The 72089-nt window shown below is 39.9% G+C and overlaps 1 long non-coding RNA gene across 1 annotated transcript; it reads right to left on the reverse strand.

Moving 5' to 3' along the window:
- Window positions 1–27271: 27271 nt before the first annotated feature.
- On the reverse strand, window positions 27272–43471 carry LOC309510521. Its single transcript, XR_014210385.1, has 3 exons — window positions 40355–43471; window positions 40037–40082; window positions 27272–27519 (listed from the first exon to the last, which is right to left on the reverse strand). It is a non-coding gene; the product is annotated as an uncharacterized lncRNA (long non-coding RNA).
- Window positions 43472–72089: the final 28618 nt, after the last annotated feature.

The raw sequence follows: 72089 nt of genomic DNA on the forward strand, positions 1-72089 counted from the left end.
AATGGGAGCTCTAGCGCAAGTTTACCAGGAAAGACTCTAATGTCATTCATTAACCACAGATCTAGCCAATCATCACTCGACATATGGAGTATATAAATCTGGTTAACACCCATTACTACGTTAGCAGATACTAATGCCGGCGTTCACCCCTATCCTCCCCACCACCATCATGTCGGTCCCTGTCCATCCATCTGTGCTAGGCTCCGCCCTGCCTTCATATTCAGGCAGGAACTGCAAATATCTGCTACCCTCCGGATTTGGATTACGGACGGGGCCTATGCCAAAGAACTTTATCATTGAATCTATTTGATACTAATTTGCAACGCAACACAACACAATCAGTATACTGCAAGCAAAGAGTCAGGTGGGCAAGTGCCTGCCCTTGGATTGGTGGAAGCCAGCCTTTCTAGTAAAACAACAGAAGTTTACCAGTATGGCTGCACATTCGTTGTGTTTTTGATGCTGGGTACCCATCTGGCATCATAACTAACTTAACCAGCAAGACTATACCAAAGTCCTTTTAGGCAAGTCGTGCCACTCGGCCGCCATCTTGGCAACGCCTCCGGGCAGCTATTTCGGACTAACAAGACCAGGCTCCTATCTAAATGAATGGGCAGAGAGTCAGAACTGCACTTTCACTGGTCACCGGGACATAAAAACTGCATGTAAATATGATAAAAATCGCTGAAAAAGTTTGATGACTTTGCCCCAAAATAAGGTTTAAAACGCCTTTTCCCTCGCAGGTTATACTTTTACTACGCATGCGCAAGGGTTCACGACACCAACTTCATTTACGTCTCTATCCAGAATGCCGGTGTTGTGCAATATTCAATGTCAATATTGTTCTCCATTATTTAAATATAAGCAGGTTTGCACTTTATCAGTAATAATGTATTGTATAGATCAGTTGTTTTAACTATTCATTAAAATGAATCGGTTCAAAGGAGTCATTAGTTCGCGAATTGGACATGTCATACGGTTGTGTGATTATCCCAGCAGTTAGGACATGGACATCCCACAAGGTTAGTGTCAACACAGAAAACATTACATCACTGGATAGGTTTTTTCGTTTATTTAGAGAGTAATTTTATGTCAGCTGAATGTGCGGAACGCATTTCAGAGAAGATAAGGCAACGTATTTTAGCACAATTCACACCCAGCGGTAATTCAGGAAACAAAAATCTCCGAATGCTCCACATGAAACTTTGGTCTTCCGACCTTTTACCACGTCGTTTTATTTTGATTAATATGCGTGCGGGAGAGAGAGCAAGACAGCGCTTAATTTGGAGACGGTGAAGTACTTTCGCCTGGCTCCGGAGAGTGCGCGCGCGCGACCGGAGCTCTCTCTCTCTCTCTCTGCTTGTTCACTTCTTTCAGTTAAATATGCGCCCTGTCAGTGTCACAAGCGCAGCAGGTCAACATTACTCACCAATCAAATAAGACATATTTTGTGTCTTTTATTTAGAATGTAAGGTAACATATTCGTGGTCGATATAAAATACTTTAATAGTCCGGTGCCTTCGCGTTGTTATCACCCTCTTCCATGTGGATTCCATCTGATCTTGCACACGCCACAACTCGCTGTCGTCAAATTGTCTCCGCTGTCGCAAAACCTCAACTGTGCGCATGCGTCAGTGGAACCAGACGACAGGCTTAAATGTTTCCCGGCTTGACTGTTAAAAGCAGATGATTGGCTTTCCAGCGGGAGGGGCGGGACATGTGCATACAACCGCCATCTTTGCCGTTACGGTTTTCCTTATATAGTTGTATTGAGGATTGAGGAAGTGGCATGTCTCTTATATAAACTGTCTCTGACTATACCTTGGCCAAAGTTCTCCATACTTTCATTGTCTGAGCCACTAGTATGTTCCTCATTAGCAGAGTGTAGATTCTCCTTATCTCTCCTTATTTCCTCAAGACCTAAGCACCCTTGACTGGTAATATGGGTTTCTCTTTTTCACGCTTGACCTTTTTCTCTGACCCTGAATATAAGCTGCTAAGCACTAATTTCATTATTGGGTGAAAGGTCATGATACCTGTGCTCTCAGGGCCCTGCTCTAATCAGCCGCTGTGTAATAGTGAGTGTCCAGTTACACCCCCTGTCTCTGATGCTAATGGCTACGTTTGGGGTCACAGGGCAAAGATCAGGGGTCAGGTCAGAGGGCTGGGAACTTGGGGCGATGCAGATCTATGCAGGAAAGAGGGTCATCCCAGATGGTGAGAAGTATACTTTTGGTCCGGCAGCCATCTGATGGTTATGAAAATCGAGCAAAATTAGATTAGCACATGGCGAGAGACCATTCATATGTGGACAGGATCCGTTTTTGGCTTAAATAATGTCTATTAAATTGTCGATTTTTCTAAAGTTTAATTGCAAGGTTAAGAAAATTATAAGAAATGAATATGAATATCATGAAAATGAGCATACACTGTACACTACAGTTCAACGGTTGGTAAGATTTAAAAATATATATACATATTTTTGAAAGAAGTTTCTAATACTCACCAAGGCTGTGATCAAAAATAGAGTAAAAACAGAAATATTGTGAAATATTATATTTATTTATTTAAGGTGTAATCTAGCCCTGTGGTGACAAAGCTAATTATTATTTAACAGCTATTCTCCTTTAGCATCATTTGATCCTTCAGAAATCTTTCTAATATGTTGATTTGGTGCTCAAGAAATATTTCTGATTATTATCAATGTTAAAACAGTTATGCTACTTTATATTTTTGTGGAGACAATGATATATTTTTCTTTCAGGATTGTTTGATGAATATATATATGAAGAGTTCAGATGCAAAAGCCTCTAAGTGCCATCTGAAATTTTCTTCTAGAATGATCATTTTTATCAAGCTTGTATATCTAAGTTCAGTAATTTCACTTAAATGATAATTAATAGGTTATTTTCATTGCCATTTAAGTGAAATTGCTAAACTTAAATATACAAGCTTGATAAAAATTATCATTCTAGAAGAAAATTTCAGATGGCACTTAGAGGCTTTTGCATCTGAACTCTTCATATATATATATATATATATAATACAGACAATGCTGCTGGGTGACTCAAAGTATATTGTAGTTGTAAAATATAAAACACATGGGAAAGATCTAACAGTTTGGTCAAGGATAATAAAAAAAAAACATAGCAGCAACCCTGAATTTCTTTAGTAAAAACTTGCTCAGTCATATTTTTTTTAATGTTTTTTTTTTATATAGTTTTTTTAAACCCAGTCAACTGTTTGAATAACCGTTTGAACGTGCAGCTGCTAGGTTTGGTTGGACACAATTTGAATGCATGACTTTGTGAGAATAAAGCTGGAAAATGACAGGACATGGACCATCGCATCTTCCCAGAAGCATGAGTGCTCTGCACAGCAGGTGTCTAAATATTCTCAGTTTTTCCGCAGGAGAGTCTAGGCCAGTAGCAGAGTTGCAGTCTGGGTTCTAGGGTCTGTGTATCGTGCTCGGTCCTGTTCCCTGCCTGTGTTAATGAAGTGCTGACATTAATGCCCAGACTGGCTCACTGCAGGCCCTGCTCGGGATTGATGACGTGGTCACTGTGGAGAGAGGCTGTGGCTGCTGTTTAGAGTTGTGAGTGATGGATGGGGACCTGCTGTTTTCAGCTCATTGGCCTTAACATACTGTTCCAGAAGATGTTAAACAACATTTAATCAAGCCACGCATAACGCTAGACCAATGCAAAAAGGGAGTTCGTTTTCAGGTGTCCTGAGCCTAAAATGTTCTAGTTACACTTTATTTTAAGGTGTCTTTGTTACAGTGTAATTATGCATTTAAGTACTGAGTAATGTTAATTAACATGTACTTACTATTGATGTTAAGTTTAGGGTTTAGTTTGGTTTAGGGTTAGTTGCATGTAATTATGCATATTTTATAGTTATTACTATAGTAACTAAATGCAACATAACAATGACACTGTAAAATAAAGTGTTACCAATGTTTTTGACTGTTCTTATGGACAAGAGGAATTTCAGAACAAAGTTTTTTTTTTTTTACTTCAAACATTATAATTTTCATTAGTAAGTCCTTCTCAAACATTATATACTGCTTAACACACACACACACACACACACACACACACACACACACACACACACACACACACACACACATATATATATATATATATATATATATATATATATATATACATATATATATATATATATATATATATATATATATATATATACATATATACATATTGTGTTTAGCAATTAATGTTTGATGCTAAAGGCACAAAAAGGAGCACTTTACCTTCAAATTAAAACAAATTCAAAGATCAAATTATATTATAAATATGCAATGCCCATGATCTTGGAGGGGATAGAGCTCTTCACCAACACTCACTGATTCCTGTTTGTCTTAATGAGATCCAGACTCAATAATTATAATGTGGACTTTATTACCTTTCATTTCATCCAGCCACAACTTCATGTCATTTCCACAGCACTGCACTTAAACGATACTAATGAAAACAAGCTCATTAGGATAGAAGGAATGGCTACAAGCCAATTAATTGCTGCTGAAGTTTGCTCAGTTAAAGTTATCCATTGACTTGATGAACTTCCCCTTTTCATGTTGTTTTCAGTTGAGTAAACCAGTCTGGAAACATAGTAAAATATGATCTGCTGATCTTTGAAAAGGTTGATTAATGTTCAATCTAACATGGTGACATACATTGAGTTTAAAACATTGAGTTTATCTTGCTTTCAAGGCCATCTGGGAAGACAGAGGAACATTGTCATTGGTGTATAGTTGTGAAGTGCTTGGGGAGGGATGGAAAGGGAGAGCGCTCTTGTGAGTATGTGTGTGTAATAAGAGAAGACCATGTCACACTGAGAAAAAGAGGAAGAGATGTATGTGAGAGAGAAGACACAAATTGCCACATAGACATAATGGCAACCTTAAACTTCCTCTCAAAAGTGGTCATGTGCTTCTGTGGACCTGTCATTTGCTAATCGGACTGAAAGGATTTTGGACTTACTGTACTAATAACAACAAGACAAACTGTTCTACTTTTGGCAAATGTAAAGGCCCTTTCACACCTAAACTGAAGCGAATAAGCCTTAGGCTGTAGGAAATGGAAATGCAAATTCACACAGTCGAAGGTGCATCTCAAACAAACCTCTTATCTGTATTGCCTGGATTGCAGAAGTAGAAAAAAGTTCAACACTCTTACTTAAGCAATAACAACAAAAAAAGAAATGAAAGACAAATTTGATGTTTTTCATTGTATAAGTCATGTTTGCTTATTCATATGCTTGAACCATTATGCTTGAACCAAGTCAAAGGTCAGCAGAAAAGACATTGGTTAATACAGTGAGATTAAGTATAGTATATTAAGTATAGTAAAGTAGATTTATGTCATTTAATACATTTAACTATTGCAGGGTTGCGTAATATTCTGAGTTTGCATTTCACTGTTGTTATTCATTTTGAGGAATAATGAATCTGTCTTTGTGCAAGTGAGATGAGTAAATACATGCTCACATTTAGTCTAGAACTACAATAACCATGTTTACACATGCAGCACACACAATGCCTCTGCACCTTACTCCTGTTTTCTCTCAACAGACGTGAGAGATGTCAGTCAATAAATGGGAAAAAGTATCATGCGTTATTTTGTTGTAAATTTAAAAGTAATGAGTTACTTTAAAAAAAGTAATCTGATTATGTAACTTGCGTTACTTGTAATGCCCCCAACACTTTTAGTCAGCCAGCAAGATATATATATATATATATATATATATATATATATATATATATATATATATATATATATATATATATATATATATATATATATATAAAAATAAAAATAAAAACCTGCCTAACCAGCCTGAACTGGTCACAGCTGGTTTAAGCTGTCCTGGCCAACGTGGTGTTAAGCTTGTTTATCTGGTTAGTCAGTTGGCTTCTGACAAACCAGGGAGGTATTCCAGAAAGCAGGTTATATGTTCCAGGGTTAGTTTACTTCAGAGGTTTTCAGTGCATACATGCCTTATTGATGAGGCATAATAGTATATAGTCATATTTTTTAGTCAAATCATGTCCCTTTTATTTATATAGCGATTTATACAAAACAGTTTGTTTTTTAAGCAGCTTTACAATGATAACAGGAACATAATACATTTTGGATGTTGTTCAGCTGAAGTCAGTTCAGTTCACATTTAAACTAAATGTGGAAGCAAAATGTCTAAACATAAAAAATGAACTTTTATACAGCCATATTATCTTTGTAAGCAGACTGTTCTTTAATTCAATCATTTTTTTTAATGTTTGTGTATATGTTTATCATCAAACAAACAATATAATTATTGTTTAAAGTAATAAAAACTGATTAACGATTAAAAAAAAATTGCACAGTGGGTGGTGATATGTACTACAAAGAATGTGTAAACAAAAGAAGAAGAAAGAGGTATGGAGCACGTCCGTTTCTATGGTGTCTCTTGGATTCGGCACTCTGTTGAGAATGTGTTCACCGTGAACATACTCTGAGTTGACTAAATTTACTCCCAGTCACGTTTTTCGGAACTGATTACCACAAGGAAAAAAGAAATTAAGCTGGTCTTCCAGTTTGGTCAAGCTGGTTTTAACTGGTCTAAATTGGTCACCCAGTCAGTCTCAGGCAAACCAGACCAGCTGGACCAAACTGTTTCAAACTGTTTAGTTCCAAGCCTGCAAGCCACACATACAGGTTTCAAATAATACGAAAGCACTTAAATAGCTTTATCAGGTTCATTTAATTAGGGTTGAAAACTTGAAGCTAAACTTTTTTGAAGGTTTTTTTTTTTTTTTTTTTTTTTTACAGTAGGAAAGTGGGTCTGTTATAACATCCCTTGCAGCAAAGCTGATAATGCAGCTTGTACTTGCACTGTGTAATGAATTGCGTTCTGGGACATTTCTGAATGTTTGAATGTTTGCGTAGCTTGCGATTGCCTTCATATAACCTTGTAGAGTGTGAAAAGTCCTATATCAGTCTAGGTCTCTCGACAGTCATCACATGTTGTATAGTAAGCACTTTTTGCCTGGTTTAGCTGGATAACTGTTCAATCCAGCAGGAAAACCATGCATCTCTTAAATGTGTTTTTGTTGTGTCTGTGATGCAAAGTAAATGAAAGTCCTTTACGCCGTCAGCAGCTGACGAAATGTAAGGCTCGTTCGTGTGAGCAGGCTGTCTGGGTGTTAAAAAGGCCCTTGAGGACCCTTCTTTTCTCAAACGCCTCTCCCCGTTCCCCCTCCCTCCTTCCACCCTGTTTCTGGCTGAAAGCATCCCACCCAAACTGCATCTGTTACTATGGCAACAGCCCCCCTCTAGGGGGACGGGTACCATCATTAAGAAGCTGCTGCTCCTATCAGTGTGCGGCTGAGACTTCAGCCCAAATCTGGGCGCCCTCCTCCCCGAACACCAGTGCCATCTTGACACAGACTCCGTGACAAACACACCTCCGTTTACACAGATCAACATCTACGTTATTTTGACATATTTCGTATCGCTCAGCTGGGAAGAAATTGTCTCCGCAGTTCTACGTGTAATTTCCAGAGACTCTGAATGACAGTGTTTTGTCACTACGAGGGTGTGCGGGTGGAAAGAGTATTTCAGGAGGTGTTAAAAATACAGTGTTGTTTGCTTTGGGCTCCTTGGGTTAAATGAACACCATCTGTTGACCGGAGAGGCCTATGGTTCTGGAATATGTGAATATCAATTAGTTGCAGTTTTTGTGAATCTCGGCTGTAACAAGATGCTCCGTATTCACACACAGCTTCAGGATGTGGAAGGAGGTGTGTGTGTGTGTGTATGTGTGTGTGCCGACAAGCGGCATTCTTAATTAAACCTAATTGATATGCATGGAAAAGGCCTGATATCTGTTTGCGAATTTGACTGTTATTGTGAGCATATGGTGCCTTAGACAGGGGAGATGGTCCCTTTTTCCCCCCTCTTGATAAGAGGCCCTCTTTGGGGCCGGGCCCCGACTATGAGGCGAGGGTGGGGCCCTGGCAGTGCTTTTGCCATCTTTATTTTATTTTATTAACCCGTCTATTACTTTATAACACTGCTTTTTCTTTCCTTTCCATCTACCCTCAGTTTTCATTCTTTATCCATGTCTTTTTTTCTAAGCCTTCTTTTATCACTGTATCTCTCTCTCTCTCTCTCTCTCTCTCTCTCTCTCTCTCAGTCTCATTAGGACAGATGGAGGAAGAGTGTTTTTTTGTCTGCTGGGTCAATGTGAAGTTATTAACCTGCGCAGATTGCACTCCTTCCCCATGTCTTATTTTTATCTCAATTCTTCGAATGAAGGAGTGCGGGAGAGAAAAGTCAACTGTTTTTCGGTGTTTGCTAAAGGTTTTAAAACTCTGACTCCGAGTATTACACTTCTGTTATTCAGCTATCGATTTTTGGACTTTGCTAACTTTTTACTTCAAGAAATTTATGGGAGAAATGTTTGGAAATCTCCTATTGACTTACACTTTTTTACACAGCATTCAAAAGGAACCAACAGCAATTATGTCATAGTAAAATATATGCAAAAAATACATCACAATTCAAATCTTTTTTTTCCTTTTTTTTTTTTTTTAAAGAAGACACATGGCGGGGGGGGGGGGGGGGGGGGGGGGGTAATTTGTTTAATTAAAGGTATAGCGGAGGATGTTTTACTTCCTGGTGGGTAACCTATACTATTGGTCCTCCTAATTGTCAATCATTCTGGTGAATCAATCAAACTTTTCAAAAAGTGGAAAGGGCGGGTCTTATCTAAAATTTGGAAAGATCCTCCGCTATACCTTTAACAAATAAAATGTTATTTTTAGGGCACAATCCCATTGGTGGCAGATTGTTACATCTTAAAAAATATATATAAAAATGCATTGTACCATATTCTACAAAACAGTCGATTAAGTATATACAGTAATTGTGAATCAGTCCAAAACTTCACATGGGACATGCTGGCAGGGAACCAAGCCAGAAGGTTTGTGGTTTTGAAGATTAAAACCTAAACTTGCCTAAAACTACAACACTATTTTGCCATGAATGCACGTTTTTTTGCTTAAGGAAATTTTAATCAAATTTTTTGCGCTGCATCTGTTGACGGATAATGTTTCCTCCACGTTACCCATTACAGAGAAAATACACTATTCTCTCTTTTCCACAGGTGTCTTCTCAAGTGTTTTTATTTTTATTCTTGACAACATTGCTTCGTTAGTGCTGCTCCTTACCTCTGAGCACTGCTATCTTCTCTATTCTTCATGCTAATGCTCCTCTGTTATTGTGTGTATGTCTGTGCCTCGGGCCTATCACATCTCTGCGTGTGTGTGTGTGTGAAACCTGTGTGCGAAACTGCTGTAGTCAGCATTCTGCGAGATACCGAGTCCCTTGTGGTTAGTAAACAACACACTCCTGCGGGCCGAAACTGTTTGAGAGGGCGATCCAGGAGCAGAGGAGAAACAGACTGAAGAACAGAGAGAATATTAACGGCATCTGGGATGTGCAGTTTGTGTATTCTCAAAGCCATTTGACATAAGTTTTGTATGTGGCATTTGCCTGTTTATGTGCTAACGTTTTCTTCTCACAATGTTTCTCTAACCCGTTTTTCCAGAACAGTGATTCACTGCTTACTTTGGAAAGTAAACACTAAACACAGTTTTAGATTCCTTGTGGGAAGTTTTATTGCCCTGTCACAGCCCATGAGACTATAGTCTCAGTTATGTTTAATTAGAGTACTTTAGGAGAAATACAGTAAATGAGACAATCGTTGGCACAGAATAGGACTATAAAACTATCAAATTATGGTGGTATAGCTCAGATAATTTGGTCTAAGTGCAATTTGATAAGACCCATTGAAAATGTGCCAAGCAGGAAACTTAAATTGTCAATGACATGATGCTCTTTTTTGTCTATTAATTATTCAGGAAACTTTAAAAACACAATTCACACATACAATGACTTGAATACACCTCTTCTGCAATGAGAATGTATTAAATGTATGCATAAAAATAATTAATTTTTTAGGGCATACATTTGAAAAAATGCACTGTGGTGCAGCTGTCCTGATAACATAATGAAGAAAAAAGCTCTTTAAATGATTGAACAGAAAAAAATAGTTTACCAGTATAATATAAATTATATACAGTTAAGTTATATACATTTATTTGATTAAAAATACAACAACAACAACAACAACAAAATTATATAGTGAAATATTATTACAAATTAAAATAACTGTTTTCTGTTTTAATTTATTTTAGAATGTAATTTATTCCTGATGGCAAAGCTGAATTTTCAGCATCATTACTCCAGTCTTCAGTGTCACATGATCCTCCAGAAATCATTCTAATATGCTGATTTGCTGCTCAAGAAACAGCATTATTATTATCAATGTTGAAAACACTTAACAAAGGCAATGGTATCAAGAGATTCTCAAGGTCATCAAGTCTATTCAAATTTCTGATTTGTACAATGCCACATGGTATATGTATCTTTAAGAGAAACAATATCATTTGTAATTTTCTGCCGTTAACTGTCTAGATTTATGAAAACCGGATAGAATTATTTGAAATTTGAGTGTATATTAATTTAACAGTTATAAGCACAGTTCACGTATTATTCTCATATGAAGGGTTTATTTAACCCTTGTGCATTGTTTCAATTTACAACCTTTCGTTATGTTTCGTGGCTGAAAACAGCCACTACTTTAAACTGCTGTAAAAATGTATCAGATGAATATTTTTTTCAATTTTTTTGCATAAATCTATTAATCAACCTCAGTCCTGCTCAAAAATACAAAATGTTTAAAAAAAATTCAGGATTTTAACTCTTTAATTGCCAAATTCGTAAATGATGTCACTGATTTGGAAAAAAAAAAACACAAAATTACTAATTTTCAATATAAAATGTGATTGTGGACTGGATTTTTTTTTACCTTTTATCACAGTCTTGGACATGTCAAAGATTAGAAACAACATTGGTTTTGATGCATTGTTAGTTTTTGTGCAGCATCAGATTTTAACTTTTTCTCCCTCATTTACTGTTCGTGGCTGTTTTTGCCCCATTGACTTCCATTATAACCACATTTTTTGATTGCAAAGCCATGACACCATATAATCATGCATTTTTGATTGTTGGTGGTTTTCCCTGTTGGGAAGAGGTCAAATTTGTAATTTTTACTGTTGATAACCAGGTGGCACCATTAACCCTTTAGATAGGCCTGTGCAAAAAAAAGCTTAGTTTCTGGCTTTTACATGGAGTTATATGGAGTATAATAGCATATTTGTGTGTGTGTGCGTGTGTTTGTGTTTGTGTTTGTGTGTGTGTGTGTGTGTGTGTGTGTGTGTGTGTGTGTGTGTGTGTGTGTGTGTGTGTGTGTGTGTGAGAGTGAGAGAGTATGAGAACTCACCTTGATGCGTCTGAGAAAATCAAAATATGCACCTCAGCTCTCAGAACTACAAAGTAAGTGTATTTATGCATCTGCTGTCTTTTGATGGTGAGAAATGCAGACTAAACAAAGCAAGTGGATTTAAACACTTGCATGCAAGCCTGCTGGTCATTTGATGGTGAGAAGAGCAGCAAGCAACATGAGAAAGGGCTTGACTTGTAGTGAAGTTTTAGAGATGATTATGCAGCCTGACCCCTCCAGCGAGCTGCAGGATGTATCATCTTCTCCCTCTGACACCACAGACTCAGGAGAGTCAGATCCTGATTTGGATGTGGCACCCTCATCATCATCTCTCCTTCAGTGGAAGCTAGAGGAGGATCGGAGAATCCTGGATCTGGGTGGATTGGGAGAAAAGGCGAAGTGTGGTTTTCCACCAACGCGGAGACAACTCCCTTTCTTCAGCCTGCCAACTCCCCTGACTCCAGGGCCGACGCGCTATGCCATCGCAAGGGTCCAGAACATGGATTCTGTGTTCAACGGATTCTGTTTTTTACGGAGCAGATGATTGACCTCATTGTCAGCATGACCAACCTCCATGGGCGCCGCACAATGAGAAACTGGACCGGGGTGGACTCCACAGATCTCCGTGCCTACATGGGGCTACTGATTTTGGCCGGCGTCTACAGGTCCAGAGGGGAGTCCACACGTTGCCTGTGGGATCATCGCCTTCCCCTCCCATTTTTACACCGTAAAAAACAGATTGAACACAGAATCCATGTTCTGGACCCTTGCGATGGCATAGCGCGTCGGCCCTGGAGTCACGGGAGTTGGCAGGCTGAAGAAAGTTGTCTCCGCGTTGGTGGAAAACCACACTTCGCCGTTTCTCCCAATCCACCCAGATCCAGGATTCTCCGATCCTCCTCTAGCTTCCACTGAAGGAGAGATGATGATGATCTGGATGATGAGGGTGCCACATCCAAATCAGGATCTGACTCTCCTGAGTCTGTGGTGTCAGAGGGAGAAGACGATACATCCTGCAGCTCGCTGGAGGGGTCAGGCTGCATAATCATCTCTAAAACTTCACTACAAGTCAAGCCCTTTCTCATGTTGCTTGCTCCTCTTTCCACCATCAAATGACCAGCAGGCTTGCATGCAAGTGTTTAAATCCACTTGCTTTGTTTAGTCTGCATTTCTCACCATCAAAAGGCAGCAGATGCATAAATACACTTACTTTGTTTTTGTTTACTCCATGTAGTTCTGAGAGCTGAGGTGCATATTTTGATTTTCTCAGACGCATCAAGGTGAGTTCTCATACTCTCTCACTCACACACACACACGCACACACACACACGCACACACACACACGCACACACACACACGCACACACACACACACACACAAATATGCTATTATACTCCATATAACTCCATGTAAAAGCCAGAAACTAAGCTTTTTTTTTGCACAGGCCTATCTAAAGGGTTAATGGTGCCACCTGGTTATCAACAGTAAAAATTACAAATTTGACCTCTTCCCAACAGGGAAAACCACCAACAATCAAAAATGCATGATTATATGGTGTCATGGCTTTGCAATCAAAAAAATGTGGTTATAATGGAAGTCAATGGGGCAAAAACAGCCACGAACAGTAAATGAGGGAGAAAAAGTTAAAATCTGATGCTGCACAAAAACTAACAATGCATCAAAACCAATGTTGTTTCTAATCTTTGACATGTCCAAGACTGTGATAAAAGGTAAAAAAAAATCCAGTCCACATTCACATTTTATATTGAAAATTAGTCATTTTGTGTGTTTTTTTCCCCCAAATCAGTGACATCATTTATTAATTTGGCAATTAAAGAGTTAAAATCCAGATTTTTTTTTAAACATTTAGTATTTTTGAGCAGGACTGAGGTTGATTAATAGATTTATGCAAAAAAAATTGAAAAAAATATTTATCTGATACATTTTTACAGCAGTTTAAAGTAGTGGCTGTTTTCAGCCACGAAACATAACGAAAGGGTAGTAAATTTGCCCACAGTGTACTGTTGAGTTTTTGAAAAATTTCAAAGCATTTTCCCAAAATATGTATCAAAATAAGATTAGTCACCAAAAATCATTCCATTTGCTGAAACATGGAGAAAGTTATGGCCAAATTAAGACTCAAAAATACCCCGTAGTGGATGAAAACATCCCCAACAGCACATAAGGGTTAAGCAAAGACTTTATAACGGTGATTAAGTCCTGCAGACAGAATAAGAACTATTCCAGCAGGTCATACAGGAGTACAACTTTACTTTTCTGGCCACATCCTGAACGAATGTAAAATGAGGATGCAATCTTTTAAACCCCTAATTTTTAAACTCCAATTATTTTCCCTTCCTGCCCATTTCTGCTGGGAGCTCTCTTGAGTCTGCCCTGCACTTCCACTCATCTCCCTCAGATTGTCAGTCCATGTCCATTTTTCTCCCAGCGGCCTTCCTGACGTTCTATTGAGGTTGAGTGCACAGAGTTGAGTGGTAGTCGATAATGAGGAACAAAGAGGACAAATCCGATACTGAATATGGCTGATTGTAATTGTGTGATGAGGATGAAGCTCTTCCCCAGGATTGATTGCAGGTGGTAGGTGGAGAGACTTTGATTCCATTTGATTCTCAGCAGAGAGCTCCTTCTCCATATCAACCTAATCTCCACTCTGTAGGACATCTGCCCACTCTCTGCGTGTGTGTACTTGAGTGAGACCACAGACACGAAATAGCTCAGCACATGTACTGATTCCATCCACCATCAAGTCGATGTGTGGCTCACATAGAGTCAATGTGTGAGAGGAACAGACAGAGTCAGACGAAATATTGAAAATCGCAGTGCATCTAGGTACATCTTACAATGAGGAAATAGATAATCATGAATAATTGATATCATGACTTGTGGTTGACCGATTTAAATGGCTGATACCAATATCTAGAGAAGAGAGTCACACTGTGCCACTTTAATGCAAATGATAATAAAAATAGTTGAAATGATATATACAAAAATATTTAATGACAGCAAATAATATTTATACAAAAATTCAGTAACACTTCACAATAAGGATCATTAGTTAAAATTAGTTAATGTTTTAACTAACATGAACTAACAATGAGCAATACGTTACAATATTTCTTAATCTTTGTTAATGTTAGTTAATTAAAATCCAGCTGTTCATTGTTTGTTCATGTTAGTTCACGGTGCATTCACTAATGTTAACAAATACAACCTTTGATTTTGATATTAGTAAATGTTTAAATTAATATTGACTAATTAATTAATGATTAAGATTAATTAATGCTTTAGAAGTATTGTTAATTCTTAGTTCATGTTAACTAGTTAACTAATGTTTACTAATGAACCTTATTATTGTTACGAACTGCTCCGAGACTCGAAGGTGGATCCAATAGCAGCTTTATTTGAGGGCAATCCAGAGGCGTAATCCAATGTACAGGCAAGAGTCATACACAGACAGGCAGTCAAAACAAAGAAACAAACAAACAAACAAACAAAACAGGCAGGGACCAGAGGCAAGAGAGTAATCCAGGGAACAGGGCAATATATCCAAAACCAAGAGACAAGAAAACCAGGAGAATGCTCAGAAATGCAGTGTAACACTTAAACAAGACTTTGCGGTGAGTGAATGAATGAACATGGTATAAATAGACTGAGACTAACAGGATAATGAGGTACAGGTGAGTGTGATCAGTGATGATGAGTCCGGGCAGTGAGTTATGGGAAATGTAGTTTGTGAGTGATAATAGTCGTATGTGGAGTGCCCTCTGGTGGCTCTCAAGGGCACTCCAGCTGGTGACCGTTACATAGCCCCCCCCTTTAAGGAGCGGATTCCAGATGCTCCTAAAACTGTCCAGGAGGGAGGTGGAGCGGAGGCGGACCCGGGGGCGGGATGGAGGGCCAGGCCCGTGTAGCGGAAGAGGACCTGAAGACTCCGGCAGGGCAGAAGGCCAGGGCGGAGCAGGCTGTGCCGGCGACCAGGGCGAATCAGGCTGTGCAGGCGACCAGGGTGGAGCAGGCAGTGCAGGCGACCAGGGAGGAGACGACCCTTCAGGCGGCCAGGGCGGAGACGACCCTTCAGGCGGCCAAGGAGGAGACGACCCTTCAGGCGGCCAAGGAGGAGACGACCCTTCAGGCGGCCAGGGAGGCGACCATGGCACAGGAACAGACACCGGCTCAGGAACAGGAACAGACACCGGCTCAGGGACAGGAACAGACACCGGCTCAGGGACAGACAGCGTGACAGCAGCCATCTCTGTTGAGGGCTCAGGTTCAGGCGTGTCGGCGACTATCTCTGTTGAGGGCTCAGTCGACGTGGCAGCGGCCATTTTGTCCAGAGACACTGGCTCGGTGGCGGCCATCTTGTCTGGAGACACTGGCTTGGCGGCGGCCATCTTGTCCGGAGACACTGGCTCGGCACACGTGACTTGAACAGACTCTGGATCGGCGGCGCCCATCTTGTCCGGAGACACTGGCTCGGCGGCGGTCATCTTGTCCGGAGACTCTAGATCAGCGGTGGCCATCTTGTTCGGAGACACTGGATCGGCGGCAGCCATCTTGTCTGGAGACACAGGCGTGGAGTCGGCCATCTTGTCCGAAGACACAGGCACGGGTAGAGGAAGAGGAACAGATTTAGGCTCAGTATCAGGATCAGATTCAGGCTCAGGACCAGATTCAGTCTCGGCGGGACGAGACTCTTGATGGGCAGACGTGACGTGAAGCTCAGTCTCTGGATCGGCTGACGTGACGTGAAGCTCAGTCTCTGGATCGGCAGAACTGACGTGAAGCTCTGGCTCAGCAGGACTGACGTGAACAGTCTCTGGATCGGCAGGCAGGAAGTGAAGCGTCTCTGAGCTTGACGGGACCAGCGGCGGCGAGGGCTTTGAGCTGGGTAGGACCAGCGGCGAAGAGGGCTCTGAGCTGGTTAGGACCAGCGATGAAGAGGGCTTTGAGCTGGACAGGACCAGCGATGAAGAGGGCTCTGAACTGGACGGAACCAGCGGCGAAGAGGGCTTTGAGCTGGGCAGGACCAGCGGCGAAGAGGGCTCTGAGCTGGACGGAACCAGCGATGAAGAGGGCTCTGTGCTGGACGGGACCAGCAGTGAAGGCTCTGTGCTGGACGGGACCAGCGGTGAAGAAGGCTCTGTGCTGGATGAGACCAGCGGTGAAGAGGGCTCTGTGCTGGACGGGACCAGCGGTGAAGAAGGCTCTGTGCTGGATGAGACCAGCGGTGAAGAGGGCTCTGTGCTGGACGGGACCAGCAGTGAAGAGGGCTCTGTGCTGGACGAGACCAGCGGTGAAGGCTCTAGCTTGGCGGGCATGTCGCTTGCTGTCTCAGGGGCGGCGGCATGACGCATACTGCCTTGGCTTCGGCAGATTTGGCGTGAAGTGCGGGCTCGGCTGGACTGGCGTGAATTGCAGGCTCGGCTGGACTGGCGTGAAGTGCAGGCTCGGCTGGACTGGCGTGAAGTGCAGGCTCGGCTGGACTGGCGTGAAGTGCAGACGGTGACATGGCGTGCCACGGAAGGAAGCTCTCCAGACATCTGGAGAGTGCCTCTCTCCAATCCAGACCGGAGAGATCGGGGAGCTCCCTCGGGTCGACCTCCTTAGCCCCCAGCCGGTAACACAACTTAATTGCCTCGTCACCCAGAGAGCAAGAGGCAGCGATCTGTCCAGCGAACTCCCGGCTCATGCTGGGAAGATCAGGCGAGATCCGTACTGCTGGATTCCTGGAGGTCATAGCTGCTGGATCTGGGTGTGGCGAAGTCTTCTGTTACGAACTGCTCCGAGACTCGAAGGTGGATCCAATAGCAGCTTTATTTGAGGGCAATCCAGAGGCGTAATCCAATGTACAGGCAAGAGTCATACACAGACAGGCAGTCAAAACAAAGAAACAAAGAAACAAACAAAACAGGCTGGGACCAGAGGCAAGAGAGTAATCCAGGGAACAGGGCAATATATCCAAAACCAAGAGACAAGAAAATCAGGAGAATGCTCAGAAATGCAGTGTAACACTTAAACAAGACTTCGCGGTGAGTGAATGAATGAGCATGGTATAAATAGACTGAGACTGACAGGATAATAAGGTACAGGTGAGTGTGATCAGTGATGATGAGTCCGGGCAGTGAGTTATGGGAAATGTAGTTTGTGAGTGATAATAGTCTTATGTGGAGTGCCCTCTGGTGGCTCTCAAGGGCACTCCAGCTGGTGACCGTTACAATTATAAACTGTTACCAAAAATTCTGCATTTTAATGAACACATATTTTTTTAAATATTCTTATACACTCACCTAAAGGATTATTAGGAACACCTGTTCAATTTCTCATTAATGCAATTATCTAATCAACCAATCACATGGCAGTTGATTCAATGCATTTAGGGGTGTGGTCCTGGTCAAGACAATCTCCTGAACTCCAAACTAAATGTCAGAATGGGAAAGAAAGGTGATTTAAGCAATTTTGAGCGTGGCATGGTTGTTGGTGCCAGACGGGCCGGTCTGAGTATTTCACAATCTGCTCAGTTACTGGGATTTTCACACACAACCATTTCTAGGGTTTACAAAGAATGGTGTGAAAAGGGAAAAACATCCAGTATGCGGCAGTCCTGTGGGCGAAAATGCCTTGTTGATGCTAGAGGTCAGAGGAGAATGGGCCGACTGATTCAAGCTGATAGAAGAGCAACTTTGACTGAAATAACCACTCGTTACAACCGAGGTATGCAGCAAAGCATTTGTGAAGCCACAACACGCACAACCTTGAGGCGGATGGGCTACAACAGCAGAAGACCCCACCGGGTACCACTCATCTCCACTACAAATAGGAAAAAGAGGCTACAATTTGCACGAGCTCACCAAAATTGGACAGTTGAAGACTGGAAAAATGTTGCCTGGTCTGATGAGTCTCGATTTCTGTTGAGACATTCAGACGGTAGAGTCAGAATTTGGCGTAAACAGAATGAGAACATGGATCCATCATGCCTTGTTACCACTGTGCAGGCTGGTGGTGGTGGTGTAATGGTGTGGGGGATGTTTTCTTGGCACACTTTAGGCCCCTTAGTGCCAATTGGGCATCGTTTAAATGCCACGGCCTACCTGAGCATTGTTTCTGACCATGTTCATCCCTTTATGACCACCATGTACCCATCCTCTGATGGCTACTTCCAGCAGGATAATGCACCATGTCACAAAGCTTGAATCATTTCAATTTGGTTTCTTGAACATGACAATGAGTTCACTGTACTAAAATGGCCTCCACAGTCACCAGATCTCAACCCAATAGAGAATCTTTGGGATGTGGTGGAACGGGAGCTTCGTGCCCTGGATGTGCATCCCACAAATCTCCATCAACTGCAAGATGCTATCCTATCAATATGGGCCAACATTTCTAAAGAATGCTTTCAGCACCTTGTTGAATCAATGCCACGTAGAATTAAGGCAGTTCTGAAGGCGAAAGGGGGTCAAACACAGTATTAGTATGGTGTTCCTAATAATCCTTTAGGTGAGTGTATTTTTAGCTTGTTTTCCAGTACAAATATCTAAACATTCTTAAAACAAGATACAATTACTTGAAAAGGAAAATGACATGAGTTAATGATTTATTTATTTTTTTTGAAAAAACTTTAGGCTTAAAAAAGAAAAGAAAAATCTGCTAATGGTGTACAGAAAACAATCTTGTGTTCCCTTTAAATTAAGATACATTTTCTTACCCCACTGGCAGATTTTATTTTTATTTTTATTTTTTATTTTTTTGAGCTAAGCATAAAGTCACTTCATTTTGATAAATTTTTCAGAAAACAAGACTTAATATTTTAAGTATTTTTGCTTCTTAAGTACTTGTCTTTTAGGAATGAATTGAGAACGTCTCAGGTTACGACTGTAACCTATGTTCCCTGAGAACAGGGAACGAGACACTGCGTCAAAATGACGCTACACTCTCAGAAAATAAAGTACATAATTGTACCTTTAGGGGCATAATCACCTTATCTGAAGGGACTGTTAGGCAGGCAGGCCCGAGGCATGGCGAAAAGACGCAGTGTCTCGTTCCCTGTTCTCAGGGAACATCGGTTACAGTCGTAACCTGAGACGTTCCCTTTCACTGCGTCGAAATTACACTGTGGGGAAATATATACCCATGCCACCATGCTAAGGGGAGTGCATGTCCATTGGCAGTGACAACTGTCAGAACCAGAAAATTCAAATGAAATGCTAGAACCACTCACCCTCAGGTCACACTGGGCTGTCAGTGACAGCATTCCCTACGGTCATAGCCCAAGCTATAAGCCTCACAGGAAAACCTCCATAAACATTGTTTACAGAAAGGCCTACCTGGACCTGCTCAAGGGCCTGGAACCACAGCTTCAAATTAGGAGGGGTCCCTTCCAGGGAATGTAGATAGGTAACCCGAAGGAGCCCCAGCCAATCACTATTCATAGTAACATACTCACCCGAAATGCCACCAGGAAGGCCTGACCTGGTGTCATTTACATTGGATACATCAGTCTGGCCAAATTCCTGTCTGTCCGAAGACAGAGCCTCTGGACACTTGCCTTTAGATAAGGTATCCATCCTGAGGGACTGCGAAGCTGACAGTGAACCACTCTGCCTGGATCTCAGAGACGAGGTATCCCAGAGAGTATGACTCAGCATAGCACTTACAACCCTTGCCAGCGAGGGGAGTTTCTCTGCTTGATCCACAGATCTACCCAGCGTTTGTGTTTCAAAACACTGATGAGGCCTGAGAAGGCCTAAGGGCAGATCTAACTGGGAGGCCTCACGACAGGGCCTACGGCTGTCTGACCAGACTCAGGAGTCTGCTTACTCATACTGGTACTGGTGAGGCCTACTACCTGATAGCTAGTCAGGCTAGCTGTCCAGTTGCCTTTTCTTGGGACTTAGCCCTCAGAGAGGCCTGGTGAGGCCTACTACCTGATAATCACCATATGTGAGAATTCGCCTTCAAAGAGGCCTAGTGAGGCCTACTACCTGATAACCACCCTATGTGGAAACTCGCCTTCAGGGAGGCCTGAAGAGGCCTACCTGATAGCAAGCTAAACAACTGGTTGCTATGAACCCTGAATCCGGGTGTCAGGCCCAGGGTGGCCTGCTAAGGGCCAGTCCTGGGGCTCAGTCTTGGAGCGGCCTGTTAAAGCCGACCTCCTGAAAGTATTCTTATGTAAGAAACGAACTGCCACGAACCAGAGAGGCTGGGGACTGAGCTACATGGTGGCCTGATAAGGCCAACCGCCTGACAGTGGTCAAACCTATTCGGCTAATCGTAATTGGGGCTCGCCTCCAGAGAGGCCCACTGAATCCAATTGTCTGACTGGCCAGTGAAATAACATTCGAGCACCACTGATGGGGTTCAGGGTCAGGAAGGCCTGCTAAGGTCAGAGCCTGACCATCAACATTGTGCCGGGGAGTCCTTATTGAAGGCCTAACCCTAGGTCTTTACTACTCATGCCTCTGCACCAGCCCTGGTGAGGGCCAGCCTGTAAGCATAGATCTGCCTGAGGGCTCGGAGGAGCCACAGCCTCAAGACAGAGATGTCTCATTTGAGGGCTGCAAAAAATGCTCAGCCTGTATGATAATCCAAACAGAGCTCAGGGGAGTGATGTACTCAGGACCAAACAATGTTGGACAGCCCCGTGGGCTGGACATACGATTTTTTTTTGTCTTTGGGAGGAGACAAACTACTCTACCCTGAGGTGGCTAATAGCCCAAGGGCTAACAGAGATGTGTCTCAGATATAAAACAAGCGGCAGCATAAAGCACTTCCATTCTTTCTAGAATGACGTTCTGCCACTTAACGCTCCGCTAACATTTCATTTATGTGAATGAGCAGCGGCCTAAAAAACTCTCATCATGAGAGGAAGCCTAAGCTATTAACATAGTTCCTTACAACTAGAATGAGTGGTGGCACACCCCGTGAAAACACAACTGGGAAGCCATCACATAATCACAAAAGACGGCCATATAATTGGTGCTTCTTTATATCGTTCTAGACACCTAACAGGGGAACTTCAGGGCCCTAATATCCAAGTTTACCTTACCTTAATGTACAATAACATTACCCCATAACTCTACACAGGGAACAAAAGGTCTGTAAATAAAAACACTTTAGTGTTAGTTGAACACAAAAAAATTTTCTTAGAGAAGACTCACCTGCGGCTTGCGGAGAGAAGACTCACCAGACGGTTCTCTATGAACATACACTCTATGGTCTACACTTTACATGCCTGAAAGAGGCACTCTCACTAACCAAGCCGAGGCGGGCCATCAGAACATCGTTCTCATCATGGGCCCAGCCCCAGGCCTGATGTAAGAAAGGCCTGGGGACTCGGGAAAAGTGAAGAGGGCTAAGATGTAACACACTCTCCGGGAAGATTCCTTAGATTCCTCCACCTTCCTCAGATCCCTCTTCTTTTGGGAGTCACGCCTCTTATGCGACCTGCTCCTCCATGAAGGCGGTGCACGAGAGGTGACACTGGCTCTCTGGCCCTGTCTACGGTCCTCGGACCAATCAGGCCAGGCCCTCCCGCCTGGCTGGGCGTGGATCCGGATCTCAGCAGTATACAAGTCCTGAAAGCAGCTTAGGGCACCTTCGCCTCCCTGAACTTTCCAACCACTGTCTCCACCAAGGTGCCAAAAAGTTCAGAGGGAGAAACCGTCGAGTCGAGGAGAAAGGCCTTCTCTTTCTCCCGATGTCAACCAGGTTTAACCACAGATGCCTCTCCGTGGCCACTATCGCCGCCATCGACCGAAATCCGTGTCGACGTCCGCCTAGACACGAGATAGTTCACAAATGTCTCGTCAATAGGCAGCATCGACACGTACCCATGCTCTCCGATCCCCTCAACATCAGCGAAACTAGCCCACTGATGTCGGTGGATCCGAGCAGAGTATGGGTTCTTCCATGCCCTCTCGATCTCCGTGTGAAGATCAGGAAGAAATTGAAGGCTTGCCTGAGCTGGTGATCTATGGCCGGGGAGAAACCGATCGTCAAGCCTGCCGCAAACGGTCTTTCCCCTAACGTGCCGCCACAGCAGCTGCAACATCAATAACATCCACCAGCTCAGCATACACGGAGCAGAGTGGCTGAGAGGGCTCAGGATCTACCTGATTATCACCCTCATCATCCATCTCCTGCTAGTCCTGAAGAGCACTCGCTGCAGGAACAGTTGGAGAATAGTCTTCATTATCCACCTGCAACTCACCTTTGTCAGCCGCCGAATAGTCTGAGAGGTTTACACTTCTCTCAAGGTGATCGGCGAGATCCTTCTGGGAACCCCATGATGCAAGTCGCCTCTCTGCCTCAGCACGAGCGAGACCTGAACCACGAGGTCCAGATGCTGAGCCCTCCTCACTCGAGAAGAGGGCCAGACGAAAGCGGAGCGTTCTCAAAGAAAAAATGCTCACAGTTTGCACAGACTGCTCCATCAAGAACCGCCTGTGCGAGCTCTTCACCCTGACAGAAAACGCACAGTTCATGTGTGTCACCTGGCTTCAAATATCTTGGGCACGGGTCAGCACACTTCTGAAAACAATCAGATTTTTGTGCGTTTCATTTTTAAATGTATCTTACCGTAATCCTTCAGCGTTTAAAAACAGTTTGCAAGGTGCCCTTTTATACTTCCAGGTAGCATGCTAATGATTCATGGGCTGTCTCTGGTCAATCTGATTGCCGTGATTTGATTATGATTTCAGACACCTGTCACGCCTGAAGCGTTCCCCATAGCGTAATTTCAACGTAGTGCGAGTTCTCTTTCGAAACTTTTTTTGGCCGTTTAAGAATGTTTAGATATTTGTACTGGAAAACAAGACAAAAATACAAAGGAAGAAAAATTTTTTTTGCAGTGTATAATATATATATATATATATATATATATATATATATATATATATATATATATATATATATGCAAACAGCGTGTTTTCTGCCCATTGTCCTTAATATATAAACCAGACATTGCAGATCACTTTTAGCCAGCATAGACAGGCTTAAGAACAACACTAAATTGACTCTCCCGTTTTCATGAAATAAAACACACCGACCGTCATTCCTGTCATTATTTCCCTTTTTGGTGCAGTTTGAGATTGAAACACCATGGTTACCCTATTGTAGAGTGTTCTTTCTTAAACACCCATTTCCACTGAGAGATTGCATTTCAGACTTCAAAATTTCTTCTACATAGATTCCATTTAACTTAGAATTGTTTCTATACATACACTTATTCGTGTGAGGATAGAAACATTATGTGTTGAGTTTTCTCAATGATGGCACTCAGCCTGATGCAAAGGTCTTTATAGGAAGTAGGAATCAAATAATGTTTCTCCTACAAACAAAAAACATCACTTTATTTCCCCTCAAATCAATCGCTGACTCTTTCACAGCTTCCCTTTTCTCTCATCATACTATCCCTCCCCTTTGCCCATTTCCTATTTATTTTCTTGTCATTGAGTGACTAATTTGTTAGCTGCTACATTTGGAAAAGAGTCAGTGGTTTTTAGCAATATTGCTAACTGTGTGAGTTTTGTTTCAGATTGCATCAGTTTTCTTTAAGTATAGCTATAACTAGCGCTAATAAATCCAAAGCTCCAATGTATTCATTTTAGATAGAATCAGTTACTTTTAAACAAGTAAATATTGCTAACAGAGAGTTTAGTGTCTGTTAAATTTGCTAAATATTGCTAGCAGTGTGATTTTGAACTCTACCTCTACCTCTACCTCTACCTCTACCTGAGTTGCTAACCATTTGAGTTTAGTTCTGGATAGCAAACACTTTCTTGCTAGCATTGAGTCCCTTCTGGAGTGCTCTTGGGAACAGTTTAGCCCTGAATAACATTTTCTTTTAAAGTAATGCTAGCATTGTGAGTTCTATTTGGAGGGCTCTTGTGAAACGGGTGAGGGAATCGATAGGTCATAGGTTATCTCTAGGGAACACAAGGCCTAATGGAATTCTAATGACACATCTCAAGCTCATTGGTCAATAGCCACAATGCACACTCAGGCAAACGCAGCTATACGTCAATAGCGCTCCAAAATGTAAAATCCTGGATAAAACCCATAAACACCCTTAAGGTGGACAAAGAGTGAATAAAACTCGTCTGTTTGAGGATGACAGTGTTAAGCTAAGTTTGATTTTTGGCTCTGAGGTCCTTTCATAGATGTTGACGGTGATTGAGCACTGCGAGCACACTGTCTAAGTGACTGCAGGACTATAGAGCCGTATTGATGAGAATTGGAGTGAAAAGAACTTGCTGGAGGTTAGTGTTCACTTTAGTGGCCAGCTGAGCACATCCCTGCTACCGGCATGTTTGAAGGACGCAAATGTGCTTGATAAATCTCTCCTTTTGTGAGAGAGCTGACACAATGTGCCAACACACAGATAATGAAGAGTCGTTTGAGGAGCCAATTAGATTCAGCTCTGCATCACTTGATTATTACTGGAGGAGGTTTCTGTTTATGGATATCCAGACACGGGTTTGATCAACACAAAAGTCATATGGGATAGATTGGAATGGCAGATCTTCATCTTGGGAGATAACTCATTACCCTTCCTTTGAATCGCTGTGGCCTGACACTCTCTTCATCTTTTACATCTCTTGTTTTTTTGTGATATAAATTAAAAACAGGAGGCCACAAGGGCGGAGAGAAATCAGGGAGGAAGTCAATCTGCTGGCCATGAGAACTCAGTTATCCAACACTAACACTGTCATAGACATAACCTCAAAAACAGTTTGGACTCTTAAGTCACTTAAAACTACATTAACTTTTTTCTTGAAAAGTGTGCTTGTGCACACTTGTATCATTATTATTACTACTATTTAAAAAAATTACTTTAAATATACCTTTTTTGCATCACAACTTTAATTCAGCAGACAAAAAGGTTTTGCACTACTTATAGCAGTTTTGTAATGAAAAATATAATTATGCCAAACTACTTAATAAGGTATTCTTTTTTAATCAGTCTTTTTTTCTTTATTTATGCCCCCCATTTCTCCACATTTCTTTAACATAATAAAGTCATACAAGTTTTTTAATTATTTATGAGGGTGAGTATGACAGAATATATATATATAAACCTGTATGACAATTTTGAGAATTGTTTTAGTGTTTTTTATTTTATTTTATTTTATTTTATTTTTTATACATAATGGAAAACTGTTTGGTTACCAACATTCTTCAAAATAATAAGTTGCATTCCACAGAAGAAAAATAATCTTGGAACAACATTAGGTTAGTAAATGATCACAGAATTTTCATTTTCAGGTACACTAAATTAATAGCATTTTTTTGTGTATTTTTAACACATTAACAGCTAGGACAAAAATCCCACTTGCTTTGATATTTTGTTAGTCATGCAAAGACATTCAAGTCACCCTTATTTATATAGCGCTTTAATACAGATTGTTTCAAAGAAGCTTTACAATAATAAACAGTAATGATCAATGATGGAACAATATTACATTCAGCTGAAAACAATATCTAAAAATAAGACAACCGTGTAATTGTTCCGCTGAAGTCAGTTCAGTGTTGATTCAGTTCAGTTCAATGACTGTGTAAAGTTCATCAATTATGAAAATTTGTTCAATTCATCTACTGTATAAATCAGCTGTGGAGAAAACAGTGATAGTATAATCCATTACTGTCAGTGCATTCAAGTCAATAATATTGCTGAATATTAAGTATCCCCAACTAATCAAGCCAAAAGGAACCTAAATGCCATCAGTGACATAAAAAATAAAATAAAAAAAACAACGAAATAAATAAATAAAACCTTTGGGAGAAATTAATATCATTCAGAATATTTCATTCAGTTCCTTCTGCTTGAAGATATGGAGTCAACATTGGAATATGGATCATTTGTGCAGTCATAAGTATCCAGGATCCATTGTACCCACACATAAAGTAGCCTATATACTTTAGTATACAGTAAAATTAGTCTGTGAAGACCAGAATTAGGTTATATCATAGTGCGTGTGTGTTTGTTTGAGAAAGTCATCCATGTTGCATCTGCACGTTGGCCTCACCATCTGCACAGCACATGCAGATAAATCTCACAAATTGGACTTTTTGGCAAACAGTGTTGGTGGTGGGTAGAGAGTGTGTGTGTTGTGCGAATAAGTCTGTTTTTGCTTAATTTGAATATTAATTCATTATGTGTCGAGTGAATGTGTAGGTCTAGTGTCCACGTCCCAAGAGAAACAATGTTTTGTTTCCTCAAATTCTACCCTTCTTTCAGGTGAGCCAACCACTCGCACCGTGTGATCACAGTATTTTGATGTGATTTTTAACTAGCACATTGTAATTCCATGAACAAAATGTGGTATTTACATAAACAGGCAAAAGAAAAGCAACCACCAATTTTGTTCCCATTATGTCAAAATATTCTCAGTGGCCTTATGCAACATCATAACATCACAGCCTTTTGAAGATTAGCTTTGCTTCAAAGCCCGCTCTTTTTCTGGCCTATTTCTTCCAGACACGGTCTTAATTAATATCTATTTCTATGCCTGGGCTTAAACGTGCATTAAGGGCAGCCAAGAATTCATCTCCTTTAATCTGTGCAAGGAACTGCGAGGAACCTTTTATGTCGTTTTTGTTTTCATCTGTCTCTCTTGGAGAGACTAGAATGGTATTTTTGAAGTTGGCTGCCGTTCCCAACTGGAGGGCTTCATAAAGCGTGTTTCTAGACACTTTGGTCTGTTTGCTGGCGTGTGACGGTACATTCAGAAGGACCTGAAAAAAGGTGAAGATTTGATTTCCAGCGCTGCCACAGTCTGAGAGAGATATCTGAGGTGGAAGATGTTTTTCTGCCTTTGTTGTTGAGGAACAGGAAGATGTTAGGCTGTTGTAAACATGCAAATGTTTCAGAGGATGTGTGTTCGAGTGTGAGACGATGGGGAAAATATTAACACGTGCATACACACAGATTCTTGTCAGAAGTGTTTCATCCTTTTCTACTTCACGTACAGAAATACTTACTGTACTACAAGACTCAGCAGTGTGAGTAACACCAGCGCCGGTTCCCTCGAGGCGCAGCGTGAACACAGAGAGCCGTTTCGCTCTACCCGGAGGGTCTGTACACTATGGGGAAAGCAAACACATTTACAAACACTCCCTCTCAAACTCTTTAAGTGCATATTTGACCTGGGTTACAACACTTTCTCCCCCCTCCCTCACTCTGTGTCTCATCCACTGTTTTAAATAATGCATCTGCCTGCTAGAGAGAGGCCTATTATGGCCTGATTTCACCCAGGGGAGTTCAGAGAGCTGTGTGTGTGTGCATGTGTGTGTGTGTGTGTGTGTGTGTGTATGTGTATATGTGTGTGAGCGGCTGGCGGTGGATGTTGGTCTTTATAATCCTGTGAGACTGCCAGCTCTGTGTAGCTTTGTTTCTGAAAAATCTCTCTGAATGTTCAGGGACTTCTATTTGTGTGAATATGGTAAATATGTATTTTGTTTATCTATTTGTATGTGTGTGTGTGTGTGTGTGTGTGTGTGTGTGTGTGTGTGTGTGTTTGTGTACAACAACAACAACAGTGTATGTATTTTTTGCTGTGATAGGGACAAAATACTAAATTGTTTGAATAGCAACAGTTTGCATGCATGTACACTTGCGAAAAATAAGTAATTTTATTGAATGTGCACTTGTTGTGTACTTAAAATATAAAAAATATTAATACAATAAAAGAGTACACTTTCATGACTATTTCGTAAAAGTACACTTTGTAATAATGTCAAATTAAAAGTTGTACTTTAAAGTACATTTTTGTCGTGCAAATGAAAGAAGTACACTTATTTTGATGTGTTGACTAAGATATTAATGCTCTTGCACTAAGTGCTTGATTATAATTTTAGTGTAGTGTTTTAATATTACATTTAAAGTGAATATATTTTAAATGTACTAACCAACTTCACCATTACAAATGTGTAATTACAAATATATTGCAATCTACGACATAGAAGGTTCAATAGAAATTACATTGAAGTATATTTTATTGAACATACATGCTTATCAGTACATTGGGTAGAACACTATAACTATATTTCAAAGACAATAGAAGTAATTATGAAATTACAAATAAAGATGTACTTAAGACCTACTTAAAGGGATACTCCACTTTTTTTGGAAATAGAAAACTTGACTACACGATGTAACTACAGAAGAGTCAAGTTTTAAATAGGAAAAATATCGAAACTCTTTGGTCATTTTTTTGAGAGAGATGCTAATGGTCCTGTCCGATTCAATGATCTATGCTAAGCTATGCTAAAAGTGGTACCGCCAGACCCGGAGTTCGGCTGAATGGATTCGAAAACGGTAAGACTCAACTGTTTAACTCTGGGGGAGTTGTAAAATGAGCCTATTTCCAAAAAAAGTGGAGTATCCCTTTAAAGGTAGGGTAGGCCAGAGAGAGGCTAGCAATAGCAAGCTAGCTTTGAAAGCATGTGATCTCTCCCTTCAGAGTGTCTCCGAAGCCACGCATTCTTCAAAACACTTAAACGCAAACAGCAAAGTCTGCAAAGTGTCACGAGATGAGAGACAGAGTTAAATTACCTCATCTCTCAAAGCACATAACATTACAAAAATAATGAACATAGCTTCATGGAACACGCTGGTGTCTTGTGATGTCTGTGCGAGCAGGGTGCGCGGAGGTATGCAAATACATATGTTGACAGGCATATGTATGTCATACATATGTTTATGTACTGTATGACATCGAATGATTGGACGAATACTTTTTGGGTCCTGAGACTTCCACAAAAGATATATGTACATGTTACAGGGTTAGTTCACCCAAAAAGGAAAGTTCTGTCATTAATTCCTAACCCTCATGTCGTCCCGAACACGTGAGACTTTCGTTCATCTTCAGAACACAAATGAATATATTTTGAATAAAATCTGAGCGATTTCTGTCCCTTCATTGACAGCTACGCAACTACCACTTTGACACTTCAAAAAGTTCATAAAGTACGGTGGCTGAGAGAGCTCAGCACGCTGCAACTGGAGCACGTTTAGCACATTTCTGTATTTGGTTGCATTGTGAGTATTTGCAGCACGTGTTGTTTAATGTTCAAATACATTGGAATTATTAGAACCATTTAAATTACAGTGGGTTACCATTGTGGAGAAGAGTGGAGCATTTTGTTAGGCTGTGGACTGATTCAGTTATTTTCAACTGCTTTGGCTGAAGGAGCATGTCAATCTTAGCAATTAAGAAGTGAATATGTGCTACTGCTAGCAAATAGTTAGTTGTAAAAGTCTATCAATTTAAAAGTGTGTCACTAAAATAAATGAAATCTTAATGGATGAATTAATATATAAATAAGAATACCTGAATCATGTCAGGGAGCCTTTAAAAATTCACTTTGAGACTGCTTAAATGGGTCGCTTAAAATTACTTCATTCCATGATGTTGAAGTTACATGAACAAAATATGTTTGTTTAAGGTAACCCAGTTTTGTGGAACCTGTTGATATAAAAAAATTAATTAAGCCAACATATCATTTTTATTTTTTTTATGAAGAACCAATGAGGTTCATTCTCGTGTTACACAGCACATTTGAGCTTCTGCAAGAACCAACGAGGTTCATTCTCATGTTACGCAGCACGTTTGAGCTTCCGTAAGAACCAATGAGGTTCATTCTTGTGTGTTACGCAGCACCTTTGAGCTTCTGCAAGAACTAACGAGGTTCATTCTCGTGTTACGCAGCACGTTTGAGCTTCTGCAAGAACCAACGAGGTTCATTCTCGTGTTACGCAGCACGTTTGAGCTTCTGCAAGAACCAACGAGGTTCATTCTCGTGTTACGCAGCACGTTTGAGCTTCTGCAAGAACCAACGAGGTTCATTCTCGTGTTACGCAGCACGTTTGAGCTTCTGCAAGAACCAACGAGGTTCATTCTCGTGTTACGCAGCACGTTTGAGCTTCTGCAAGAACCAACGAGGTTCATTCTTGTGTTACGCAGCACGTTTGAGCTTCTGCAAGAAGCAATGAGGTTCATTCTCGTGTTACGCAGCACGTTTGAGCTTCTGCAAGAACCAATGAGGTTAATTCTCGTGTTACGCAGCACGTTTGAGCTTCTGCAAGAAGCAATGAGGTTCATTCTCGTGTTACGCAGCACGTTTGAGCTTCTGCAAGAACCAATGAGGTTAATTCTCGTGTTACGCAGCACATTTGAGCTTCCGTAAGAACCAATGAGGTTCATTCTTGTGTGTTACGCAGCACCTTTGAGCTTCTGCAAGAACTAACGAGGTTCATTCTCGTGTTATGCAGCTCGTTAGAGCTTCTGCAAGAACCAACGAGGTTCATTCTCGTGTTACGCAGCACGTTTGAGCTTCTGCAAGAACCAACGAGGTTCATTCTCGTGTTATGCAGCACGTTTGAGCTTCTGCAAGAACCAACGAAGTTCATTCTCGTGTTATGCAGCTCGTTAGAGCTTCTGCAAGAACCAATGAGGTTAATTCTCGTGTTACGCAGCACATTTGAGCTTCCGTAAGAACCAATGAGGTTCATTCTTGTGTGTTACGCAGCACCTTTGAGCTTCTGCAAGAACTAACGAGGTTCATTCTCGTGTTATGCAGCTCGTTAGAGCTTCTGCAAGAACCAACGAGGTTCATTCTCGTGTTATGCAGCTCGTTAGAGCTTCTGCAAGAACCAACGAGGTTCATTCTCGTGTTACGCAGCACGTTTGAGCTTCTGCAAGAACCAACGAGGTTCATTCTCGTGTTACGCAGCACGTTTGAGCTTCTGCAAGAACCAACGAGGTTCATTCTCGTGTTACGCAGCACGTTTGAGCTTCTGCAAGATCCAACGAGGTTCATTCTCGTGTTAAGGCCCTTTCACACTGGACGCGATTTTGACGCACGAATCATTCGCGCGATGGTTTTATTTTTCGATCAGCTGTTTGTGTAATGAGTGCTTCCACACCGAACGCGAATGCGCAGCGGCGAAAAAACGACTTTTATTTTATTCGCTTCGATGTCGATTTTTTTTTTTACTTTTGCGGCGACAGAATAGGCTTCAGCCAATCACATACTACAAGGACAACGATTTGAAAGACAATGTGTGGCGTAGCATTGCCAACCAACTCGGTTATCTTGACTGTGAGTTTGTTGTGTGATAGTTTTAGTCATATAGTCATGTGCTGTGTAGGCTAGCAGGCCAAACTACATTTGGGATAGAAAGCTAACACTATTATCGTCAAAGATAGAGACAGAGACCGTGTTTACTTTGAACACGTAACAAAATGTAGTGAGACTATTTAGGGCTGCTTTTAGTATACTATACATTCTTTGTGTGATATCTACAGTTTCTAGTCGAATGATTTTTAACTTACTTACTTCGTGTGTAACATGTAATGTGTAGTTACATTACAAAACGCCTCGGTTACGACTGTAACCTCGGTTCCCTGAAGAGGGAACGAGCGTTGCGTCGAAAAGCTGACGCTATGGGAACGCTTTGCGTGATGACGTCTTGAAGCACATGTAAAATCAGTCCAATGGTGTGGCGGAACGTCAGAGGCGGGTGACGTCACGTACCAGGAAGCTATAAAAGCCGGCCCGAAACAGAAAACGAAAGCTTCGTAAAGTCTGAAGTCGTGCTGACAGGCATGAAGGAGATATGGCAAGGCGACGCAACGCTCGTTCCCTCTTCAGGGAACCGAGGTTACAGTCGTAACCGAGGCGTTCCCTTTCAAGGGAACTCCCGTTACGTCGAAAAGCTGACGCTATGGGAACGTCTATACCAACGCCTCCATAGCTACAAATGTCTGTCCTGTGTGTAATCATGTGAGCAGCACTAAGAAGACAAAACATGAGACCCTAGAGTAGAGTCTAAATCCAGAGAGTAGAACCTGACGAAGGTGTGCGGTGAGGACCAGCCTGCCGCATCACAGACGTCCTGTAACGATACTCCTGATATAAGGGCCTTAGAGGCCGCCATACTCCTAGTAGAGAGCGACCGGACAGCCAAAGGAGAAGGCTGTCCAGCCGCCTCATAAGCCAGTGAGATAGTCTCAACCACCCACTTGCTCATCCTTTGCTTAGACACTGGACCTCCCTTGTTAGGGGAGCAAAAGTCACTTTTACGCCACAGGGCAGCTCTGTGGACATACGCGTCTAACGCCCGAACAGGGCAAAGCAAATTATTCGCCTCCTGGTCCGATTTCGAAAGGGAGGAGGACCTCCAAGTGCCACGAAGGAAACGAGATACCAAGGGGTCTTTCCCCACAGACATTCCACCCAAACGACTGTGGTAAGCACCTATGGCCGCCACATAGACCTTTAAAGTGGACGGGGTCAGACCTGCAGTGAACCGTTCCTGCAGGAACTCCAGCACTGTACCAATTGGGCAGTGGACTGGGTCCAACAGACGGTCACTACACCAAGAAGTGAATACTCTCCACTTCAGGGCATAAAGTTTCCTCGTGGAGGGAGCTCTGGACTGTAGAATGGTCTCAACAACCTCGGTTGAGAGACCTGACTCTATGAGCTGGGCCCCCTCAGAGGCCAAGCCCACAGGTTCCACAGTTCTGGCCGAGGGTGAAATATCGAGCCCTCTGCCTGGGACAGAAGGTCCCTCCTGACGGGTAACTCCAGAGGATGCCCGTCGAGGAGGGACACAATATCGGGAAACCATACTCTGCCCGGCCAGCGCGGGGCTATAAAAAGCAGGCAAACCCGGTCCCTGCGAACTCTTTCCAGAACTCCCGGGAGCAGAGCAACTGGGGGAAAGGCGTACAGACGTAGCCTCGGCCACGTCTGTACCATAGCATCCAGTCCCAGAGGAGCTGGATGCGTGAAGGAGAACCAAAGTGGACAGTGAGACGTCTCTCGAGACGCAAACAGATCCACTTATAATTTCCATATCAGCTCCACCACCTCGGGGGTGGAGCCACCATTCCCCGGGCCTCGGCCCCTGTCTCGACAGAGTGTCTGCTCCTATATTCTGGACCCCGGGGATGTAGGCTGCCTTGAGTGACAGCAACTTCCCCTGGGACCACAAGAGGATATGGCATGCCAGCGCAAACCCCCTTGATATAGGCGACTACCGACGTGTTGTCCGTATGTACTACACATGGTGTCCCCTGAGACCTGTGATAAAGCTCCTCAGAGCCCGGAAGACAGCTAACATCTCTAGGCTATAGAATGCCAGGAACGATGATGGTCTTCCCACAGACCTTGAGATGAGCGACCCTCAGGATCGCTCCCCAACCCGTGAGGGAAGCATCCGTCGTTAGCAGTTTGCGACGACAAGGAGCTCCCAGCACTGGGCCCTGGGACAGGAACCAAGGTTTCTTCCACATAACCAAGGCACGTAGGCATCACCGCGTGACCTTGATTGTGCGAAATGGGTTGCCCCTCGGGGAAAAACCCTCTGGTCCTGAGCCACCACTGCAGGGGCCTCATGTGCAGCAGTCCAAAAGGTATCCCGTTGGAAGCTGCTGCCATGAGACCCAACAGTCTCTGGAACTGTTTGACAGTGAGTAGCTGGCCTAGCTTTACACTTCTCACAGCTGCCAGGATGGAATCGAAGCGTGGCGATGACAGGCGCGCCTGCATCGACACTGAATCCCAAACCACGCCTAAAAAAGTGGTCCTCTAAAATGGAGAAAGCACACTCTTCTTGGCGTTCAGCCGTAACCCCAACTCTTTCATATGGGCGAGAACAACATCTCGATGTTGAACCGCCATCTAATGCGACTGAGCTAAAATCAACCAATCGTCGATGTAGTTCGTGATGCGAATACCCCGGAGGCGCAGAGGCGCCAGAGCTGCATCCACGCATTTGGTGAAAGTGCGGGGTGATAAAGCCAGGCCGAATGGAAGAACTCGATATTGGTATGCTTTGCCCCCGAAAGCAAACCTCAGGAACTTCCAATGACACGGACGGATGGAAATATGCGTCCTTGAGGTCTATCGTGACAAACCAGTCCTCGGACCTGATCTGTGGCACGATTTGTCTCAAGGTTAACATTTTGAACTTGAGCTGCATGTACTCGTACAGAACTCGAAGATCTAAAATGGGACGCAATCCCCCGTCCTTTTTTGGAACTATGAAGTACCGGTTGTAAAACCCGGTTTCCCTGTTGGAGGGGGGTACAAATTCTATGGCCCCTTTCTCTAACAGAGTGTTTACTTCCTGTTCCATAACCAGAACCTGCTCGGGGCCCACCACTGTGGGCAGGACCCCCATAAACCGCGGTGGGCGTTAATAGAATTGTATCTAATACCCTTTTTCCACGGTCTGCAGGACCCAACGAGAAACATTTGACAGTAGCTTCCACGCTGTCAAAGATTCTACTAGAGGTACCAGTCTCTCGAGACTGGTTTCTGGATTTTGTTGCTGTTGAGTAGTCGGTTCGTCGCCCTGCACCGGCAGGGAACGACCAAACAGACTGCTCCAGCACCCTCCTCAGAGGGGGCGGGCATCCCGAGGCCACTACGTTTCCGGGTGGACCTTGAGATATGTGCTCGCCGGAGACCGCTGCGCCCTGTAACACCGGAGGCGGCAGGGTTGGCAGAACGGTCCCCTGAGGGCACCGAAGAGAGACGGCACCGTATTTTTCTCCTGCTGTTGAGTAGTCGGTTCGTCGCCCTGTAACGGCGCACCGGCAGGGAACGACCAAACAGACTGCTCTAGCACCCTCCTCAGAGGGGGCGGGCATCCCGAGGCCACTACGTTTCCGGGTGGACCTTGAGATATGTGCTCGCCGGAGACCGCTGCGCCCTGTAACACCAGAGGTGGCAGGGTTGGCAGAACGGTCCCCTGAGGGCACCGAAGAGAGACGGGCACCGTGAAAAGAGGTGTTAACCGCTCTGCTTCGGGGGGACTACCCTCACTTGTCCTGAGCCCTCAGACATCAGGACTTTTTCCCAGCAGCCTTCTTGGCGGTAATAACGGTCCGCAGATCCGTTTTACCCCTCGAAGACTGCTGGGTTTGAGAGCGCCCTCCGTGTCCCCGAGATTTTTGTGGGGGAGCACGAGAGGACACACTCTGTTTTTGAGTGGCACGATGTTCAGCGCTCTTTTTAGAGTAGTGAGGCTGCTCCCGCTCAGCAGCCTCAATGAAAGAACGGCGGGGGAGAAGTTTTTGTAATGCAGCTGCCTGTTTAGCAGCTTCCTGAGATTTAGCTACCGCACTGTTTACTGCATCACCAAATAAACCAACAGTGGAAACCGGAGCATCTAAGAGAACGTGCTTTAATTTCTCTTTTATATCGCTCAAATTGAGCCACAGATGCCTCTCAGTGGCCACCAGGGCTGCCATAGACCGCCCGATTGATTTAGCGGTCTCCTTGGTGGCCCTGAGAGACAGATCTGTGGCTCTGCGTAGTTCAGCCACTGTGTCAGGACCAATTCCCCCGCCCTCCTCTAAATCCCCCAATAATTCTGCCTGATAGGCTTGCATAATAGACATCGTATGCAGACATGCTGCAGCTTGACCAGCGGCTGCATACGATTTATGAACCAGAGATGATGTGAATTTTACTGGCTTAGAGGGAAGTGAAGGAGCTTTCAGGGAAGATGCCGTTGCTGGAGAGAGATAGCTCGCAAGCGTCTCCTCCACCTTCGGCATCTCCCCATAACCATATTCTTTATATTTGTGAATGGAAGAATAGTGGGATGTTTGTGGTGCATACACTCTGTATGAAACCGGTTTTCCCCACGATTTCGACACCTCGGTGTGGAGATCGGGGAAAAACGGAAGGCTTCTTCGCTGAGGCTGTGTACGAGATGGCAGGAAGCGTTCGTCGAGCTTACTTTTCGAACGAACGTCCTGCCTATCCTCTGGCCACTCAATAGATAGTCTGTCAACTGCTCTAGTAATAACATCGAGCAGTTCCTCAAACGCATGAGACTGAGGTGGCGAATCCTCAGACTCAGCTTCAATACTCACAACATCCAACTCCTCAGAGCTGGACAGTTGCAGTATTGGTGCCTCTATCGGGGGGGAAGAAACCGCAATGCGTGCTTCCACACCCTGATGAGAGGCACTGGATCTGTCAGATTGATGCTGAGATAAGGCAGAGCCCGTCTCAACATCCACTGACAGATCCATTTGCGAACCCCAGGTCTGAGATCGCCGCCGAGCCTCAGCCGCGGCGGGACCCGAGCCCTGGGGAACGCGATCGGGATTGAACCGAGCCAAGCGGGATCGGAGCGTGCGCAATGGAAGCGCGTCGCAATGCACACAGTCACCACCCTCGAGTGCTGACTGGGCATGCTCCTCACCCAAACAAACAACACAAAGAGTGTGAGTATCACCTCCCGTTAAATAACGCGGGCAGGGATGGACACACACTCTAAACTGCTGCTTGCCCCCCATACTGAATATATATATATAATATAGACAGACAACACCAAATAACAAGGACAGATTCAACACAGAGCGCAACTGAAGACTCAGAAAGCTTTCGTTTTCTGTTTCGGGCCGGCTTTTATAGCTTCCTGGTACGTGACGTCACCCGCCTCTGACGTTCCGCCACACCATTGGACTGATTTTACATGTGCTTCAAGACGTCATCACGCAAAGCGTTCCCATAGCGTCAGCTTTTCGACGCAACGGGAGTTCCCTTGAAAGGGAACGCACTGTGTTTAGTTGAAGACGCAAAAAAAAAAAAAAAAAAAACTGTGCACATAAGCATACTCCCCTTCAGACTCTTTGTTCTGTAAGATTGGGTGCACCCAAAACCTTCTGTTCTGTCTTTTAAATAAAATGAAAAGCTCGTCTTCACTGGATGCTATGACTATGACTGGATGATGATGATGATGATGAAGTGTCCATGTTTTCTCAGCTGTCGGCGCGATTCGCGCGAAAGTTTGGGAATGTTGAAGCTCTCTGAGCGTCACAGACGTTGCAAATTCGCGTCGCGGCTGATGTGAATGGTTTTGATGCGAACTATTCGCACACGAACTATTCGCTTTTTCGTTTCGCTTTTTCGTTACGCATCCGGTGTGAAAGGGCCTTTATGCAGCTCGTTAGAGCTTCTGCAAGAACCAACGAGGTTCATTCTCGTGTTACGCAGCACGTTTGAGCTTCTGCAAGAACCAATGAGGTTCATTCTCGTGTTACGCAGCACGTTTGAGCTTCTGCAAGAACCAATGAGGTTAATTCTCGTGTTACGCAGCACATTTGAGCTTCTACAAGAAAGTTTGTTCTCTCACGTCAAGCAGGTTCGGTTGAGTTTCTGTTTATGTTCACTGATCAATATTTATATGTGAATAAAAGCCTAAATTCAATCTGTTCATCATATAAAGTGATCGTGTCTCTTCCGAAAATTTGGACTCACGCACTACATTTATATGGATTAGTTTTAATAGCTCTAAAATGGTTGCATAGCTGTCAATGGAGAGTACAGAACTGGCTCAGATTTTATTAAAAATACTTTCATTTGTGTTCTGAAGATGAACGAAAGTCTTAAGGGTTTGGAACAACACGAGCATGAGTAAATTATGATATAATTTTCATTATTTTGGGTGAACTATCCCTTTAAAATGTCTGGTTTTAGACTCTTTTTTTTGTTACTATATTACTGGTTTTATGCTGGTTTAAAACATTTCAATATATTCACAGTCCAGTTTTTATTTGCATACACCATAATTATAAAGAGCCAATATGCACCATGGTGGTGATAAGACTGGGACCCATTAGATAATCAGTTGCATTGTATTTGGTTATTTGGTTATACTTTGCTTCAGGGTTTGTGTGATGCCTCAGAAAAATGCTAAATTGGGCAATCAAATCATGTTAGAGCAGCGATTATGATAAATTTGAATTAAGTGCAAATTTAAAACAGCTCTTTTCCGTGGTGCTCAAGGAACCTGGAAATGTTACTGCCAAAGACTTGATTTTACTAGTAATTATTTGTATATTATACTGCTCATGTGCATTGTATAATAACATATACATGCAATATATGTTTTAAAATCAAGGCTTTAAAATTCTATAATTCTATAATGAATTAATTTTCATGGTATGGCCAATAATGGCAGGTATTATAATTATTCTATTCTATTTTGATTCAAATATTACCTTGTAAAGTATGTAAAATAGATATTTATTTTGAAAGAATAAAGATTACATTTAACAGTGTTATTAAATTATTATTATTGTTATTATTTTTTTACAGATCAACTTTAAGTATGAGTTAGGTAACTGCTAAGATCATCTAAATAAAAAAGAAATAGGAGTATGCAAAATTATCCAATATCAAACCATTATGATTATCTTAAAAAAAGGCTGATGATTGATGTGATAACTATATAATGCATCCCTGGGTCTTACAGAATGTTGTTAATATTCATAAAATACTGTATAGAGTACTGTTCAAAAGTTTGGGGTCAGTAATATATATATATATATATATATATATATATATATATATATATATATATATATATATATATATATATATATATATATATATATGTTTCTGAAGAGTCTCTTATGCTCACAAATGCTGAATTTATTCGTTAATAAATTAGTATTTTTTTAAATATCATTGCAATTTAAAATAACAGTTTTCTATTTGAATATATTTTAATTAATGTAATCTAATACTAAAATGGCAAAGCTGAATTTTCAGCATTATTACTCCAGTCTTCAGTGTCACATGATCCTTCAGAAATCATTCTAATATGCTGAGTTGCTGCTCAAGAAACATTTCTTATTATCATCACAGTTGAAAACGGTTGTGCTGCTTAATATTTTTGTGGAAACAGCAATACATTTTCAGGATTCTTTGATGAATAGAAAGCTTAAAATAACACTTTATTTGAAATAATCTTTGTAATCTTATAAATGTCACATTTGATCAAGTTAATGCATCCATGCTGATTGCAAAGATAAAGAATATTATTAACCCCAAACTTTTGAACTCTTGTGTCAGTTTCCAGTTTTACTGTATATAGGGTTGAGTTGAGTTCTGACTTAGAGTATGGAGTGATGTAAGAGGTGTATCATGTGTTGCGTTCGCTCACACTGCTTTCATTCATTCTGCTCTGTTGCACACTGATACGTATGAGCCTATGAAAGAGTGAGTAAGAGAATGAACGAGAGAGAAAATAGATGTTGCTCTGGCTTCATGTCACTGTCAGATGTAATGAAACATGGATATGAATCAAACGCACGGTCTCACACACGCACGTGTGCGAGATCCGCCCTGCCTTCATTAGGCTGTACATATTTACCCATGTAAAGAAGATTTGAATATGAAATTGAAAGAGTGTGCCCACTGAGGCATGTGTGTACACAAGGCAGCCACGTCCTAAAACTCATCTGTGTGTTCAGTCAGGTAGAGAGATGTTTTTCTCTTTTAAATTGCCACTTCTGCTGTTTTCCCATGATAATGACGACAAGAAAAAAAGCCAGAGAGCGATAGATACGGAGGAAAACACTGAGACATAAAGTGATGTGGAGAGGCACTGCCATCCAATAGAGTTTTAAATCTTGCATACTCATTTAAGCACAATTCACGCTTGGATTCCTCAACTGTTTGCGTGGCAGATATTAGAAATCTCGTCGGTCTCATGTAAGTGCTGGATTTTTTTGAGGGAAGGAGTGAATGTTATGCCGGATATTTCTGGATGATTACTTACTTCGTTAAATTCCCCCGTGCCACATGTCAGGTTTCTTGAGTGTTGTCTGGTGGCGGGAACATGAAAGTGAGATGATGTTACACGAGTGAAAGTGAGAAGACCACAAAATATAATGAATGCGCGAAATGGAGGAAGAAGCAAAGGTAAATGAGTCTTAGGAGAATGCGTGATACAAAATCGAAAGAATGAATCGGAGACAGAAAAAGAGTCAGACAGGGTGTAAAAGGCAGAGGTTTATGCAAATCATTATGCAAATGTGGGGCACTGCTGAGGTAAAATTGCCCTCTTTCCAATCAGAGAATCAAATCCATCACTAACCTGCTGCTAGAGAGGAACTGTACGGAGACCGGCGGAGGAATGGATGGATGGAGGAAAGCTAAATGACTGCCCCATACCCAGAGATAGTGGCTCCCTGCTGGGGGGATAACTGCAGGCTGGGGCCCGTCTCTCCTGGAGCTCTTTGTCTCTGAGACTCCCAATCAGCCAGACTTCAGTCTGCCATCGCCTCTGGAGGGCATTAATGACACCTGCTACACACACACACACACACACACTGTGATGCAAATCCCTCTTTTGGGTTCATGCTTCCCCTGTTGGTTTAAATTGAAATAGTAATAGCACTAAGAGATGGCTGGGCAAGCTTTTGTCTATGACATTATTTTGAATTTTAGGACGTTTTTACAACTAGTTCATTTGGAGCATTGGATTTAGAAACTACTACGTTTTCTCCCTTAATTCAGTTTTTGTAGGCATAAATGGAAATGGAAAACACATCCTGGAATGGTTTGCTTTTGGTAAGTACTGTATGCAATACTACCCAGCATACACGTGGATTTTAGGAGGCAATATTTGTGGGTTAAAAAGTAATTGAAATGTATAATTAAATACACCTTTTCCAATCATTTTTTTTTCTTTCTTTTTTCAGATACCTATAAAATATTATGGTGAATATTATGGCACAGCTGTTGTTCATCTATCTTGAATTTTGGACTAAATTAGAACTTAAATGGCATGCATATATAACTCAAATGAAATTGAATACAGAAAATGTAAAAATAAAATTGAAATCCAAATATGAACAAAAATGGACTATTATTGAGTATCATACAAATGTAAATAACATAAACATAACATAAAAAAAAAATATGGGCTTTATGGCTTATTCGTATTGGTCATATTTTAATGCGATTTAATTTTAAAGATTAATAAATGACTTGCATTTTGACTAATGAAAAGAACAGTTTGCTCACACATGACTTCTATTAACTAACTTTATTCCATTTTAAAATGTTGCCATGCGAAAGTGAAGTGATGGAATATTGGACTCTTTTGATTTGACCCGGTAAACATCCACCTAACAACCATCCCGACCAACCTAGCAACCACAGGAACCAACCATAATACCCTTTGTGACAAGCAACACTTACATTTTCCTTAGAAAATATCTAACTGCAGTTTTAAACACTGCATATTTTTCTCTGATCAGCAGCATACATGTTGCTAGTTTATTGATGCCATTAAACTATTAATAAACAATACTAATTGCTGTTGTGTTTACATTCCTTTAAATCCGCAAAGTGTTCGATGGATTCAAAGCAAGTTGCGTCTAATTAGCTCACAATCACTTTCTTCTACTTTCTTAGATAACACAGCAGTCAGTCCAAACATGAAGATGAAATGAAAATCCATTCCATCCCTCAAGATCAAAGGTACACCTTTCTAATCAAAGGAGATTAAAACTCGCAGTGTGTAATATGCATGTGTGGAAGTTTAAATTGGTATTTAGTTTGAGGCTGCGCATGCATGGTGAGTTTGTTAAGAGCGAGGGATGATTTGCCAGGTGGTTGTGCTGCTCTTTGCTCATTTGCAGATAAACCCTCAACTCAGAGGGTGAATATATTCACCAGCCCCTCTGAAAAAAAATCCCCTAGGAGTCCGGGCCAAACCGTACACGCTTCCGCTCCTTCCAAACTTGTTTACCTGCTACTGATTTGCCTCTGGAGAGGAAGAGGGCTCGGTGTGCCACGCTCTCCCTCCGTGCCCGCTCCCCCAGCCAAGTCATTTATTTGGCCATTTACCCACTGCTTGCCAACACGTCTCTCAGAAACCAAGAACGACTGCGGGGAGGATGCGTAGGGGGAGGTCCCGGGGCGTTCGTTAGCCAAGACACCCAAAGAGAGCGCAAAGGGCTGCGAAAGTTGAATGCTAAAGTAGAACACATGCACATGCCCATTTGAAAAGAGATTGCATCTTTTTTTCAGAGTGAATGAAGAAGCGATTTTGTGAAGAGCGAGGCTGAGAAGAAGACTGCAAGTGATTTTTGGAGGGGCAAGTGTGGGTTTGGCTAGCTCCGCACCGTATCCAGCTGCTCCCACGTCCCAACGCTGCCATGCGGCGTTCCAGCGGCTCACATTGTCAGGAGTTTCACAGATGGTCATTGAGGCTGATATGTGCGCCGCAATAGCCAGCGAAGCAACCTTTCCTTCTCTGTTCTTCACCCAAAAAAAGATCATAAGATTACGCTAGGAGGCAGTGATTTTGCAATTCACAATTGTTTTCAACAGACGTGCCACTTCAAGTTATTGGCCTTTAACTATTTAGAGGCTCTTAACAAAAAAGCTCTTATATTCCCTAAGCCAGGGGGTTTTCAAGCTGGGCTCGCAGCAGGCCACAAGGGGGTGTGCAAAAGTAGTTCATTATTCAAAGTTAATCTTGAAAACAATCATTTTGTTTATTTATTTATTTGTTTGTTTGTTTATTTTACAAAATATATTTTTAGGGCTGCCCACACTTAAGATAATAACGCAATTATATTTTTAAACTTTTTAAATTCACCAAATTTGGTGATGTTATTAGTATTTCTTGTATTATTTATTTCTGCTGTCTAAAGACATGGTTCATCGTGAAATCATGAGATTAATTGCAATTATTCTGACAGCACTAGTAGGAGGCCAAAAATTATTAAAATATTGTTAATTTTAGTCACACTGCATGAAACTTAATATTTAGCTTTGTTTGAAAATATAAAGGCCATTTTGGAAACAGCATTGTTTCTTTGTAACATCACACAATATGTTTATATAGGTGTCCATATTGTTTAACTCTTTCCCTGCCATTGGCTGAAATTTCTGGCTTTCTGTGTTTTCACTGTTATGCGGTAAGGGGTGCTATTACGCATCATTTGAAAGAGTACTGATCAAAACACAGGCGAAGAAGAATCAGAAACAAGCGATTGCATGTAAGCAGATGCACATGTAAAATAACGCGATCATCAACATTAAACATAGAGTAAATCAAAACTGCCTAACGTTACTGAATGAAATGTCGACCCAGGAAGAGCTATATGACTATCCAAGCTTTGGGGGTGTTGATGGACTCGATCTACTCCATCTATGTTTTGATCATCTTTCTGAATCTCATCCAGATGAAGTCTTTAAAAAATATATAAAAAAAATAAATAAAAAAATTCTACGTTTTTTGTTCAAAATGTCATTGCCAACATTCAAATATTGATAAAAAAGGAATGCATGAAGCTAAAATAAAGCGCTTGTTGTTGTTGTTGTTCAAAAGCAGAGGGTCTGTTATTTATTTTGATATATTTCATATTCAGATATTCATACACCAAAATATTCTGAGGCTCATGAAACTTCTGAAAATTATCAAAAATAAAATGATCTAAACCTAACCTTAACCCATGTAGTTACCTTGTATTACTCAATATTTTCGTCAGTAAGTACACTGTAAGTACGTTGAAAGTACACATGCCGTAAAATAAAGTCCAACCAATATGTTTAATGTAATGATTTTAGTTACAGTTCCTGTTCACCAAATCTGATAATGCTATTTGTTTGTTTGTTTGTTATTTATTTATGCTTTTTAAAGACTGGTTAGAAATCATGAGATTAATTGCAGTTAGTTTTATTTTTTGATGACAGCATCAGTCTTTAATTGAAAGGAGGAAAGTATTGTTAATAATTTCAGTTTCACTGTCAACTTAACAGTTTGTTTTGTTAGAAATTATAAAGGTCATATTTCATTTTGGAAACAACCTATTGTCTTTGTAACATCACGCAATATTTTTATATAGCTGCCTATTTTTAAGGAAGGAGTCTTTGGCCTCAAAAAGGTTAATTTATTTATTTATTTTTATTGTGTTAACTTAAATATTTCATTTAAAAATGTTACTACTAAACATTCAAGAAATCATATTTGCACAATACCACCACCATAGAAATTGCATTGTGTTGGATTGCACAGTATTGTGTAAGTTCTGTGTAACTCTTGCTTTGCGTCTACAATGCATTTGACACATTGACAAGCCCTCAGTTTTGATTCCTCAGCATTGAATATACGTTAGTAGTACAGTGCTTGCACTGAGACAGTGACTGTGATGTCAGGTTAGGTTTGTTACATGGGCTTTTGTCTGCTTTTCCCCCAACTCCATTTAAAGGGCATTAAGTCAGACTAGCTTTACAGTTGATGGTTTCTGGCCCCGCGATGCATATATGTATATATGTCATATCTGTCTCTTGGATGTTGTAAGTTTCTGCTAGTGACAGTCAAGTGTCAGCCGTTAAACCCCAAAGGTCTTTTATAGCCAAGCCAACAGCCAGCGTCCTACTCTGTTCTGTCACAAAGTCTTTTATTTTTCCTGATATTTCTTGCTTTTTCAGAAATGCATGACAAACTACAGTAACACTTTTTCAGAAATGCATGACAAACTACAGTATATCTGCTTTATTTAATATTTCAAATAGCATGTTCGTCCTTGGAAATATAAAGCGAATGTTAGATTGCTGTAACTGAAAAGGTCTCTTAGCAAATTGGCATCTGTAATGCAACTTGTCCTCTATTTTCAGAGATTTATTTTAACGTGTGTCTCTTTGAAATCATCATTTAGAGCGACATTTGCCTATGAACAACAGAATCAGCTGCGGCTCTCATAAGCGTTAATGGAAAAGCTAATGACAGCAGAACATATGTTCACACATCAACTCTCCCTCTATCACTCCTTTCTATCTCTCATTTGACTCACCACTGCTTTTAATTCCCAAAATGAGAGCTTGTTTTCCTAGTATTCAACTGCCATCGTTAATTGGAAAATTATTTTCTTCAGGTCTCCTGTTTGTGTCTCTGGGCTTTTAAAAGAGATCTCTACATTGAAAAATTAGGCAAATGGACTTGCCAGAAAAATTATATTTTTTCCCCATGCATTTAAACATAAAGACCCTTCACACTGAAGGAGAGATTCATTAGCACAATGTTGCAAAAGCTTGTTAGTGAGGCTCCTAAATGAAGATGGCTAATATAGTCAATGTGTGTTTGGTTATTACTTCTTATGAGGGCTGAGCTATTAGAGCTTTCAATGTCCTCACAATTATGCCACCCTTATTTCTGCATGCACACAAACACATTACACGCTCAGGATGTGGGATATTTATATCTCGAGAAATGTAGTGAGACGTTCTGCTGCTTAAAATGCTGCTATACTAATAGATAATTATTTTTTTGTTAAGACCAATACGACGAAGAAACGACAGCATTGAGTCACAGTCTGTCGGTTAGACACCATGGTGAAATGGCAATTGAAAGAAATTTAAATGCACTAAAAATGCACGCATTTACTTAATTTAGCCTATTATTAAAGACATTAAAGGAATAGGGCACCCCAAAATCTTAATTTCGTACCAAACCCGTATGACTTTCTTTCATCAGTCAACCACAAAAGTAAATGTTTAGCGCAATGTTCACACTGCTCTTTTCCATATAGTGGAAGTGAATGGTGACCAGGTACTGTGAAAAAAAAAAAAAATCGAAAAAAAAATTAAACCATAACTGAAAAATTAACATACTGTAACTGGGAAAAACTTAAATAAACCTGTAACATTGCTAACATGGAAGCAGATGAAAACAATGTAGAGGACCCAAGTGCAGTGTATTATCATGGTGATAAATCCAAAAATATAAACCATCAGATAATCCAAAGCATGAAACATAATCTAGAAACTTGATAAAATTGTTTATTAATCATTTACTTACACTTTCTAAGTGATCTTATGAACCACTGACAACTCCTAAATAACTGGTTTGTAAATAATGCAATACTTCATTTAGAAATGATAAATTATCATTAATAAAGTTTGAAAAAACAATTAATAAACACAGTATAGATATGCTTATAAATAAATCATGTATAGCTGTATTTATAAACTACTTTTTAATGTATATTAATGATTTGTAAATGATGCATTAGCTGTTTACTAATGCTTAACTAATGATTAATAGCGTGCAGTTATTATAAAGTGTTACTAAAAACTCTGCAGACCTATACTACACACTACATGAAAGGTAGTATTCGAAAAAGCATAATTGCGACACTTTAAGGTGTATTTTTGGAGCTTCCTAGCCCTTGGTCACCATTCACTTATTAAATGATAAAAGAGAAGCATGAACTTAGAACAAAACATCATGTTTTGTTTTCCATGAAGAAAACCCATCAAAAATAAATACTTCTCTTTTGAGTGAACTATCCCTTTAAGAGCTTCACAAATGCATGTGTGGCAGTGCTACAGGGTCATAGTTGACAGCATAGTCCTTTCCGGGTCAGTTGGTTAAACAGTGACACTAAGGGGAAAGTACCTAATAACTTCATAACCACAGTGTCACAGGACTGAACCTCTGTAGGCAGCAGTTGGTTATTATAAAGTTAATTGGGGAACATGGGAAGCATTGTATAGCACTGGGGGTGAGAGGGTAAAGATGCCATATTGTTGAGACGTGTGTTAAGGGCCGCAATATCATATTCTCCCTCTCGGTTGGGGACATGATGGATGTGGCCGTCCGTGCCCAGATGGAGCAGGGCAAATCCCATCCATCACACAGAGGGGGCAAGCAAAAATTTCACCCCACTGGCATCCTCACATAGCACACCCTGTCCTGCTGTACATTAGCCATCACTGTGGTAATGCCGTTCGCTTATTGTTCAGCTGTATTACAAATGGGCATGTGGGTCTAATGTGCTTTTTAAAGACCGTCTTGGTCTTTGGAGAGTGTTTGCACCTTGCAGGCTCCTCAGTTAAAGTCATACATTTAAACTTTATGGTGACAAGCCAAGAACTTTAGAAACTTCAACCCCACTTGCAAGGCCTAATTCATAAACACATACACAGACGGGGTTTGACTGAATGGTTCTTGATTTATTGGTCTTATATTTAAATGCTTGAAATTAGTGTTGTAAACATGTATTGTTCATATGTAAAACAAGGTGGCTATTTTTAAGAAGCTCAAATATAAGTTTTGTTTAACATTTTTGGTTACATCTCAGACCAAAGAAAAGAAATGTTAACCGAAATATACATATATATATATATATATATAAACATTTTAGTTCTGCTAGTCGTTTACTTTGTTTACTTGACGTACTAAAATAACTAAAACTAATAAATAATTAATCATCTATAAAGACATAAATATACTGTGTATGTTATACTATATATATATATATATATATATATATATATATATATATATATATATTATCAAAACTATTGTATATCAGTGATATTAAAAAATCAGTGTCATATTTCATTGTTCATTTTGTGTTTTGCATAGTTTTGATGACTTTTATAGTATTCTAAAATGTAGAAAATAGTAACAAACAGGAGTAGATATTATATAAAATGATTATTATTCCATTTTGTTAACATTATGCATTTAATATCATCAACAATTTTTTACAGCATTAATCTAGGTTTTAATCTAGTATATTAATTTATAAATATTGCATAATACTAATTAATTTTAGCTCATAATGAATTAACTAATGCTGTTTATTATATTTTATTTTATTATATCATATTATTCACATACAAATACACATACACATACACATACACATACACACAGTGCCGATGTCAGACTATATACCAGCACAGGAAAGAAGCGCACACTCTCACCTCTCACTGTGCTTGGATTCAAAACAGATCGATAGCAAGTCACAGGAAATCATTTGAAGTCATTCTGGGTCTTCTGAAATTCAATGACTCGATGGAGGGAGAAAGTGAGAGAACTGGAGAGAAGAGCGGAGGTTGGAAGTAGAGGAGAAAGGCGAAGAGGAAAAGAAAGAGCGAGCGTTCCTGCTGCCAAGCTCACATCTGCTCATTAGTGAGGAGTTATTTCCATATTCTCAATAACTCTGTCAAATTTGATTGGGTCTCTGCCGTTGTGTTGAGAATGTTTGGGATTGTAATGGAGTAGAATATAACACAATCACCACTCCTGAGATCAACAGAACCGAGTCACAGCGAATTCATTTAATCACTAAATCAAAATAAGGGCCCGTTTAACAGCTATGCTGAAAACTTCAGAGGTAATAATAGTAAGCAAAGCAATGCAATTGCAGGAAGTTGACTAATGAACCATAACATAAATAACTACCCCTCTCATTAATTACACTATAGGTATTTAATCCATGGTCATTAATTATTGAAGTTGAGGTTAGCTCATCTCCTAGGTTAAATCGCAGTGAGAAAATTAATCTTAGGTATCCGAGTTAAATATTAACGTTGCTAAATGATGCCTTGACAGTTCAATAAAAATATATAATTTGGAATAGGAACAAGCAGGGCCATAAATAGACATGATTGACATGTAATATCATTTAAATTAGTGGGCCGAGGTCAATGGTATGTGTGTGTCATGTGGGGTTCTCCTGCTCCGGACCTCCTGCAGGGAAGAAAAAATGTGTCCAGGCAAATGACCATGTTACTATGCTAGAATTCAAATGAAACCCCTTTAGAAATAAAAGAAAAAGGGGATTTCCTTTTTCGAAAACTCTTTTATTTGAAACATATTTACACTCAGCGGGGTTATCGAGGCCATTTTCAATCAGAAGATGCAATTAATAGACTCATTGTTTTATCAGCAGACCCGGAAATAACCTGTTTATGTTATCTCATAACAATGCCAGGTTATTGCTTTTGTCCCCCTCCATGATTAACCACCAACAAACAATAATTAATCCGATATTAAAGCCTGTTACAATGGCGGCAGCGACGAGCTCCCTGCATTTATTTTTAGTTAGAGCCATTAAGCATCATTCATTGTGTTTGGTTTATTTTAATTAGCGAGCAGCAGAACTGCATAAGGAAGAACAGAACAGAAACCACTGTTGTTATGTGCAGCTGGAGCATCGCCAGGCTTTTGTTTAGCGCGACCATATTGCCTTTACGATTGGCTGATGAAATAACAACTGAAATCTTGCATGTGTATTTCTTTTTTTTTTTTTTTCGAGCAAAAGTAGCACATTCATCCATCACTGAAAGGCTTTGTGTTTCTATGGGTGATGACGGCCCTGAAGATAACGTGAGGTGAACAAAGACATTGGCGCTTCCTGATTGGCTCATTTAATCTCTGTCACTGTAATTGTTGCAGGATGACTGTAGACTGATTTATGTGCTAAAATCAATGACCCAAACATGCCTTCAGCAGCTAAAAATCCCTTCAGCCTCCAAATAAGAATTTTCAAAGGTGGGTTAATAAGGCTGGTTTATAAATAAGAGCATTTACTTCATTTTAGCTGATTTACATACTGGACTATAGTATATAAAGTAGCTCATAAAAGCTAGTGACAAAGTGTGTGGCCACACGGATCAGATTTCATTTTACTGAACACAGCGTTTGGGTGAGCCAGACTCTAACACAACACAGAAGCAGTTAGTCTGACTTCCTATCATGTACATGCCAAGTGCAATTAACAGCCTGAAGACAGGCTGCCAACACTGGGATAGGGAGAGGGTCACTTCATATGCATTGTTCCTGCTGGAAAACTACTCGAATCTGTGGACACTCCATGCCAATTGAAAATAGTCAATTGAAATTTGATCCAAAAACACACATATAGGTGATATAAACTTTTTGTTATGTTATGAACGGGTTTGAATGGTGTAAGTGTGATTAGGTGAGAGAGGTGGTTGGGCAATCAAGTTTTGTGTTTGGATCATCAGGAGTGACTGTAGGAAATGCTTTCTTCTATTATCAAAGTGATTTTGAAAATATACTTCAGAATTTTGATAATATACTTCCGAACTTAAGTTTTTTTAGTCCAGTGTAAATTCATACACTACTGTTCAAGTTTGGGGTCTCTAAGATGTGTTTCAGTCTTTTATGCTCACCAAGGCTGTATGAGTTTATTTCTTTTGCTGAACACAAAAGAAAATATTTTGAAGAATGTTGGTAACCAAACACTGACTTCACTGGCTCCACTGACTTCCATAGTATGGAAAAAAGTACTATGGAAGTCAATGGGGTCCCATAAACTGTAACTTCTTTTGTGTTCAGCAGAAGAAAGAAATGTATACAGGTTTGGAACAACTTGAGGGTGAGTATGCAAAAAAAGTATGCATGTATGCAAAGTATGCAAAATATGCAATAAAAAAAAAATCACACATTTCAGTATGAACTCAAACATTTCTCATCAAATTCTTCCAAGATCAAATGATCTGAGCTAAAGTACAGTTCTAAGTATCTTAGTAAAGTTAACTGTAAAAAAAATTGCTGCCTTAAATTGTTAAGTATGCTCAACTTGGATTTTTAAGTCCATTAAGTCCATTGGATTTTTAAAATTACATTAAACTGACTTAAAAAGTAGAAATTGATTTGAAAATTGCTTATTTTGATAAGTTATAGCAATTCAAAAACATATTTTGTCATAACTTATTGATCGTGTAATTTCTTTACAGTAACTCATTCATTTTAAGGCAAGACACACCAGGTGAAAAAAAAAAAACGAAATAGATATCCTTCACCAGTTGATTGATTACATTGGTAATAAAAAAAAAAATTAAAAAAAATGTATTACAAGTTTTCTGAAATGTTATGTTTAAATATGCAAATGAGGTGTTATATAATTAAATATGCACTAATTTGCATACATTTCTAGAACAAAAAGTCAGGTTCAAAATTTGTTTCATTTATATATATATATATTAGAGTCAAAGGTTTTTATAGAGGGGGGGGTTTGGATATCTCTATTTATCACTCCACAAATCAGAAAATACTGTCAACAGCCAAAAATAAATACATTTCCACCATTTTTTAAGGAATAAAATTTCATATTAACAAACCCCTCAGTAAAAACATTCAGAATATAGTTAAGAATAAAACTGTAAAGTTTGGTGTATGTAAGTGCTACTGAAGTGGAGATTTCTGTCTAGGCGGAAAAACACATTTTGAGAAAATGACAATATGTGATTGAAATCAACAGACGCAAATAGATAAAGTGCTCTAAAAGATACAGTTAAATGTGTATTTTGGATGTTTTCTTTCCACTAGTCTGAAATAAACACTTTATAAAAAGCCCAAAATCTCAAAATTGACGGATGCATGAAAAAACACTGTTTTTGCCTGTATTGTCTCGCCTTAAGAGAAACATTTTAGATACAGTGAATACATAGATGAAACAACTGAGCAATGAAAGAGCAACATCTCTAAAGTTTCCCCAGGGATATGTTACATGTCTGCGACGGATTGTGATTTGTCCTACTATTGCCCCCCCCCCCCCCCCCCCCCCCCTCTTTTCTCCTAATTCCATCAACACGTCGAAGCTTGCTGAATATTTTTACTCTGTGTACATTTTCCTGAACTGTAGTTTGAAAAGTGTCTCTCAGCTCAGTTGTTGACATGCATCTTCAGTCGAGGAGACAGCAGGGAAATTATGCAAGCTCAGCGAGCTCCTGCAACATTCTCACAACTCGCTAAGCAGATTATTCAAATGACCCCACAGGTGCACTATTGATGTTCTGCCGTAAGACACCTGCAATAGTGCCTACCAACAGGAAGCACAAGGTCAGAGCTTATTCAGAATTAACCTCTAAGATCTTGTTCAATCCTCCGTAATGCCAAAGAAGAACAGTAAATGAGTTGTTTGTCCATTCAGTCGGGGCAGGGCTGTCGGCCGCTCGGCAACATACCAGTGCTGTATTTGTCTATTTTTTGGGTGAGTTTGTGAGACATTCATGAATGATGGTCATGCTTCATTACTTATACATCATATATTTAGTTTGAGATCTGTAAGCTTATTCTTATACATTTTTAAAACAGGACTGCTTAATATTTTTGTGGAAAGTGATATATTTTTTATGATTCTTTGATAAATATAAAGGTAAAAAGAACAGTATTTATTTGAAATATAAATATTTTGTAACATTATAAATGTCTTTACTGTCACTTTTGATCAATTTAATGCATCCTTGCTGAATATATATATATATATATATATATATATATATATATATATATATATGACACATGGTTTGAATTGTGTCATAAACTGTATATAGTGGCACAACTTTATTTTTAAAAAAAAGGTGGGAAAGAGGTGTGTGGGGGTTGATATATATATATATATATATATATATATATATATATATATATATATATATATCACATGTATGTTTGTGCTGTCAAATCGATTAATCACATCTTATATATATATATATATATATATATATATATATATATATATATACGTAAATGCATAAAAAGGCATAATTTGTGGGTGGGATGGGGACTAACCATATTGTATTCGTAGATGTAAGGATGAAACTATCACATTAAACAAATTCTATGTTGATAAATTAAACTAAATTTTTACCTCCACCCCCACACACACCTCTTTCCCACCTAGTTTTTTTTAAATAAAGTTGTGCCACTATATACAGTATACAAATTCAAACCGTGTGTCATTGAGTAGGAAAGGGCATGATCATGCTTCTGCTGTCATGTCAAATATGAGCTTCTGACTGTGAATAATTCTTCCGACAATGTTATTTGTGAATAAATCTGCGAAGCATCTACTTTCATTAATCCGCTGTCCTCTGTGAACACTAACAAACAAACACACAACCACACACTCAGGAGCACTCAGATACCCCTCCCACAAAAAAACAATTCTGTATGCCAGACAAACAAACACACACACACACACACACACACACACACACACACACACACACACACTCTCTCTCTCTCTCTCTCTCTCTCTCTCTCTCTCTCTCTCTCTCTCTCTCTCTCTCATATGCCCCCTCCTAAACAGACTCTAAAGCACTTCACTCAACTGCCGTACTCAGACTCGCTCACACACACACACACACACATACACACATACACACCTTTCCCACCTTCCCCTGCTGTTAGCGAGGAACATGCCAAAGCAGAGCGGCGGAGTAAGACACACAGCTCAGACTGGAGTGTGTGACACTCGGAATAAATTAGCACACTGGCTGGTGGAGCGAGAAGGGAAGGTGGGCACGATAAAGGAGCCAATCAGGCGCTGAAGCCCCCCTTTACAGGACATGGGGCGACTGGTGCTCGGCTGTTGCCGGAGTGAGGAGAAATTTTGGCTAGCAACATTTCAGCCAATCGAATTCTACAAACACCGGCAAAGGGGAAAACAACTTTACGCTGTGTGTGTCAAGAAAATGAAAAATGTGCTCTAAAAAAAGCTTTCTGTTGCCAGGTTTTGGGCTGCTTCTTAGGGCGTGTTTGCGCGCCGCAGACTAGGACGAGACAGACGCTGTCTGAATCTGCTCTTTTGTCTGGTTCTCACTGCAAAATACCTGTAGGATATTTTTAAAAACGTGGATTTAAGCGTGACAGATTATCTATAGGCTAGGTCGCACCCCTTCTCACTAGCTGCCTTAACTATTCCTCAATGTTTCCAGTTGACATTTGTTGCTGCAAAGGCATGTTTTCTTCTATTGTCCTGTCCTAAGTAAATGTGCATGGCTGCGAGAGAGAGAGAGAGAGAGTGAGCGGGTGAGAGACACAGAGAAAGAGTTGCGTTTGACTGACAGTCGTAACCTTTTCAGTATGCGGAGTTGAGGTGGGGTGGGGAGGTGGCGCGTTTCAGAGCAGACAGGCTCTTGTCATCTTCCGATAGAAGTGTGGGAGGTCGTCCTGTATCCTGTCCGTGTCGCGGCTAAGCTGTGTGTGTGTTCGCACCCCCCACCCACCCCAATCAAACCCCCATTCTTTTTTTTCTCGCTTAAGTGATGCTGTATCCCGCTTTTTTTCCCTTACATCTCTGAGCAATTAGCACATTATGCTGAAGGATTGCAACCAGCACTTTAAAAAGGCGTAATTATCTTTATTGAGCATGCTCCCTTTTTTTGGCACTGAGGACGACAGCTCTTCCCTGTTGTTACCACGGCCACCGTTGCCGCTGTTGCCATGGTGTGGGGTTGCTCTGTTAGGCTGCATTTGATTGGTTGAGAGTGCGGTTCCCATTAGGCAAATGATAGCGTCCTGTCGGCCGGAGTGAGATACTGTACACTGAAAACAATGAACTTGGCTTTCATTTTACATCATCATATCTGGCTCATTTGATTTATTTTAACTATGTTTTTCATTTTAAGAATTAAAAGTGTTTTTTATTATTTATTTATTTTAATTTAATTTTTTTACAATATTATGTTACTGAATAAGAACAATTTAGCCTATTTGTTTCAGCTAAGATCCTGTCTGCATGTTGTGTTTGAAGTGGGATAATTCATTAATTCAGAAACACACATTTCATTATACTGTACAAAATAATTATATAATTATTCAGCATTTCTTATATAAGACATTCTGCAGGACATATTCGTCAAGAATGCATTCAATTAATTAAAAGTGACAGTAAAGACATTGATAATGTTACAAAATATTTATATTTCAAATAGCCTAAAAGCTGTTCTTTTGAACTTTCTACTCATCAAAGAATTCTGGACAAAAAAAGTGTATCACGGTTTACACACAAATATTAAGCTGCATAACTTTCAAACATTGAAAGTAATAAGAAATGTTTATTAAGCAGCAAATCAGCATATTAGAATGATTTCTGAAGGATCATGTGACACTGAAGACTGGAGTAATGATGCTGAAAATTCAGCATTGCCATCACAGGAATAAATTACATTTAAAAATATATTTAAATAGAACAGTTATTTTAAAATGTAATAATATTTCACAATCTTACAGTTTTACTGAATTTTTTATCAAATAAATGTAGCCATAAGAGCCTTCTTTGAAAAAGGTAAAAAAAAAATATATATTGATATCAATAGTGATGTGCATCTCTGGGGCCTGTGCTTGTTTTAGCTCGCACACTATACTTCTAGAAACCCCAAACAGTTTCTTTCAAATGGTCCGCAGAAGTACTGGCACACAGCAAATGATTACATGACCCAAAACAAGACTTGATCTGCACACTGCATTTCAATACAGGTGAATCAAAGGGCACATTGTTAAACTTCTTTCTCTTATGGTTTCTCACGGAATTTCTTGTTTCTTGCGGTTTAGTGGTCAAGCTGATTCTTTGATGCTAACCTTTCCAAAAAAAAGTACTTGCAGAATGTTCCCACTTTTGGTGACAGCATGCTTTAAACGCTCGGTGAGCCATTTGTGAAATGAAGCTATTTTACAAGCCTTTCACAGCAATCTTAAAACACATTTTGAGGAGCTCATAGGCTAACAACAGTAATTTTAGACCAACTAGTGAAACACAGAGAGAATTTCTAATGCTGTTTTTTTTTTTTTTTTGCCTCAAATGTCTTGAGAAAAAACGTGTTGTGTGCTTTCAGCATTGACTTTTTGAGAGTGAGCATTCAAAAGTTATTTTCAAAACTAACTTTTTTCCTTGTCAATAAGGAGCCAGAGATGTAATCTCTGTTTGATTTTCAGCTTTTCAAAGCCTGATTGTGTCAAGGTCTAGACTATAAAAAAATCGATTTAGTCTTTATGCTATTAACATTGAGAAATGTAATTTCTCAGGATGTTTTCAGTTAGTGACTTTCAGAGTGGATTGAAACGGTATTGTGATTTTAAGAGGCTAAATAAAAGTTTAGTTTACTAGAACTTGTATATTCCCAGACTAAAATGCAGGTTTGAGCTGTTTTAACTAAAAGCAACGTGCACTGACATATCTTAAAATATGTCACTGCATTGTTTTGTCTCAAGATGCACACCAGTAATGCCTTTTTTTTTTTTTTTTTTTTTTTTAAGGCACGTATAAATGTCCTGATTGAACTAAGGCCTAACACTGTAAAAAAAATATATAAAAAAATACTACCTTACATTTTTAAGTACAATCAGCTTGGATGTTTAAGTCATTTCAACTTAAATTACATTAAACTGACCTTTAAAAAATGTGTTGGATCTTATTTAACTAAGCCTGTCTTAATTCTCATTTGTCTCCTTGGTTACTCATTGATTAGTCATTCTGTTCAGCCTGTCATTAGTTCACTTTGTTTGCATCTTGCATTTGAGTTTCTATCTGTTCCTTTGTCTGTTCTCGTAAATGTTTAGTGGTTGCGTTTGTATTATTCTTGTTTCTGCAAGAGGATTTTGTGCACTTTATACTTGTTCGCTTTATTTTCAGCAACACAAACAAATATAAGTTATGTCTTTTTATTTTTATTTACCTTGAATATAACTATACATAGGCTAACTATACTTCAGCTCACACAAACATTTGAAGAACTTATTCAACCCGAACCTCCATCGCAAGGACGACTTGAGCAGGACGCTTCTCAGTGAAACACTACTCAGTTTGAGGTACAGATGTTAATTCCTCACTATCAGCATTAACAAGTGTATGTCCATCAATAAACCCATGTGTGTGTGTATTTCTAATTCATTGCGGTGCACATGATGTAACTAACCGTAACGGTGCATATGTTAGCCGAGCACTAACGTGAATTACTGATGTTACATTAAAGTTTGCAAAACAAATCTTGTTCCATCCTTTATCATTCCACAAAGTAGTAAGAACGACAGACAATCTGAATTAATAGACACAGTTTTAGGTAATAGTGGCCCACAGTTGATTAGCAGAAGTTTTTCAGTAATAACGTGAGTTAGCCAGAGACATACACAATATAAAACACAAAACACATATTTTGAACACCCAATATATACATCAATAATTAGCCTAATAATACCTACAGGTTGTGATTCTGAGGAGCAAGCTGGTCCAAATAAACTGAGTACTGACCCATCTTTCAAGAGCAAGTGTATTGCAAATCCATTAAACTCCGAGATTTGAGAAGTGGATGTCAGTAATAAGACGTGTTGTGGGCGGGTCAAGTTGTTTGCGGGTGGACAACGTACAACATAGGCGGGCTTTATATGAAAATGTATCTTCTAGTGACGTAGAACCGTAAAGCAGTAGGATTTGAAACAAAAACGACTCGTAAAGGCAGTTCAGAGTCGATTCTTTCTTTTGGGAGACAAAAACTTTATTTATCGTCCACTTTCGACTTTACAAATTTGCAGAACGTTTACATTCACAAACAGCTATATTACACACTGCATGAAAGGGATGAATATTCGAAAAACCATAATAGGGGCAATATTTATTAAATATTTAGCTGGTAGTTCAAGTACGTTGAAGATCACACACTGTAAACACTTTCTGTAATAATACTGTAATCATAAATAATATGGATATTCATGATATTTTAACATTCACTTTATTGTATGCCCTTTTTTAAACATTTGTGTTGTCTTCCACTTGGAGACACAAATTGTGTGGGAGTGTGTCAGTGTATTATGTTGTTAATCAGGCCAGTCTCTATTGTCTTCATTTGGCTTTTAATTAACAGCGCTCCCTGATATAAACAAATAGTTTTCAGTCAGTTAACCAGTGTGCATCTTTATTTTTGCATGGCCTCTACTTGTCAGAGGAAATCAGCTCAGTGTTACATCTCTTTCTAAGTAATCTTTTAGCTGCTTCTCCCACATCTGACAGCCAATTATCCACAATTATACAACAGTATTTAGCAAACCTGTTATTTAGAGGCAGATACCTCCTCCTCAAAGCCAACGCATTAAGATTTGACCGGACTGAGTCTCTCTGCAGTAGTCAATATCATGTTAAACAAAGATAAGGGCATCTATCTGCAGGAGTCCATTGAGGATGGACAGTATCTCATGCTATCACAACCTCCAGAGATTCAGGTCAAAGTGTTTATTTCATGGTCAGATTTGTGATCATGGAAATTTCAAATCTCACCCAGTGGTGATTTTCAGAAGAACACATGTAGTTCCTTCATCTCCAACTTTCAGTTCTCACATCACCTCACCTCACTGATCTCACTCTCACCCTCTGATATCATCACACTCAACTGAGGAGTTCATCATTTCAAGAACAAAATATTCAGGATTGGTCACTCAGAACCTTGACACAATCTACTCGCTGACCTATTCCACTCCAATCCACATCTGACCTCACTTGAGGTATACCAGATGAAGACTACTGGCTGCTCTCCATCTTCCCTTTTCATGTCAAAAGCTTTTGAGTTTGGTATGTGAAACTTTCTTACCGAGAACAATCTGCTTGACCTTTATTAATCAGGCTGGAACCAGGCCACTCCAACTGAAGTGCTTACTTTAGCCAGAATGCCCTCACTTAACTCCACACTGATTCGCTCTTTACTCTCACAAATTTACAGAATTTCCTAATTGAGATTGTACTTCTGGATCGGTACTTTGACTTTATTTTAACTTGTTCACTTGATCATGTCGAGTCATGAGAATAGCACCCTCTCCTCACTTCTCGCACCACCAACATGCCACAGTTGGTCAACGTTGACCAGTACAGTTACAGGTGCTTGTGCACCCTATATAATCCAGTTAATCCCCTAAAATGAGGAAGTGAGATGTTTTTATTGCATTTGTAAGTCAATAAATTAATTAATGAATCCTTAAATGCATAAATGTTTAGACAATCATTGTTACATATATTCATCTATATCTAACATCCATGGAGCTCTGCCTGTATAAAACTCTCCTGATATTAGAGTAACATTTACAGAAGAATAAAATAAAGCATATTTTGTCACCTTTTGGAGTTTGTTAGGGTTCAGTTTTAGCAGATGATTTATACCATCATCACTGTCCTCATCAGAGCTCATTCCCAGTACATTCAACATCTGGCTCATATTCACCATCTCAAACATATTGTCAAAACTATTTTGATCGCTGATTGCTTCTCCACCAGATCCACCATCAAGTGACAGTGACACTAATATTTGATTGCATTCAGCACTTGCTCTGCAGTAAATCGCTGAGCCATTTTAAGTTTTGCTGATGATACTTCCTATTCTTTTGTTTTCTGCCTGCAGTAACTATGAGTGAAACAACATTTCATCATTGTGTATAAGACATTGCCACCTTTTGAAATAAAGGTGAAAGGCATTTATTCAGTCATCAAAGATTCAACTATTGTTGTGCAGAAAAAGTATACTTATACTGTTACACACCTTGGGATAAAAGGGCAACATTATTTTATTCAATTAAATGTTAAATGTTATTAAATGAACGTTCTCATAATGTGGGAAAAAAAGTTTTAGAGCAGCATTCTCGCAACGTCTTTATGATGTTAATAATATTTTCTGAATGTTTTTAGAATGTTAGCATAAAATGTTGTGAGAACAACGTTTATGTATACGTCCTTTCAATTGCATTTGCAATTGATGAACGTTCTAAAAATGTTGAACGAAAACATTCTCAATGTTTTCAGAATGTTGGCTTAACACAATGTTCATGGAATTTCCTTATGATGTTATTTGAAAAAGAAAAATGTTAAAATGTTATTAAGAAAAAAATTTCTCAGAATAACAAACATTCTTGGAACCTCCTTTAACCATTAGAATGATGATTAAATCACTAAGGTTCTGTGCACTATATTAAAAGAACATCCTTAAAAATCCTTTTTGTAGTTTAAATCCTACAATATCTGTTCTTAATCTTTTACATAATGTAATTTGTATTCATGTTCTGTAAATGTTAAAATAATTCTCAAAACACATCAGAAAGAAAACTGATATATTAAACGGCTTAGGCACTGACAATGCGGTGAAAGACAAGACAAGTATTTTGATGTGAAAAAAAGTCTCAGCTTTCAAATTCTGTTCAATTGATTACGAAATTCAAAAAATAAATGTGATTTTAGTGCTCTTTAATGTGAAATGAAAGATTGCTGTTGCACCTCAGTTCAAGCGACATTTCTTTCTGATGTAAACAATAAATCTTATAGACAACATGTCACATTACATTTACCTCAGGAAAGCCATTCAATGACAATAAACTTGATAGTCAACAAGAAAAATAAATTAGAGAAATCACCATATTACCTATTAATTATAGCTGTGCTCTTATTAAAGTTATTATTATAATATATGTATGTTTTTTAAATGCATTATTTGCAATTGTATACATATCAGAGGTTAATTAACATTTAATAGTATAGTAATGTACCAGCTGACAGGGTTCCCTATATAGTTTACAGCATTCATTGAGAAATATTTTTCCTTGATTACTTATTCAAAACAGAAGACGGCTCCCTTTATGATTCACACATACGACCTCCCATGAGACCCAACCTTACCTGAAAGATGTTTTTACAACACAGTCTGTTGTGTAGCACATTTTCATGCGTCACCATCACCAGTTAAGGTAAATATTCCAAAACGAAATTTGAATACTCCATTGAGCCTTGGTTTATTCAAAACAATTTTGATATTTCCTTGTTTTCTTGTGGCTTATATGACTCAAGTTCGTTTGTCTGAAGTAGCCAAACAAAAATATCTCATGCTCATCTTATGCTACATGCTTTACTGTATAATAACTGTTAACGTAATGCTACTGACTAGGCCCTAAATGGCTTAGCTCCTGTGCATTTAACTGATCTTCTATCGCCCTACACTTTCAGAAAAAAAGGTACAAAAGCTGTCACTGGGGCGGTATATTTTCAAAAGGTACACTTTTGTTCCTTTTAGATACTAATGTGTACCATTAAGGTACCAATATGCACCCTTAAGGTACAAAGTGCAAACATTTTGAAAAGGTACCAATTCAGTGACAGCTTTTGTTGGTTTTCTTTTCTTTTTTTTTTTCTTTTTTTCTGAGAGTGTACTATCCATCATGCTCTTTAAGGTCATGAAACTCTGGACTTTAAGTAATACCTACGATATCTACATCCAGTAAAGGAGGTAGAGCGTTTTTGCATTTGGCTCCTAAACTCTGGAATATGTATCTGATAATGTTTGAGGCTCAGACACACTCTCCCGGTTTAAATCTAAATTAAAGACACATGCTTTAGCCAAGCATTCACATAATGCACCTCATAACTTGTACTCCAGTTATATCAGATAAAATGCACATGATTATCTTTTGCTTGAAATGTTATGAACAGCAGCTACGCTAATCATTTTTCCATTTGCTTTTCTGTCTCTGCCTCGGGATGCCCCGAGGTAACTAGTGAGTACGCCAGTCCAAGTTTGGATCCAGATTCTTAGGAAGATTTCAGATGCCCCAATACCTGTGAAGAGATGGCGCCAAATCCAAGATGACTCCAACTCTGAAACAACATGCGCCAATGCTAAATTTTCTATCTCCGACCTGCACAACAGTCACATTTCTAGAGTTTCTGGTGTCAGTGTCAGCAGAAACAATATAGACTCAACTAATTTCTTATATATTCCATCTTTAGAACTTGAAACTTGTGTTAGTTTTCAAGGCACTTGACTTTTTAGCTGCTTGTTTTGGTGATGACTATTTAACATAAACCTTTTTGTCATACCAGTCATTCTGGCAAGAAAGAATCAACCAAGGACATCATTATAAATGTAAAAGCTCTGTAAAAGAGATGAAAAGTAGCATGACCATAATGTCATTTTGTGTAGCTCATGCTACATTTTCTTGATTTTTTCTTTCCGACATGAAATTATAATTTTTTTACGCACATTCCAGGTGAGCAATTTATCAGTGCACATTATTCCAAAGAAATTGCATGTCTGCACAATCTTTAATCAAAATGTTTCCTCTGAAACAACTGTCCTTTTCTGTTGATGTCATTAAGGCCACGCAGGCCATGTTAGCCAACAGTCAAATTGCTATGAATTCTGGTGTGTAACACACTTTTCAACATCCAGTCAATTCCAAGTGGATAAAATCAAGCCCCGCCTTATGATGTTGTGAGTAAATATCCTATTTCCCTCACGAAAACAAGTAAGTTAGGTGGCAAACGACATTTCACTTTGACTTTAAAGTCTCTGTTGGTTATTTGGATGTTGTAAGTGGCATCCTGCCCTTGGTCACTAATACCTGAAAAACTCTGATGACTGAACTTCTCTCATGTGCCTTTATTTATTCATGTGCTGCAGGGAGTACCCGCTGTGCTGTTTTCTGGTGCTTTGTGTTTCTGAGGCGCTGAGCTCTTCTATGACAGAAATGAGGAGAATCATACCACACCCCTTCCCTGTAGCCTCCAGGTCTAATAAAAGGCCTCTGATTGCTTCCTCTTTCCTCAGGAGAGACAAAGAGCGAGATAGACTGTAAAAACAGCGTAGACATAAAAGCAGGTCTAAAAGAGACAGAGAGAGAAAAGGAAATGGAGAGAAACAGCAGTGCGTGAGTGGCCGCGGCGCTCCATGTAGGGCTAGGCGCTAACAATGAGCCATCTCCTGTGAGTTTTATTAAATCAGCATGAGATTGACACCTGAATATGTTTTCATCCTCTAGATCTGCACAAAGCGTGTGGTGCTTCAGGCGCCGGTCCCCTCATTAGTACCCTGTTTGGCAATGAACTTCTAAAGGCAGCCCTCCAATATATCAATGTCTACATTTCAATAGAAGGAGAGGCGCAAGCGCTACTACAGAAGAATTCTGAAAGCTCAGAGAAAGTGAACCCAGTAGCCTGCACATTTCCTCGCCTCTTCATTGTGTACCTTGTGTTTCCATTGTGGACTTCTTCCCATTTCTGTGTATGCCGTTATAGAACAAAAAACAGCCTGTATATACAAACAAAAACTATGGCTATATAACTGCCAGATATATACACTCAAAGCATCCAATATCAGTGGTTCTCAACCTTTTTGACTCCTTTTTGACACAACAGTTTTTACAGGGCCCATGACATTTCCAGTTGTTTGCACACAATTTGTACATGATATAATATTTTAGAGCTAGGCATAATTAGAAAAAAAAGGTATTTTCATAAAATCTATTAAAATGCACATGGAGATATTGTTAAAATAAATAAAATAAAACCTTCATGATTTGTACACCTGGAAATATTATTTGTATTCCTTTTAAGACATCCTGAGGCCCCCTTACAAATGTGTTGATGTTGAAAACCAGTGCTGTAGGCTATATTAATTATTTGGTCTGCTATATGTTTATATTCAACTTAAAGGGTTAGTTCACCCAAAAATGAAAATTCGGTCATAATTTACTCACATTCATGTCGTTCGAAAACCTGTACGATTTTCGTTAATCTTCAGAACACAGATGAAGATATTTTTAATAAAATCTGAGAGCTTTCTGGACTCTCCATTGGCAGCTACGCAACTACCACTTTGACGCTTCAAAAAAGTTCATAAAGAGATTGTAAAATGAATCCATATTTATTGAGTGGTTTAGTTAAAATTTTCTGAAGAGTCTCGATTGCTTTATATGATGAACAGATTGAATTTATGCTTTTATTTACATATCGGGCAGCGAACATAAACAGAAGCTCAACTGAACTTACTTGATGCACTAGAACAACCCCCTGGTTCTTGCGCGTCAAGCCAACATTTGAGCTTCCATTTACCATAACTGGTGTGTGCATTGATGAATGTTTAGATGTGAATAAAAGCTTAAATTAAATCTTTTCATCATATAAAGCAATTGTGACTCATCAGAAAATTTGGACTTAGTTTTACGATCCATTTATAAACTTTTTGAAGCGTCAAAGTGGTAGTTGCGTAGACTGTCAATGGAGGGACAGAAATCTCTCAGATTTCATCAAAAATATATTGATTTGTGTTCCTAAAGATAAACCAAAGTCTTACGGATTTGGAAAGACACCGAGGGTGAGTAAAGGATGGGTGTGAATTTTTGGGTGAACTAGCCCTTTAATATGGTACAATCAGTTATTGAGTTTATGTAACTTATGTATATTAAGTTCAATTAACTTTCAGTAATATTTGAGTAAAATTATCTGACTTAATTTAGTTAATTACAGCGTGACCAATAATCAATAAGATACCACTAAATCATGAATCCCTAAAATTGGTGAAAAAGTATTGACTTCATTTAAAGGTCATTTTCATCCAAACACAAAAGCGATGATGACTAAAACAATTAACTGTGTGAAAATCAACAATGCTACCAATGTCTCCTTCCCTTCACAACATCAGGCATCTAACCATATGGTGACATATGTCAATGCTGTTGTGGCCTCTGCATTACAGATTGAGCAAAGCGGTCAAATTTACATGATGTCACCCCAGATGTCGGTCACATGTAGCTTATGTGCCCTCAGTATCAGGGGAAGCATCTGGAGGGGGTCTTCGAGAGCACATTTGTTTTTCGTGCTCCATAAAGCCCCCTTAGCTCTGAGGGAGAGGAGTTTGAATCAGGCCAGAGGAGAAACGGGTCTGGCAGTCCCAGCCTCCCTGTGCATCTGGCACGGGCGAACGGTGCGTGAAGGAAGGGGTCTGACTCCTTGGAGGCAAATGTCAATGGCTTTAATGCAGAACGTATTACAGATTACAGATTTAGCAGGGTGGGATTCTGCTGTCGAGTTTGTAAGACAAGAACCACACACAGCTCGTCCTCACAGCTGTGGATAAAAGCAAATGACTGTGATTTGTGTTTTTCATAGAGGCTGGCTTGATTCGCTGAAAGGCAAGAAATGCATGAAGAGACGTTGACCTTCACTTAGACAATATAGATGAAAGTGGCCAAGTATGTCATCGTATTAAACCGAGCCACAGGCAAGCATATCTCCTATTTATCGCCTCTTTCCTCTTTCAGTCCTCCATGTGTTTGACTTAGTTTCTTTCATTACTTCAGAGCAGTCTTGATATGTGGCTCGATCCATGTGTGTCGTCAGATGAGATATGGCTCTAATTTGATTTGAACAGATTTTAAAATCCTTCCTCCATTTAAGGCACCAAAAGTATCATGCTAAGTAGCAAATGCAAGGTCATCTGAAAATGCCCACCCATGAAGACTGACTAGCTGTGGTCTGACTAAATATAAAAGCAATTTTGCTTTGCTAATTCAAGACACTACTTATTACACTGTTTATATTGCATGCCAATCATGCCAGCAAATTTCAGATAATTGCAGAAGACACTCCGCACAAATATATTGTGCTACTAAACAGAGCAGGATCTGTTCGTTATTAATTGAAATTTTGACACTTCCATCTTCCGTTTTCCTTGCACCGCGATGATGTTTTGCATTTTCTTCTGAGTTAAAATAGAAGCTGTTCCAGCTTAAAGTGAAAACTCGAAGTACTCCATAGTCTGTTCACACCAACACGAATATTTGACAAGAAAATTTGGTTAAATTTTCGCATGTGATTTGTCTGTTCAGACCAATGTGTAAAAAAACTAAAGACGGGCTGAATGAAAATGCAAAGTCACTCGCAGTGATATGTGGTGCTTATAGAAAAGCAAAAATACAGTGATACCCCGGTAAACAAAGCAGAGCTGCAAAACTTGACGGCCTGAGAATGCCCACATTGGTCTAAACCCGTTCATTCAAATTGAAATGAATACCGTGCAATTTGGGAATTCATCTGAGTTTGTTCAGGTTGTTTGGGCCTCCGACCAGCCTGACACAGTAAGATTACTGCATAACATGAGTTTGGGGGCGGGGCCATCTGTTTGACCAACCAATTGAAGATAATGGAAATGTTCAAAAAACTGTTTAAAAACATATTTTTTGCATATTCTGATGATATTGACACAATAAATTACAGACTCCCCCTTTAAATATATTTTTTTCATGTACTATAGGCACACAAAGTGTAATGTATACACAGAATCAAAATCTATACACACACACAGTGCACATTTGTGTCAGCTGCGAGATCAATAGCTGATTTCTTTTGAAGCCCCCGGTTTCCTTTCCTCCTTCTCGTCTCTTTATCTACAACACCTCCTCTGTCTCTCTCTCTTTCCTCTCCCCAAGAATTGTTGATGGATTAGCAGCACACTCCGTCCTCTTAACGCCACATGGGAAGATAGGGTGGCACACGGCCAAACGTCCTCCACCCCACACCAGTTTTTAACCTTTACTCTGACCCCTCCCTCTTGCTATATCTCATTACTCCCTCACAGATTAGAGTGCATATATCTGTCTAATCCTTGTATACATTGTCCTCTTTAGTGCATACATCCTCAGCTGACCTCTCTTTATGGTTTATATAACTAGGAGTAGATAAGTGCTTCTGCCTCAGAGACGCTGAGACAGCCTCTTACTAACAGTCATTTGACCTGAGGAGGAGCAGCCGTGTTGTCTGACTGTGACTAAGTACGCGAGTGATCTTGTTTTGCTCATTTATGACATTAAAGGCAATGTTCTAGCACACAAAACAAGACGAAGTGTCTCGGTCTTTTATGTTGTTAAGTCTGTGACTAGATCAGTTAACTAGAAATGTGTAAACATTAGTCTGTCTGAGTCTGAATAACCAGCTAACAAAACTATTTTCTAAGAACGTTTTGATAATATTCATATTAAGTTATGAAAACTTTATTTTTTAATGCTTCCTGAACATTTCAAAACGTTCAGTTTTTAAAAAAGAATTTAACTTTAAAAAAAAATGTTTCCTCTTGGTGATGTGAATGAAAACATTCCATTTTATCTTTTTGTAAACATTATGGGAACATTACTTTTGAATATTTTCTAAACATTCTGAAACTAGGATCCAAAAGCTCCTTCAAATTCGGCCTCCAAACGCAGCCTTCGTTTCCTGTGAAATGAAGGATACAACAAATGGATCCTTTGTAGCCTTGCCTACCCCAGAATTCATTGTGCACCAGTGAAGACAGGATTTTTTGAGAGAAATTACTGAATTACACTTTTGGGTGTAAATTGTATTGGGTTTCAATTTGCTCAAATATCTAAAATATCTTACTCAAATACAAATTTAAAAATAAAAAAAAGCTATTTAAATGTTGACATATCTTACTAAGATGTGATTATGTTTAGTTTATACTCTTTATTATATCCATAAATGGACCATGGTGAACATATATAAATATGGTTTTTATTGTTTTCTATGTAATGTAAAGTTATATCCAATTCTGCATTTTTTTTTTTTTTTTTTTTTTTGCCATGACAACACAATTCCATAAACCCTAAAGCAACAATAATAAAATAGCTTAAACAGCTTTCCATCTCAAATAATACAACAAAATAATTGATGTAATTATTTTTATGAAATCGTAACCCTTACATTCCTGGTTTTAAATCCACCCAAAATTATTCCAATTCACTTCCATTGCACAGGTGTCTCACCGTAACCTTGACCTTTTTTTTTAAGACAAATGACAAACAAGTTGAAACTATTTTTGTAGTAATCGTTATGCTACAAATGCTGTTGTTTGAGCTGAACTTGTACTGAACCCGGAATATTCACAGAGTTTTCTGTGTGAACAGTATTGAGGATTTGTTGCTGTGTTCTTGTCAATGATCCTGAAATTGACACACCTAGTCTGTAATTAGTTGTGTAAAGCTTCACAATAACATTGACAATGTGTCAGAAAACACGAAGCTGAATCTTTAAACGACAACGTTGTATTCGAGAGAGGTACAAGAGGTCTGACTTTGATCAGTTCCAAGTAAGTTCCCAGTGAGAGAAAATATGTTGTGATGTTTGTCACTAAAACTTCCCTCAAAACTGGTACATTTAGAGCATAGAATGTTATATGCATACACCATCTGAGTTCTTATTCACACTGCAGGCAGTTAACACGGAACAGTCCATTTTAAAAGACTACATATGCTTGACAGCTGGGGTACAGGCCTCGGCCATTCTGGGAATAATGTACTGAACTCCACTAGGGATTTTATTTTCACCAGTGTAGATAAGATTGCACCACATTAGTTGGTTGAGTTCAGGTTTGCTCTGAGAGTAAGCACTTTGTCATTCCCACTGGGCCCAATATGACCTGGCTGTACCCTCATCTTGCTTTACTTTTGAAAATATAATTTTCTGGCTGTAGAGGTGCCCTCTGCCTCCTCATGGAATCACACAGGCCTAGAGCTTCTGCTCTCTCCACTAGCATCTTTACCTATGGGAAATCCCTATGTCCCCAAATTGTACCAAAAAAGTCTCCTTGCCCTCTGCAGAGGTTGTTTTGCCAGAAAAAAAAGTCTTGTTTAGCAAAGGGAAAGAGCCAACCCCCTCTTTCCCTGTTTCGTGGGGAGCAGGGGTGGCCTCATTCAGCAGAGCTAATCCCTGCCTGGTGATGTGGAAGAGAGGGCCAGACGAAGTGGCACATGTCTGGGGCACAGACAGCCTCTACCCAGCCAGTCCTGTCTGATGGTCGGAGCCAAAAGATGAGTCATCCTCAGGGAGTGTGAGGACACAAGGTCTGGAGGCAACGAAGACCTGACAGACATACTGAGTCTCCACTGGCAATCTGCTCGCTATAGACATTACTGACATACAGAATTCTTTGATGTTCTTTAAATTCTTGTTGAAAACATTTGCATAACACAATAGGAGCTCTTCACTTAGTGGACCCAAGCCTTTGTGCAGTGGGCCTTTATTATTAAAAAGATATTTGCATGTACACAATATGTAGGTAAATGACATATAAGAGGGTCAGTGATAAGGAAAAATACAAATCTTTTACAAATTTACACTGTTTAAAATATATAAACGTTTGAGCAAAAATGATGCAAATTAGTACCTTAGAGTAGTAATATGTACACTTAGGTACGACTATCAACCTCTATATACCCATACAGCCGAAATGCGTTGTTTTCCAGTTATCAATGTAAAGCTGCTTTGAAACAATCTGTGTTGTGTAAAGCGCTATATAAATTAAGGTGACTTGACTTGACATACATAATGTATGACTTGTATAATTTAAAGAATATTTTCACAAAATACCATGAATTATTAATTTAAAAAATTCACACCACTTGACATGACATTTACAACCTTGCTTTGTCAATAAGACACAAAGTGACCTTGACACAAAGGTCTGCAGGGGTCCCCTTTATGATAACATTTCTTGCATGTTTGATGAACCATTATTTTGATCCACTGGACAAGCGTTTTAAAAGTAGTGACGTCTTTTTTGTCGAAATATTGTATTTTTTCAAGTATTTTGAATAAATTAATAGAATGAGCTTGAGTTGATTAATGAGACCATGTGTCTTTGACATAAGCATGCCAGATGTTTAAATGTGCAGCTGAACAATAATATCAGTGCCTGATCAGTTTTGGACAACTGAGCAATAATCATTTGGAACTTGTACAACCAACCTGGAGCCCAGTTCACCACTAGAACATCCAGCCAAGTCGAACACTGTCCGATCTGGACTCTTGGTGCAATTAAACCCGCAGTTGAGCCCATCTGTTTGTGGTGACTAACACTGAGATTTGTTTTAGCACAAAAACTTGGCCTATGGAGTGTCACAATGGGTCCTTGTGTTACGTCTCACATCACTTGCTGCAGCCATCCACCTATTGTAGACAGATAAAGGGATTAGATTAACAAGTCTGGTTTTAAGGGTGTGAGCGTAATCTCCTTATTCCTGATGTTTAAAATGGCCTTGGTGAAGAGACACACAATTAAACGAAGAGTAAAAGAGAGAATTCACTCTTTAAGGGACCTTGATAGGGCAGCATATAGATTAGAGATCATACAAAGGTGGTATATAAAAAGGTAATCTGTCAGATTAGTCATCTCCCTACGGTAAACAACAGGGCTATGCCTAAGGACTTTCTTTTTGCTTTGTGTTGCAGTGAGAAGAGAACAATAGGGGCAAACAGTGAATGACAAACAAGATGGACATCAGTCTTGTTGTCTGAACCCTAGAGAATGCTGTGATTTTCTTCTCTATCTCTTGGGGGTTGTATGGCAGTTAATTCTTCTATCAATATTTTCCTCCATTCTCTCAATTGTCCCAACTGCATCTTCACCAGTGGTGTCCAGTTCTGCCCCTAGAGGGCAACTTTCCTGCAGAGTTTAGGTCCAACCCTAATTAAAATCACCTGAACCAGTTGTCTTCTGCATTGCTCGAAACTTCCAAGCAGGTGCGTGGAAGCAGTTTGGAGCTAAAATCTGAAGGACAGTGACTCATCTTCTTTCTTTCTTCACACTTCATGCTCCTCTTCCTCACCTAGTCCGAAAGAACCAAGCAAAACATATTGATGTGAAAGCGCTGGGTGTATGTTATCCCATCCATCTTCCTTCCTCTAATGTCCATTTTAAGATGGAGACCCCCTGCCATCCACCCCATCTCAACAGCCTCTGTTTGTTATTCTCCCGTTTTAATGCCATGGGGAACATTAAGGCTCTGAGATATTAGGACACACCCCATGGCCTCATGTACCGGCTGGAAGGGTGTCTGAGACCTTGTATCTGTTGTTGGATTAGAGAGAAGGTGTCTGCCTCTCAAAGCATGTTACCATAATCAACATGTCCTTTCAGAATTCATCTTTAGCTGGGTGCACACGTACACAGTGACTCCTGCCACTGTTATTACCCAGCGATCCTCTGTTATTTGAAATGTATCAAGATGAAGTTTATATAAACCTGAAGTCCCCTGCTGTGGGGTGCAGGATGAACCCCCCTCCTCACTCCGAAGAGGCCCCGTGGATTATTATTCAGACTGATGGGCTTGGAGCTGATATGTGGGCCAGTGCTGTCACAAGCTCTCAGAGCAGAACCTCAGATTTATGCCCTGGGCATAGCGTTCTGCCAATGTTCCCCAACGCTCCCCCAACGCTCCTGCCTGTCCAATCACACAATTAGTCTGTGACTACGGTGGACACGGTCCCTGCTGTGTATCTGCCTGGAGGGCTTCCATAGTTTACATATATACACAATACTGTGAGACTGTTTTTCTGCTCCTTAACTTGGTGCTGCTATTGTAATCTACATGTAAAAACACAATTTATTTTCACTACATAAAGCTTTGAATTGATTGTGGACATTTATTGTTATGAACCCCTCAGCATATACCCAAAAGGTATTTCACACCATGAAACTTCTCGTTAATGCCTCGCTGAGAGAAAACACAGGCCTTACGATTTTTGTTCTTAATACCTGTGGCTCTTAAGGGATAGCTAATCTAGATTACATTGTTGAGAAAGGCATTGAAGTAGATGGGACCTATAGCCATCATAATTCACCTCAGTACATACTCAAGCATGTATAGTAGAAGCACTTGACATGGCCTAATAACAATACACTATAGCCTTGACAAGAGAGGGTAATTTGGTAATCATGGTACTTTATTATAGTCTCATGCCCTAAACACGCCTCGAAAAACAACAATTAATAATCATATATGCTGATTAAAATGTTATTATTTTTTCAATGGTCAATAACCTTGGTTTGAAAGCGGTTTATGGATGTTTTATTGTTTTGGTGATGTCATCTCTCATGTTCACGGCTGGGAATTGGTGAATAATGGCCTGAAGCTGATTTCTCTGCTGACATAACATAATTTTAATAGTACTGATATAAGATTTACCATTGGACTGGTAGATGACCTTTGCTTTAGCTTTCCAATTCATCATTTCAGTTGCACATATGATTTTGTGTGGTTTTTGACATTAAAGCAATATTATTTGAGATAACCTCAAGGAGAATCTTCACAGATCTCACCTTACCTGTGATCTCACGGGGAAGCGGATGCAAAGAAAATGGATGGCATTCGTGTTTTTGCCACATTTCGACCAGCCTCTCCTCCGTCTCCGTTGTCCATTGGACCCGTGCAGCTGCTTGTTGTTTCGCGGTCACCATTTCGAAACGTTCTGTCACTTCTGTCTTCTTGTAGACTTGTCTCTCATTGGCTATTATAAAAGTACTGATGTAATCATAGTCCTAATCATCCTGATTTAAAATCCAAAATATCAAACATGTTCAATATTGTCGGGGCAGCCCTGATGTGTCCGCGAGCAGATTTGGAGGTTTAAGATTTGATCTGTAAGCGCCTCACATTTCCAGATAATCTGGGCCGAACATCGGAACCGACTGATGCCCTG

This window comes from Leuciscus leuciscus (genome assembly GCF_965113295.1).
Source record: "Leuciscus leuciscus genome assembly, chromosome: 12".
Classification (NCBI taxonomy): domain Eukaryota; kingdom Metazoa; phylum Chordata; class Actinopteri; order Cypriniformes; family Leuciscidae; genus Leuciscus; species Leuciscus leuciscus.